Source organism: Pseudopodoces humilis, chromosome 3, assembly GCF_049639895.1.
Source record: "Pseudopodoces humilis isolate 2021_Gansu_Grassland_sample_001 chromosome 3, ASM4963989v1, whole genome shotgun sequence".
NCBI lineage: Eukaryota > Metazoa > Chordata > Aves > Passeriformes > Paridae > Pseudopodoces > Pseudopodoces humilis.
The window spans coordinates 14140491-14198377 of record NC_142202.1 but is presented as its reverse complement, the minus strand read 5'-3'; the positions used below and the strand labels follow the sequence as shown (position 1 = coordinate 14198377).

The 57887-nt window shown below is 42.5% G+C and overlaps 1 protein-coding gene and 1 long non-coding RNA gene across 2 annotated transcripts; one reads left to right on the top strand and one right to left on the bottom strand.

Moving 5' to 3' along the window:
• Positions 1–2533: 2533 nt before the first annotated feature.
• On the bottom strand, positions 2534–26411 carry LOC102103132 (lutropin-choriogonadotropic hormone receptor). Its single transcript, XM_088052926.1, has 11 exons — positions 26257–26411; positions 18552–18623; positions 15938–16012; positions 14169–14243; positions 13556–13630; positions 13386–13463; positions 10712–10780; positions 9997–10071; positions 8622–8807; positions 6095–6175; positions 2534–3874 (listed from the first exon to the last, which is right to left on the bottom strand). Exons 1-11 carry the CDS (start codon positions 26409–26411, stop codon positions 2632–2634), a joined length of 2184 nt encoding a protein of 727 aa, XP_087909052.1. The 3' UTR covers positions 2534–2631.
• Positions 26412–34251: 7840 nt separating this feature from the next.
• Positions 34252–47383, top strand: LOC148184581 (uncharacterized). The gene is made up of 3 exons (XR_015772233.1): positions 34252–34390; positions 40087–40295; positions 45955–47383. It is a non-coding gene; the product is annotated as an uncharacterized LOC148184581 (long non-coding RNA).
• Positions 47384–57887: the final 10504 nt, after the last annotated feature.

Below are 57887 nucleotides of genomic sequence, written 5' to 3'. Positions count from 1 at the left end.
CTGTGGGACCATTTCCAGTGTCAGGAAAGACTGGAAGCAGAGGTAGTGGCACAGGATTCTGTGGATCTGAATATGCACCATCCACTAAGTACCACACAGGCTTTGAATGGTGCTTCTAAATGTGACCTGTTTTTCCTGGTCACTATAAAATAAAGTGGCTAAAGAGCACTCAGTTTTTAGCTAGTTTTAAAGATAACGTTAGTAAAGAATTACAGCTTTGAACAAGATATTTTCAACTAAATACATCTGAAGTCAGGAATTTTTATACTGAAAAAAAAAGTTTCTTATTAAAATGTAAACTCTAGCCTGTGAGCAGTAATCAGTGCTTTTGATCTGAATAGTTTATGAATTAATGTTTTTGATTGCTGCTACTTACAGTTTAGCAAACATTGCTGCAGATGTTGACAGGATGAGGTGTGCAATGCCAGTTGTGGCCTTCAGAGATACTTCAGTAAAGAGATACTTCAGGCTGTCTAAAACTTTACACCAGAAAGAAGGTGAAAATAATGAGATAGAATAACAAATGTAACTTGTATGAAAAGCTCTGGCATGAGTCTAAATCTCTTACTGAAATTTTACTTATTTGCTTACTTTTGTGTGTAGACAAATTTTAAGTATATAAATTACATTTGATGTTTTTGTAATTTTATTTTTTTTTCTCTTTTAATGCAATTTTTAAATGGTGGATTTCACTCCACTTACAGCAGGTACAAAAAGAAAAATGCCCACAGAGACTCTTGCTGCTTGGCTGTTACCTCTGCAGCTGTAGGGCAGATGCTATAAATTGTTAATCCTAACTCATCTCCCTTGCCTGTAGCTTCCTGACCATGTTATGTGGTGGGGAGGGTGTGTTGACAAGCTCTTGTCCTGTTGAAACATGATGCAAGCAAATCAGTTATTGCTCACTTAAGATATTGTGCTGTCATGTCCCAGATCATGTGCAGGACTCTTCTATGGGATGTCAGAAGAAATGAGTCTCAAAAATAAGTTTTGAGATAGGTGACAGAGAAGTTTTAGGCCCAGTAGCTATTTTTTCACACCAGTACCTTTGGTTTGTATTATAGTTAAATATCCTATCATAGTCCTATTTGATCATTGGCTGAGCTCAGGAGCTGGTGTGTGTCAAGAGGTGCATCATAGGGAATTTGTTGTGATTGCTAAACCACAGAGTTTGAAGTCTCCTGTTCTCAATTCTGCTTCATTCCACTCCTGTGGGAACTGCTCATGAGCACAGCTGTGCTTACATCCAGAGCTTTTGTACTGATGGAAATCATGGCATTATGCTGAAGGTAAGAGTGGGTCAGAGATGTTATTTCTAATTATCACAATTATGAACTAATGATAGAGCAGTCACTAGTACAAAGAATTGCTTTCATTAACATGAAGCAAATTTAGCTTGCGGTGCAGTGTTTTGGCAACAAGAGGAGGGCTTTGGAACTCAGTTGCTGTCACAGACTTGAAAGCAAAGGACTCAGCTGAAAATGAGAATGTGAAAGGTTTAAAGTGATTGCAATAGTACTGTTCTCTTATGTATGAGACTCTGCACTTACTTAAATTAGCAGTGCAGTCACAAATCTGGACCAGGCATTTAGTGTGATCACTTAGTATCAGGCAATGCATAGTGAAAGAGAGATTTTAATGGGAGAACATTGTCACAAAAAGGTAACTACTCTGCTACCCTGCTTCATCACCTGGGGATAGAGTTGGATTGTGTGGGCTGAAGAGGCCCTGGTGCATTCCTGAGTGCCACTGGCACTGGTGATGTCAGAGAGTGGACAGGTGGAAATCATTCCTGAGACTGTTCCAGGAGGGAAAACAAGGCGGCACTTCCTTGCCTATGCAGGAAGCACAGAGAGGGACCTGTGTGCTGAGAGGGAGCCTTTACAATTTACCTGATTTGTGTGTGTGCACAAACGATGCTAAATGATGTTTAGATGCCCTAAATTGAGTCCTGTTTGCAGCAGTGGGGGTTTTGCATCTCTTGTGATTTCCAGATCACACATGGCCGTGTATGGGTTAATAATTCAAGTAAACTGCCCACCAGCTCAGCCTGAGATTGAATGTAAACTGCAAAATTGCCAGTGACAAAAGTTCAATAGATCAACTTTCCTCCCTGGTGACATCTTTACAGCCTATCGCTTGAACGCTCTACTTTAACTGTGTGTAGGTGGCTGTGTTAATTGGAAGTTTCTGTTGATGAAATGGAGGCATCTAGTTTAGTGCCTCTTTCTTTAAACCAACAATGCCAGCACAGCTGATAGGAATGAAAAAAGAAGCCATGAAAGGTAGCAAACAGGCTTTAAATACTCCAGGGAAGCTGATCTGGAGAAAAAGAAGCCTGGCTACAATCACTGCAGTAGCTGTTAGCCTCAAGAGCAACTTGACTACTCCTGGACTCTTCTGGTTCCTCACACAGAAAAGTTTTGCCTAATAGCCACCTTCCACACCTATCACCACAAAGGAAGAGAACGAAAAACACCACTTTGAACTTCAGAACAGTTATGTTGCATAAGAATTACTGACTGGCATTTTTATTTATTATGAAATGTTCAAGATACTTTAAAACAATCCCTAGTCACTAAGATAATCACAACTGGCTTTGCAAAGTGCTGCATCTCTTGGCACTCCGGGTTAATTTTCCTTGTGAGATGTCTTGTCCCGTGGTGCAGGATAGGGCTTCTCTAAGGCTGACAAGAGCAGGATTGCTTGAGAGGCTTTGCTGGGGGCTGTGGCTGCGCCGCCATTCTTGCAGTTGGAGTTATAAGCAGAGAAATAGTTCATCCTGTAGAGCTCTGCTCGGTTCTTGCAGCAACCAAGCTTGCTCAGCAGCAGAAAGAAATCCCTCCGAAACGCTTTGGTGAAAATCGCATAGAGAAAGGGGTTTGCGCAGGAGTTGACGGGGTAAAATAAAACCAGCAGGATCTTGGAGTTGGTCACTGTGATGAGAGGAACTTTGAAGGCAGCAGATATGGCAAAAAAAGAGATGGGGGCCATGCAGGTGAAATCCGTGAAGATCAGAATTGCCATTCTCTTGGCGACCTTGGTGTCTTTATTGGCAGCTACCAGCTCCGGGTTCTGCACGGCGATGTAAATCTTGATGTAGCAAGCACAAATGACAATGAAGGCGACAACATTCAGCACCAAGATCAGCAGGATGTAGGCTTGGGACAGGCCCGTTTCGATATCCATGGGCAAACAGATGCTGACCTTCATGTAGCTGCTGACCCCAAAGAGAGGCAGCACGGCTATCCCGATGGAGAACAGCCAGCCCCCGAGCATGATGGGCACGGCGTGCCGCAGCCGCAGCTTGCGGTCCAGCTGCATGGCGTAGGTGATGGTGTGCCAGCGCTCCACGGTGATCACCGTCAGCGTGTACACCGACAGCTCGCTGGCAAACACTGTGAAGAACCCGGCGGTGCTGCAGCCGCTGCCCGTCTGCCAGTCGATGGCGTGGTTGTAGTACTGACCGCTGGTCTGGGCGTCCACGGAGGCGATGAGCAGGAGGTACAGCCCCATGCAGAAGTCGGCGAAGGAGAGGTTGCACATGAGGAAGCGAGGGACGGTGAGCTTGTAGTGGCTGGTCAGGAGAACGAGGAGCACGGTGAAATTGCCGGCGATGGCGAGGATGTTTATAAACCAGATCAGCACTCTGAGGAAGCTGTATCCCAGGATGTCTTCGCAGGGATTAAAGGCATCTGGTTCTGGAGTGCACGTGAGGACTTTAGGCTGACAAAAGTCGTACTCAAAGTCAAAGCCGGCCATTTCGCTGTCATCAAAAATGGTTGAGTAGCTGTAGGGAGAACTTTCATCATCTGTCACAAAGGGGTGCGTGTTCCTCTCCACTGACCACAGCAATGTGTTGTTGGAGTCCTCTCTGTAACCATGAAAAAAACACCCCCCCAAACAGAAGTGAATTATTTGTTACATGTTACATTCTTTTGCAAAAGGCAACAGATAACAGTTGTTTTAAAACAGTGACTTCCTCCATGTGTTTCTACAGAGTGTTTACAAATAACGAAGCCTTGTAAGAATGCTTTGTGTTTGGGAAGCAGCCTTGGAGAGCAGCAGGGGTCACAGTCCTATCCACAGAAATGCTCTCTTATACAACTTGCTTATTTGTAAGTACTTCACTTTTACTGCTTTGTGAAGGAGCCATCGTTCTCATGCTGCTGGCTGGCTGCAGTCCAAGCTACAGTAACACTTGGGCTGATGGATTACGGGTTTGATGCACAGAGGTTTCACAGGCAGTTGTAGAAGCCATACCAAAATAACCTATGGATTTTAACTGTGCACCTTTGCTCCCCTTACGAAAGGCACTTAGAAAATGAATTCCTGAGACTATGTATGGCCTGGGAGGTGCTGAGGAATTTGCTCTTCGCAGTATTATAGGGCAAGGAGTGCATGGTTAACTAAATCACATTGACAGCTAGGAATTTATTAAATTTAGGCTGCACCCAGTGCCTAATAAAAAACATTGTAGGTTTTTAAGATAGACTTCTAAAATCTCTAGGTCATCAAGACTGTGATAAGCCTACCAAAGAAGAAATGTTTTAAAAGCAAACACTGTCTTTCCCTGACATAACAGGTGCCTATTTCCCCAAATTCCCAATCATCCTGACTGGGAGTGTTTGGTGGGAAAACAATCTGCAGTGTGAGTCCTGGAAAATATCTCTATTGAGGACAACTATTGAGAAAACTGGTAGCTTTAGGATAATTTAAATACATGCTTAAGCTCTCACATCTACTGAAGCATGTCCATTAAATGATATTTCTGGAGTAGGGTCTTAACTGGCAAATGAAACTGAGCTGCTTTTCAGCTATTCCTGTGGGGCAAATAAAGTCCCAAACTTATTATCCTAACTCTTCTCTCTGTATATGGAAAACTGCCCAATGTCTTGCATTTACTAGCCTGGCTCAAACTGGAAGAGCAGGGAATGCATTTGACTCTATTACTTATAAAAATAATTGTGATTTTCTGAGAGGATGTGTGAATGTGCTGCTATGTGAAAGCTGGATTTTTGTGGGTTTTTTTTTAAACGAATAAGAACTTGGGACTTTCAGATGATTTCTGCTGTGGTTCTGTAGCCATTAGGCCCATGAACCATAACCTTACTTTCACTTGCTTATTTTAATGCCTGCTCAGAGAATTGCTGGGATTGGGATTTGCCAAAGGAAAATGCTTCAGGAGCCAATAGGCTGGGCAGACTATTTAATTCACAGCTGGAGTGCAACAGATGCTAATCCAAAACAGACAGATAAAACCAAATGGTTAAGTGTAGGAGGCCTCACCGACCAGCAAACAAAATAATGTCCAAGGAGGTAATTATTCCAATGAATCAATCACATCTCAGCTCTATTTAGCCATTGGAATTTTGTGACCATAACCTTGTTTCTTCTAGACTTTAGAATGCTTTGACGCCACGTCAGGGCTGCTAAGAAGTCCCAAGGTCTCCCATTTAGCTGCAGAGGGATGAAGAATAGCAAATCTTTAAACTTCTCTCTTGAAAGCTGAGTTAGAGCCTGTGTCATCCAGGACAGCAAACACAACAGTTTTGATATTAGCCTTTCTCATTGTCACACTGAACACTGTCAAGTAAAACTGTGATGACATGAAAAGACATGTTTAGATGGAGTAAACCACTGACACGGGTCATCACACTTCTAGTTCAGGGACTCCATGCTACCATGGAAAACTATTGGTATGCAGAGTTCTAATTACCCTTTCTATAGGAGAAAAAAAAAAGTTAATAATAGCAGCTCTTCTTTGAATCACACCAACAACTGCATTTATTTCAGGGAATGGAAAGTCTCCATGTAGGCCACCAACTACTGTAAATACTTAATCTTTGTTTTGAAATCCTTTCAGAATTCAGAAGACAAACTGGAATGCATAATGCTTATGAAATCACAAGGGGTTTTTTATTCCCCTTTCCTTTTGAACATCCAAATCTTGGTTTAATGATAGTAAAATTACCACTGTGCAACTTGTAGGGGTGACTGAATTGGCAGGTAAAGACCTGCCTATTAGAACAGCAGAAAGAGGACGAGGTCTGTATTTGCTACTTCCATAATCTCTGTGCAGAGAGGTACTTACAGCATTTCATTAGTAGGTTTCCTCATGGTGCTCTCACACTCCTTGGAGAAGTTGTCAAAAATGGAAAGCAACAAGTTCTGTCTGCAAGAAGGATGATAAGAAAGTTAAGTTTCAGGCTGCATTTTGGCCAAAGCCTTGTCTTCTCTGCAAGTGATCTCCACAGATGTGTAAGGTAAGCCAGTGCTGGCCTCAAGGCAGCACAAATGTTCCTGCAGACACCTGGAAGTGGGAAGGAGAAGACTTCAAATGCTGTGAAAATAGGCAGTGTAAGGTGTGTAAGGATGGTCTTTCAGCTTGTTTGTTGTGTAGGTTGTATTTTTTTTTTTATAGTGAAATAACTTGAATTAAATGGTGCGTTTTGAAATATTGAAGTGGGCCAGATTCTCCACCAGGATGAATGGAAGCAGTTAGGCTGGCTTTTGGAGAAGTGCCTATTAACAGCTGCTGGAAACTGGCCTGATACAGAACCACAGAAGGGGTCAGGTTGAAAGGGACCATGGTGGGGCATCTGCTCCAACCTCCCTGCATCATCCTGGAGCACATTCCAGACAGTTCTGGAATATCCCCAGTGAGGGAGACTCCACACCCTCTCTGTGCAACCTCTTCCAGGTTACCCTGCTTGGTTACCTGCACAAAAGGAAATTCTTCCTCATATTCAGTTGGAACTTCCTGAGCATCAGCTCCTGCCTGTTGCCTCTTGTCCTATTGCCCAGCACCACTGAACAGAGCCTGGTCCAACCTCTGACACCCTCCCTTCAGATGCTGACATTGATGAGGTTCCCTCTCAGGGCTGAACAGCCCCAGCTCCCTCAGCCTTTCCTCAGAAGGGAGATGCTCCAGTCCCTTGATCATCTTCATAGCCCTCCACTGGACCTGCTCCAGGAGCTCTGTGTCTCTCTTGTACTGAGGAGCCCAGAACTGGACACAGCACTCCAGATGTGCCTCACCAGGGCTGAGCAGAGGGCCAGGATCACCTCCCTTGACTGCAATGCAGTTCCTAACGCATCCCAGGACACCACTGGCCTGCTTGGCCACAAGGAGACACAGCTGGCTCAGGGACAGGTCCCTGGGTCCTCTGCAGAGCCATTTTCCACCATGCCCATACTGGTGCATGGCGTGAATCTTCCCCAGGTGGCCCTATTTTAAAAACTGTCTGGGATCTGGAGGTAGACTTTGCATGCTTGAAGTAAAGCAGATTGAATGGTACAGGTTTGAAAGATGATTCATTTGGCAAAATCTCTGGTTCTGAGGCTTTGAAAGGAGCAGCCAGGTACTCTACCAGTATGAATGGAAATGACTTTATCTCACCTCATTGCTGATGGCCTTGGTAGAGGAGCAGTCATTTCCTAATTTGCATGGGATTTTCTCCCCAGCAATTCATTAAGAAAACAGTCACTTAATATAAGAAAGTGATTTACTAAGGCACGTCTGTTTTTATAAACCATGCTTATGATGCAAAGTCAAGCACCCAAAAAATAATACAGTATTAGAAATATAGTTATCTTTATCAGAATATATACCTTTTTTTCTCTGCTAGAGTTGCTTCTGCATTTAATACACTCAGAGATGTGATCTGTGACTGAATCAGTTCATTAGCAATGGAAATGATTGATGGTAGAATCTTTGTTCTGTTCTTGCAGAATCAAGAACCCCTTAGTAAAATGAGGTAGGCAGAAAAAGCATAGATTAACCCTGAATTTTACTGTAAAGAATTGGAATCTACTCCTGCCTTTCCAGGACATCCCTGAAGCAAAGGCATGGGAGTGACAGCAATCAAGCCTCTCACAACTGCCTGCTCAGTACTTCATTTCTGTGGCCTTCATTTGAGATGGATGAGAAATGAGGCACCTTCATGGCTCAAACTAGACTCATTTGGGATTGCTTTGGCTCCCTTAAGCCAACTGGGGTTTTGTTTCTTTGAAACATAAATGCTGAAAAATGAGCTCCAGTTGTCTTGGATTAGCTGTCCCAAGTTTGTGGATGCAAAGCTCTCCCTGTTTCCAGTTGTGGGGAGAACAATACTGTCTATTGCTTGGAATGGTTGGAACTAAACCGTGTAACCTCTCTCCGTAGGCTTGTGGCAGGCCCTAATTTTGGTGGGTAATTGAAAGCTTGCCCTTTCTACTATGTCATCATATCACCTGTATTAATTAAGCTAAATGCTACAAGGGTTTGATTTTTTTTTTTTAATTAGGGCAACATGCTATTGATAAAGGTCTGTCTTCTGTGTACCAGTAGGCTTTTAATTGAGGTTACAAGAAAAATAGAAGCTTTAAGCAAACTTAGAATAATGTTTCTGCTGGCAGATCCAGGGCACAGGATGGGATCCATTTCTGCTCTAAAATAAATGGACATAATTTTCCTGGCCTTAGCAGAGATTTGCTGTTTCCTGCAAGACCTTGCAATACACCACAACTTCCCTGTAACTGGAATAAAGATAATCAAACCTTGTGAGCTGAATAAAGCAGAATTGCCATTTTGGAGCTTCTGAAGCACTGCAGTACAATAATGAGCAATTTGGACTTACTTTTCTGTCCTTAGATTTCGAAAAGCACAGCAGTGGCTGGGATATGTTAGGACAGCTTCCAGAAGACTGCTGAATTTATCCAGTGGTGGCAGCCTCTTTAATGAGTAAGATGACGTTGCATTTAAGACCTGAATGGCCTCAAGCCCGTAACTAGGCAGGGACTCCAGTGCTGTTGAAGAAATATCCCTGCAAAACAAAGAGAGCATTCATTTTTCTATTCATCCCTATAAAAATGCCACCGAAGCATGACAGTAGGTAGCAGCAACTGGTTTTTCACAAAGGTTGAGATCTACAAAGCCCCTTCGGCACCTGATGCCCAGCTCAGAGACATGGTCTGTGAAATTACAGAGCAGCGGGGTAGGAGCATCCCTGTGGCTCAGCAGTTCCAGCCAGGCAAGGAGCTCCCTCGGTCCTGGGGAAACTGAAACCCACCACACCAGGGGCTGTGTCCTGACCTTTCCATTTGAAATCCATGCTTGGGGTGAGGGATGCCTCTTTAAGCCAGAGACAGGGAGAGAAGAAGGTGGGCAACAGTGACTCTCCAGCCAGCTAACAGATAGGACACCCTCCTTGGTCTGTGCTTGGCTTTGAAGGGCTGTTCTAGGTGCTTTAATTAAATCCTCAAAAGAATCTGTCATGCTTGCCAACACAAACTTAAGAAGTTTGGCCTACAGCAACTTCAGAAGGGCTGTTTGTGTGAAGACAGTCCATCAGTGATTAAGGATTTTCAGAGTCAGGACATTAAACAAAGGAAAATAGGCCCACAATTCTGAAAGTGATATCAGTAATGCCATGTTCCATAAAGCACCAATAAAAGGCACAAAAATGGCACATGCAGCACAGAGTGCTATTTACAGAACCACACTGTGTTTTATTGCATGGAGTTAGAGCCAGGGTACCCCTCCAGTAAGTCCTTGATTAATAAATCATGAGGATGATAATAATGAGCTTTATTCAGCATGAGCTTACAGCAGGCAATCAACTAGATCACTTTTATAAACAAATTCTAAACCAATATATATTGCCAAAACATATCCATCCTACCAAAGGACAATGTTTACAACGTCAGAATATAACATACAGGAACAAGATCAGGAGAATCTGACACAAATAAAGCAAAAGCCAAAATGTCTAAGAGGTGGAGATCAATGCCAACACTGGAACTGATATGTGTTTGCCAGGGTGCAAACTCCTTCCACTTTGGCATCTTTCTAATTTCATGGCATCTCATTGACACGTTTCCACTTTGTACACAGAGGGTAAGAGATCAAATCTCCTTCCAGCCTCAAAGCCTGTGTTTGCTGTGGTGACACAGCTCTGGTGGCACAGTGTTGTTCCCACAGGACACTCAGGTAATGGAGCTGTGGATACTTACAGGACATCTGGCCCTGTGGCCCCTCTCAGGGCATCGTTGTGTATCCGCCTGAGGTTCTTGTTGTCTTTCAGGATTCTGTGGAACCAAAAATGAACTCTCTTTACATCTGTATTTTAAAAATAGCTTTTTTAGTTTCTTCTTCACACCTATTTAAATTCTTTCTCCCACCACAGCAGTGATTGTTGCACTGCCTGGCTGGGGAGTACATGTATTTCCCATGTGAATTTTACTTCCTCTGATGCCATGAGATCATTATCATCTACACTTAAATCTGATAAATTCCAAACTCTTCTGACTTAAGCCAGGAGAAACCAGGCTGATTCTTTCACTAGAGTAGCAAATATACATTTTGCCAAAACCAAGAGACTAGTCCACCAGTGTGTGAGAGGGATCAAAAACTATTGATGTTTCCAGACATAAACTGTAGATTCCTTAGTCTGGGCTACTGATTCAAGTTTTACACTAAATTATGAAATCTTCTTAAGAATGATGAAATTTTGTCACAAAAGCTATACTATTTTTAGGGATGTTGTTTCAGGAAAAGCAGTGAGAGCTGTAGGATTAACGACTGAGTCACAATGACACTGAAAGATGCAGTTTTCTCATGGGTATTGGGAAACAGAAGACACAGCCAGTTAAAATGAAAGAAGAACCTCTGACTGTATTTAAATTGTTATTTATTGTTTAAATTACTGAGGAGGGATAGCATACTCACAATTGATTCAGCTTTGTCCCATTGAAGGCATGGCTGTGGATATCTTCAAATCCATTTTTATACAACTTGCTGGAGATTAAACATAGGGGAAGAAGATATGGAAAAGATGAGGTTATGTTATGTACTACAAGTTTCAAACGTCAGTGCTGCATTCATTTTAATGATTAGAGGCTCTACTTATAAAGAATGAAGGTAACTATAGCTCTTAAATTAAGAAAGATGCAGTTTAAATTCTCTAAACTCCTTCCTGTTTAGCTCTCAAAGAGAACTTCTCTGAGGTACAGATCCCCCCATGCTGGGGGGCTCACCTGTGCCTACCTGGGGCTGAGATCCAGAAAGAAGACATTAGTCCAGGTAAGCTCCTGGCACACACACAACAACCAAGAGGCAGAAGATCTGGATTTTGGGGTGTCAGTGGGTGCAGATGGAAGACTGCAAGCACTAGAGATATGTCAGGTGGAAAACAACTGTAAAGCCTGGAGGGAGCTGCTGGATTGCAGATCCTGTGTGGATGGACAAATCTTCCAGAAAACAGCTTTGCAGAGAGGCAGGGGTGAGTTGTGCATCATCCAGCAGTCAGTGAGTTATCAGCTTCTCCAAAGTGCTGCTGCCAGGCTTGATTTGTGCTGTGAAATCCTTGCTGTCCCCTGCCCTGCACAGGGACACTGGATGCTACCCTATCTCCTGATTCCCTACCCTGGAGCCAGACACCTAAAGCCTGGGCTCTGCGGCACCTCAGGTCTAGCTCTTTTCCTTCATTAGGAGATGTAACCTATGGGCCTATTAATATCCGTTTGTGATATTAAGTTCATGTATCCAATAGAAATTCAATATAATCACTTGTATATATTATTTTTTCTTTAATATTAAGCCCTATTAGCAAACTTGGAACTGTTTATAAATTAAACAACATTTCTGTTGCTTTTCCACTTGCTTTTGGGATAGCACAAAACAGCCCTATGAAACCTGGTCCCAAGTGCTCAAGTGTGGGGAGCACCTGGCTCCATTTGATAGCTGGTATCTACCTCAGCACAATGCTGAAACCAGTGATAGCCTTAAAGACCATGACAATATGTAGGATCAATTTCCCAATCCATAAGAAACATTAACTGCTGGAAAGGCTAAATTAGCTATTTGCAGTGCAAAGTATGGCTGCAGGGTGACTTTACACCTCCATAGATTACTTGTGTTTCACCAGACCATGCTGTAGCAAGAGGAATTACTCCACCTAATTACAGCTAACCACATGGGGTTGAGTTAACATGTAGCTCTACAATTAGGAAGCTGCTGATAAGATAATTCTTTTCTTTTTGTGGTGAGCTCCCAATCACAAAAGGATGGGAGAAAAATGACTGTTGACTGTTTCCTGGCTTAGAGTCCCTCCCACTTAATACACTTTAGGGTTACAGTAAAGGCTTTAAGCACCTTTCTCCATCTCTTTTATGTTCATTTTCTTGCACCATTAGCAGAATCATAATTTTGCTGAAGTTATTTTGAGAACTTGTTGGGAGGAAAGAGGCTCATAAGATGAAATGATGCACTAATCCAAGCAATTTCTCCTCTTTAGCATCACGTAGGAGTAGCATTCAGTCACATTTATGCCCAGTTCCTCTCTTGTTTCCAGAAGGTATTGGTCAATACATAAAATCTGGGTTAAAGTTGCTGCCATGCTGGCACATCAGCCTGATGAAGAGTCCATCAGCTGCAGTTCTTGCTCATGTGCAGGGCTCCTTTGCAGGTGCAAATACCCATGGAGTTTTGGGCAGGATGTCCTGTTGGACACATCCTGTTGGATGCGTACTGGAGCCTGGCCCCCAAAGGCTGCCTTCACTGGGCTTCCCTGGGGCTTGTGGTCACCACACCAAGTGGGTGCCTGCTGCTGCTCTCTGTGGCTCAGAGGGTCCCACCTTGGGAAACCCAAATTTTGGCCACATCTTTGTGATTTCTCCTCTTCCAGCTCTACTTTGTGGAAGCTGTTCTGCAGACAAGTGAGCTGTGAAATCCATACAGAGTTCTTGCTGTGCTGGCAGAGGGCATCTCACCTTGGCTCTCTGCTGCTTCCTGCATTCCTCAGGTGGGGCATCTCCTAGCATCAAACCACCCACCTCACAGGGGGCTGAAGCAATGAACCCACTGTTGGCTAAAAGGAAAGTCTTGGGTGTGGAGACTTATGGGGATCTCATAGGAAAGTAAGCTGAGGCAAAAGAAATCAGGGTAAGAAGTGGCATCCGTAGTTTGTACCAATTTCTTCTGTGTCTCCAGCCCTCCTCTTCAGAGGGACCCCGTGCAGCTGAAGCTCAGCTCCCTCAGAATGCTTGGTCCCTGAAAGCACTGCTTCACGAAACTGCATCCCTGAGGTAAGAACAGAGACTTTGGCCTCCAGTGCAGTTTTTTGTAGTTTATGTCCTGCTGATGGCATTTTTAAAAACATCGGATGGAATATTTAGATCCCTGGTCCTGTTTTCCTTCCTAAGTGAAGTTATCTTTTGGATAAAACTCTGCTCTTCATCTTGAAGAACATCCCTATGTTTCTTAGGCATTTAAAATTCAACACACAATATGTATGTATATTTTATAGGGCTTAATGTCAAGATTTTCATGAAGTCAACACACTTTCCCCAAGCAGAAGTGTTATCCTTGCAGAAGGAACTGGAGCTAGGATTATTTTACTCACAGTGTCAGTGATTCATTGTTCATCCCTTGGAAAGCATTTTGTGGTATAATTGTCATACGCAAGTTATCACACAGCTCCCTATGGAAGGAAAGAAAAAAGGCATTTTTGTCAGTGACTGAGGAACAAGATAGAAAACACTCACAGCTGGGTTAGGATGGGTCTCTACTTACAAAATAAAATGAGCTTCCAGTGAGAAGATTTGTGTCAAGTCTGGAAATTGTCTTATTCCAGTGTTACAAATGCTCCTAGAGAAAAGCATAATTTCTATTTATAGAAGAAAATATTACCAGAGTGGATGCATTAAGAAGCCAGCTTGGTAGGTGTAGGTTTAACAGTGCTTTAAAAAGTGACTGACAAATATATATTTTTAAGTAGGCTCCAAAGGTGTTTCTAAGTCCTGTAAAAAGCAAGTTTTTTAGAATTCTCAAGCAGTGTCCTGAAGGAGCAGCATATGTTCTCACTACATTAAGCATGAGGGAGAGATTTTAGTTACATCTTTTGTTTAGTACCCTGTTAGTCTGAAAGCTTTATTCTAGAAATAAGCACTTACTAGAACTACTTTGCAGACTTCTCTTTTGTCCATCACTGCCCTGCCCTTGTACACTGAAAGACCTCACTATTGGCTAATTACAGATTAAAGCTATTGTAAACAATGTATGTACTTCTAGGATACTGTAATGCATGAAAAACCTTTTTCCTTACACTCCTTAATTTGAATTGTCTACTCCTTTGGAGAAAAGAATAAATAAAGCAGACAAATAAAGGAATAGAACTCTTTCTTACAAGTATTTTAGCCTTGGAAGATTCCTGAATGCTCCATCCTCAATGTGCAACAGATTTTTTGTGTTCAGGATTAATCTGCAATGAGGGGAAAAATATTTTAGTATTACAATCGTTATAGATTTGGGAGGGCCCTGAGTTTTGCTTGTGATTTACTTTCTCAGAAAACAGCCTTCAAATATGCTGCTGGATGCATTTTGAGGCACTGCTGGTAATAAAAATGGCCTGCGAGTTTTAGGCAGCCAACAAAAGATAACACTGCCTGAAATCTCATGGTTCTCTGAGCTGGTCCTGTTTGGATATCCTGGTCACAGGTGGGAGTTATCACTTTGGGCTTGGACATGGGGGCAAGCCTGGACCTGAGTGTGTGTGTGTGTGTGTGTGTGTGTGCCTGGTCCTTGCTCCACAATCATCAGATCCTTTCAAATCATCTGTCATTTCAATTACATTACAAATGTTCTTCCTAGCTGGGAAAGGCAGTTCCTCAGATAGTTTAACCTCTTAGGAACACCGTGGACTTCCTTAGAGCAGTGGTTGGTAGGAGGGGATCAGCAGCAACTGGGAGAGAAGTGTGAGAGAAGTCCTGTTTGCTAGTGGTCACTCAAAAAGTGGGCAGATCTCTTAATCAAGGAACACTCTCTGCAGCTGAACTGTCTGGTAAAGCTCTGTTTGCCCTAAAGGCCAGTAACTGCAGCCCAGATCCCTCCCTGTGCATGACTTACAAAATACAAAGGTTTTAGCATGTGAAATGGCAGGAAAGTTGAAATTCAAGGATGCCATTGAACTTACTACCCTGATCATCCATTTAATATGGACTTGAGTGCAGCCTGGGACATCAAGCCCTTGCAATGTGAGTCCTGTACAGCACTCAAGATTCAAGGAGGTTTTCTTTCCACCTTTCTGGAATTCCATTAATTAGCTCATTAATGGTCTTTCCTAGCTTTTGGGTTTTGGAAGACAGGCATAAGACAAGCTATCCATAAACTGCAAGTGAATGCATGAGGTCTTTAATTCCTTCCCTAAACACACCACTGATTCTAGTGGAAGTTGGACTCAATCAGAGGTTGACTAATCTGTATCCCTTATGTGAGTAACTGGCTTCAGTGATGTTCACATACTAAAAAAAAAAAATAATAAAAAAAAAAATTAATTTGTCCTCACTCAGTTGCACAATTTTCAGCCACTCACTGGTCAAGCTGTGCAAAAAGAGCAGTAATGAGGTATTGAATCAGATTTAGAGTTTCCAGTTTCACTAAATATTTCAGAGCATTCTGCTAGTCATTGCTTTTAACTCTCTCTCTCAGATGCCTGTGCTATGCAGGTCAAGTTTAAAATCAGTGCGTGTTCTGTTTGAGTAATATTTTAGTGCTCCACAGAAGAGCTATGCATACTAAACAGCTTTATTTAAATAATGTAGGGCTTTGAAAACGGCATGTTCAAAAAGAAAGATTTTTCTCATCTGTTGTCATCTCAGATTATTTCCCTGCTCAGAAAACGTGACAGTGCCAGAGCTCCACTCCTGTCACTGAGCTCACTGAAAGCAGTGGGACTCGGTGCAGGGATGTCTCGGCATGAGCTAGATCTTCAAGGCCAGGCCTTACAGAGTGCTCACTATTTTATACACTACTTTGGAGAGGAATGTTTCTCATCAAAGATCTCAGTCAAAGCCAGTCAAAGTAACAGATTTGGTCCAGGAATACTTCTCTGCAGACTGTTTGCTCCTCAATGATCCGAAACCACAACAGGAATGCCTTTTTTTAACAGGTGCTCACATTTCAGACAAGGTGGGAAGGCTGTCAAAGGCACTCGCTTCTATTCTCTCCAGGGAGTCGCTCTGAGAGATTTCACTACAATGAAAACAGCAGACACAAAGCAACACATTACCAGAAAAGTCCCCAGCAATTGGCTTTCCACTTTGTATTTCCTCCTTTTATGCACACTTGTTCAACCCCTCCTATCAGTCTTGTCTGTGCCTCGCCTCAGACATCCTGGCCAGTGGGGTTTCAGAGAGGATCAGCCTTTTTCTGTCTCGGCAAAAGGGAAAGCCAACCTTTAGGCATAAGAAACAGCCAATCTCCATTTCCTCAGTAAATTGCAGGTAAGCAAGTTCTGAGGGCCAGAACTAATGTAAACAGTGAGCCCAAGCCTCGTGAGCCTTTTCCTCCCTTCCATCGTTGGTTCTGCTTAGTGAATTTATTTGTGGGGTGAGGACATGGAAAATGTTCATGGTGCTTCATATCATATCATCAAGTCAGAACTATGGTCATCTAAACCACAGATATAGAAATACACAGATATGGATTCAGCATATTTTATGAACAGTTTTTGGACTTAAATGCCATTTTCATTACATGTATGCAAACTGCAAGGAAGTGGCTCTTTTCATCATGACACAGACCAACACGACTGTATTTGGTGCCACTCTTGGATTGTGATATACAGATGCTCCTATTCCACATGTGTACTCAAGATTAATTAATACTGACATAGAAAAACAAAATCCACTTTTTAGATGCTTGTTAAATGCTTGTTAGATTAAGATCTAGGAGGCTATGCAAAACTGAGTCCTGAAAGTAAATAGTATACATATATGCATATATAAGGGAAAGATCTTCAAAATTTCTCATCAGAATTGACTAGAAGGGTACACAAAATAAACCTAAGATTATGCACTCTCAAGAAAAAATATTTTCCAAACAACTGGAATGTATCTACACCATCAGGGTCAGTATTGTCACAGTCCTGAGTGTTAGCTTAATTCAATTACAATTATAAGAATACAACTCTATTGCTGAAAAAAACTCTCTTAGACCAGTATGAATTCTGTACTTCATTTGTAGTGGCAAAGGGGGATGCACACTGGAAATAACAGAGTTAATGTGTATGTGTGTCTTAAAGAATTATAAATTATTTTTTTCTTCATCTTAATTCAATGAGAATGTTATTTTTGGTATTGCACTAGTTGCTTTTAAATGAAAGATGGATGTAAAGTAAGTAGCATGCAGGGCACCTGATCCTCAGAGATTCACAGGCTGAGAGGGATCAGTGACTGCTCACAGAACTTTTTTTGGGGTTTGAAACATGATTCTTCCATGGGATCCTCCCATGTGAGCCAGTTTTTCCATTTACATATGGATGATTTATGAATGACTTATGGCATGAGAATAATTTATCGTCTTTCAGAGAGTGATGAGTTGCCAAATAGCTGACTCAGAGATTTATAATTATAAAATTATAATTATAATTTTTTTTCAAAGTAGCACTAAATCTCAATAAAATTATAAAGTGTTCTACAAAATGACTTCAGAAAAATACATTGATTATCACAGTTAATTTGGAGAGAGTCATTAGAAGCACACAAAAAGATCAATTACATTCTCGTTATGGAAGGGAAAATATCCAAGAAAAATCCATTCTTTGTGGAGAATATGACATGTGTACAGTTTGAGAAAGTGTAGCCTCAAGTCATGCAGGTAGGAGAGATTTTGTAGATTTAAGTTGGTCTCCAGTGTGGAAATGAGTAAATTCTCATTAAACATTCAGATGCAAGTGAATGCCAGAATACAGCACCACTGGATTCTGCTTTAGTACTGTAGTGCAGTTGGATATGTGCAGCAGAGAGGTATAAAAAGTGCACCTTGAAAAGAAAGTAACATCTTCTGTTCTGCTGCTTAAGTTCTGAGGGAGGTCATTCCCCTGTACTTCACTGCACTGCTGTGTCATCAACTTTGTCCTTTAGAGGCCACTCAATGCAGACAAAATAAAAAATAATAAATAATGGAGACTCAAACATGCCGTTTCAGCTGGAATAACAGCAGAAATGAGGGCAAGAAGGATGAGAAGAGCCTTGTGGTCTGAATCCTTGATGGAAAATAGGTACAATGCTGAGGGTCAAGAAGCAGCGCAGACCTGGAGTGCAAAATTACAGCATTTGCAAATGGAAAGATCAAAGGAAGGGCTCAGTCCTACTGATCCCCTGCCAAGCTTATCTCTCACTGCAGAATGATGAAGAAATGTCTTATTTGGGTCTTCTATAAATGTATAACAGAGAGTGCCATGGCTGTTACTGCACAAGTAATGTTTGATGATAGAAATCCATCTCCTCTGTTAATCAAGTGCTCCTCTCATCAGTTAGTAAGCTGTATCCAGTTCTCTCTGACATGATTAATATTTCATTATTTGATCTTTAAACAGCTGTTAAAAATCACACATTTTCAAAAGATCTTTTGTATAATATTTACATGAAAAGGAATGCTATGTTTATCCTTCCCTTGTGTTTTTTTTTTCATCAGTAGAGTGTATTAGCCACACATTTTGACATTATTATAGAAGGATGATTTTTGTAAGAAATTAAGGAAAAGCCTATAGAAAATATTGACAACTTACATGATGAAGGCATCTTGAAGTCCTTCAAATGCATGGGATGGGATTACTTTTACAGGGAGATGAGTAAATGATCTGAAAAAAAAGAAAAGAGGGAGGAAAGGGCTGTAAGGCATGGGGTTTCCTTGTTTATAATTGTACCATTATGGTAGGGAGAAAACCAATAAAGTATAATGCCACCCTATTTTTCCTGCAGTTCTCTGTACTCTGGGGCCTGATCCATTTGTCATTGATCTCAGTTAAATGGAGTTCAAAAGATATTGGGTCAGTTCCTCAACAGCATAAATTTGAGAGTAATCACCATCAAATCAATAATAATCATAACCTGTTAAGTAAATTTATAGCCTGATGAAAGTAGGCTGCTACGTTCACAGTAACAGGAAGCTACAGGCTATTTAAAGTTAGATCCTCAGAAGTGGCTTTCATATACAGCTTTCTGTATTAAAACAGTATCTTTGTATTCACTGCACTATGTTCTCCTCCCAGCAATATCCCTGTCATGTTGCAGTGTGGCATCATGAATGTGGCTGTGCACAAAGTGTAGAAGAACTTCAAATCAGGCTGGTGTAACGAAGCACTTTTTAAAATAAATTGCATAAGTGTGGTTAGTTGATTCAAGGCAAGTGTGGATTTTAATTTTTAATTTTTTAATTTCTCTGATTGAGAAATTAACAATCAGTGGGAGACAGAGCCATATTTTACCATAGTATTTTTACCAGCCAATTTATCTACCCATGACCACACTCTCCCTGATAATGGCCATAGGAAAATATTTAACATATTTCAAAATGTTATCTCTGTGAAAACAGATAATTGTTCCATTTTGCTTTAGAATGAAAAATATCTAGTCAGAGACATTTGTTTCCCATCCTTAAACTCACCCTCTCAAGGCTTTTTTGACTGAAATGTTTCTGCACTATTCACAAAACCTGTTTTTTTTTAAATTGTTATCATAATCCTTTACATGAAGAAATACGTTTATTATCAATTTTTATGTTAAATGTTCATCAAGTTTTATATATATATATATATGTGTGTGTGTGTGTGTGTGTGTGTGTGTGTGTGTGTGTGTATATTTTTATATATTTAAAAAGATGTCACACCTGCACATTACAAAGGCAGGCTGTCATATATACTGTGCCCAGGGGTTACAAATCTGGATGTACCAAGGAACCTGGGAGTCATTTTCTAGCTATATTCCAAAAAGTCTGGATGATTTGTGGCAAATAATTTAGTTCCTTTGGACCTTGTCTCCCTGTCAGTAAACTGGGAATAACAATGCTTCCCTACCTAACAAGGGTGATATAAGGGTGTATGTGTGTCATGCCATTGTGATTGGGTCATACCTGTCTCTAGATTGATGCTGGCATGTTTTGCTGTGTGTGAGGTTTTGGTTAAATCAGAAATGAAACTAAGTCATGCAGCTTGAAGAATGTATTTTTTCCCTGAAGGGTAGAGACAGGTAGAAGTAATCTGACGTAGGTTTTAACACTCTGAACCAAAAGGAAAAGAACTTCAGGAAGAAACAAAAAGTACAAGCTGAGAAATTCCTTCTCTATAACCCTATAACTGCACCATCAGCTCAGTCTGCTTGGAAAACAAAGCATACATTTTGTGAAACTGCTTGCAAAACAAAGGAAATTGAAATGTGACTGAAGGTGCAAAAAATAAAACCAAATCTGGGTTTTCAATTACATCAGGCCATGAGCCTACTACCTCCCTGTGACATGCTGGTGGGTGAGCATGCTGGTTGTAATGGCCATGGCTTGACAGGTGATGATCTTCAAGGTCCTTTTCAACCCAAACCATTCTATGAGTCTATGAATATTTACTGAGCAATCCCAGCTCTCTCAGCCTGTCTCTTTAGGAGAGGTGCTTCAGCCCACTGAGCATTTTTGTGGCCTCCTCTGGACTCACTCCAGAGGGGCCACATCCTTCTTATGCTGGAAGCCCTGGAGCTGGATGCAGCTCTCCAGGTGGGTTCTCACAAGAGCCGAGTAGAAGGGCAGAATCTCCTCCCTCTCCCTGCTGCCCATGCTGCTTTGGATGCAGCCCAGAATACCACTGGCTTTCTGGGCTGCCATCAAACACTGATGGCTCATGTCCAACCTCTCACTCACCAGCACCCCCAAGTCCCTCTCAGGGCTGCCCTCAATCCATTCTTGGCCCAGCCTGTATTTGTGCTTGGGATTGCCCTGGCCCACATGCAGGACCTTGCACTTGGCCTTGCTGAACTCCATGAGGTTTGCACAGTCTCAAGGCCTCGAGCCTCTCCCACCTCTCAAGGTCCCTCCCCTCCAGCATGCTGATCCCACCACACAGCTTGGTGCCATTGCCAAACCTGCTGAGAATGAGCTCTGTCCCACCAACCACGCTGCTGACAAGGATGGAAATCAGAGTTGGTCACACCCAGTATGACCCCTGAGGAATGTCACTTGTCACTGCTCTCCACTCAGGCATCGAGCCATTGATTAACTCTGAGTGCCACCACCCAGCCAACTCCTTATCCAGCAAGCTGGCCCACCCATCAAACCCACCTCTCTCCAATTTTAACACAAGGATGTCGTGCAGGCAGTGTCAAATGCTTTGCACAAGTTCAGGTAGATGATGTCAGTGGCTTTTTATCATCCACCGCTGCTGTAACCCTGTCCTAGAAGGACACCCATTTTTTCAGGCATAAGATTTGCCCTTCACGAAGCCACATTGGCTGCCACCAATCACCTCCTTAGTTTCCAGGTGCCTTTGCATGGTTTCCAGGAGGATCTGCTCCAGGATCTTGCCAGGCATGAAGGTGAGACTGAGTGGCATGTATTTCTTTGGGTATTCCTTATTTCCCTCCATAAAAATGGGGGTTATGTTTCCCCTTTTCTTAATTCTATCAGGGTGTTACCTTTCCTAACCTGATCCCATCTACTTAATTTTTCTGTGTTCCTCCCAGGCTACCTGTACCTGCTTCCACCCTCTAGTCCTTCTTTTTGTGTTTGAGTTTGTCCAGGAGTCCCTTGTTCATACATGCAGGCCTCCTGGTGATTTTCCTGACTTCCTCTTGGTTGGGATGTATCACTCCAGAACCTGGAGCTGATCTCAGCCAGCTTTCTTGGGCCGCTTTTCCCTCCAGGGCTTTACCCCCTGTGACTCTGCCAAGCAGGTGCCTGAAAAAACTAAAGGCTGCTGAAGTCAAGGATAATGAGCTTGCTATGTGCCCTTCTCGCTGTCCTGAGGTCCTCCAACTCCATCATTTATGGTCCTGGCAGCAAAGGATGCTCTTGGGCTTCACATTCCTCACCAGCCCCTCCTTGTTGGTGAGAAAAAGGCCCCCACTGCACCTCTCCTCCTTGGCTCCTTTATCACTTGGAGACAGAATTTATCATCAAAGGATTCCAGGAACCTCTTGGATTGCTTATGAACTGCTGCAGCTGAAGAGCCCCTGAGGACCAGGAATTGTGAATGTGAGGCTGTTCCTCTCTGTCTGTAGATGTCTCATCTGCTCAGTCTTCCTGGTGGGGTGGTCTGTTCAGATTTCTTTCTGACAGCACTCAGCACTCAGATATGGCCATTCAGCTGAGGAAGCTTTTGGCAAAAAATGTTTTTACAAAGCTACAAAGCTTTTATGCATCTAACTTGCCCACATTGACTTCTGTAGATCATGAAAGGATGGATGCACCCATCTTTAATACAAGTTGCCTGCACTGTTTTGAAGATTATTAAAGGATGAATGTTTGCACTTTTAAGAAAACCTGTGAAGTTTCTGTCATATCTAATGCATCCTAACTTGTATGGTTGTACTCGTTGCTGTCATTCAGCACTGACAATGCTGCAGCTCCACAGAATTGCAGGACTTCTCATCCTTGGAAAAAGACAGAAAGAAGTGGAGAGCCAGACAGACTTCCTGGCATTCAGCAGCCCTTGGCATTTCTATGTTATCAAGATTGGTTTTCAGGTTACATAATTCTAGGCAGTAAGGTTTGAAATGGCCAAGCTAAATGCATTTAAGGCTATCCAGGAAGATTGGGAAAGACAGGAACTGCCACCACATAGACTTGAGCCCCAAGAAAAGCTTTTGAGAGCTCTGGGTGCCCCAAGATCTCAGGACCACTTACAGTCCTGCTGAGGAGGAGTCAAAGCCCAAGCCCACTCACACCACTGGAGGAAATTGCTGTATTACAGAACTGACCTTTTGCAAAAAGTGTTTAGTTGAACTGATCAAAAATAATAATAACATAAAAGGCAGAGGTCCAATAGCAATAGGTATGAATGAGTTATGGTAGCTGGATTGGCTGCTATATTTTAATATGTCTGTTTTATAGGATTACTTGTATTTTTAATGCCCATAAAGTAAATGCCTAAGGTGGACTCTTGCTGGCAAGCATTTTAATCTGTAGCATCCTTAAACTTGGGAGGATTTGGAATATTGATTGAAACTATGGCTGAAAACACACTATTTTCCTAGGATTTTTATCAGCTTCTGGGGGGCAGTGTAAAGGGTTGGCATTGATTTTTAAAGCCCTGAATATTGGGCATTACCTACCTGAAATGTTAACTGAGATATCACACAGACAGCCAAACAGCATTTGTCACTAGCTGATGATGGGTGATATAATCTCCTTTTATGGGTGACACTTTCTCCCTGAAACTGAATTCTTTTGACAAATATGCCCCAAGAAGACATGGTAGAACTGTCTGCTTCTTCAGGCTTTTGCCACAAAGTTTTGTATTTGATATTTTGTAATTTGTTGCCTCATCATATGTCACTCACCCAACTGCAGAAGCTCTGCACACAGGGGCACACATTCAGGTACAGCAAAGGGAACTTACCGTGAAATGAAGTTTTTGAAGGAGCAAAAAGTCTTAAGGTATCTAATGCCCATTGCTGCACAGCTGGAGTTGGGTGCCTATCCAACCAGACTTTGCTTAAAAACCCAAAAGTACATGTGAGATTTCAAAAGAAGGAAAATCGTGTTTTGTTTCAAAATATAATGGTGTATTAAAGATTATTTTCCTGCTGAGACTAAGAGGACATACAGCTGATGTAGCCAAAGGGCATTCAAAGGTGTCTGAATAGGGGAGGTTCTATATTGTTTGTGTAATGTCCAAATTAAGAATGGGAATTTGAGAAAAATATAGTCAATTCAGGACTATATAAATCCCATCATTCTGCAACCAGACAGAAGCCTAATAATTTTGAAAAAAGTTTTAAAGCAATAATGTGACATGGCAAGGATAACTCTGGTAAAAAAAAAGGGCTGAAATTTCCCTATGGGATATATACTATGGCTATAACAAAGTCTCAAAAGCACATTTGGAAGCACAGATCATTACAGCATCAGATTTTTCTCAGATATAGCTGGAGTTACATACTGGAGCTTATTTTCTTGACTGACCATACAATTAAGAAGGACTTTTCTGAGGTCTGGTTTCTGTGTTACAGTGACACTGATGGAAGGATATGGGCATCCCAGGAATGGTGCTGGAACAACCTAAACCAGCATTTCCCCTCCCCAAATTATTAATGCACTCACAAGCATCACACTGCGATTCCCCTGGTGCACATGGGTACAGATCTGGCTATGAGGGGACAAAATCAACATTCTCTTGCTTTCTCTCACACACAGAGCTGTGCAGGGGAAGAAGAGAGCTAGGAGGACAGGGAGAGTATGGAAAGAGAGGCAGCCGGCACTAACAAAGCTCCAAAAACTGTATGAATAAGAAAGAGGGGAAAGAGTAAGAGAGAGGGGAAGACAACAGCTAAATGGATAAGAAGAAACTGGTATGAAAACCAAAGGCAGAGATGAAAGAAAAATAAAAGAGGTTGAATAACAATTGAACAAAAGAGTGTACACCTGTAAGGTCAGCGACTACATTCATATGTACAGCTTTGTAATTGTATGATGAATGCAAACTTTCTATTAAAAAAAATACAAAGAAGTGGAAATTTTAATCAAATAGATTCAGGTTCGATATAAATCAGGTTGGAATCAGAAGGAGCTGAGTGTGTCTGTGAAAGACAGGGATTTATTTTTTTTTTATCTCTAATTGTAAATATTTTCTCTGTAGGAGCATTGAGCTAAATCTTGGTTGAACCCTTTTCTGACTGTAAAGTTGGTTTCTACAGCCAGCCTAATAGTGGGACTTTGTGTACAATCATCAGGATTAAATGTTCTAGTGAAGGTAGAAAGGAAATGTTTTTCTCTTCCTTTTGTCCATTACCTAGCCCTGTTGCTCTCAGTGAGGCAGAACTGGCAGCAGCCATAAACCCATTATCTGTCCTAACGTGATCACTGAGGTTGAGATGTGGTTTCTTCCTGGGGTGACAGATGGAAAAAGGAGAAATAAAAGATGAAGCCAAAACAGAGAAAGAATAAAATCACATACATTTATGGCTCTTGATAACCTCTCTGGCTGTGACGTGTGTTGTTCTAATAACCGTGCTTAGTCCACTGCCTGCTCTGCATGTGCTGTGAATACTGGGGAAGAAATGTGATGGGAGAGTCTCCTGCTCCCATAGGCTCTGCTTTCTCTGACAGTAAGGTAACACAGGGAAATAGAGAGGGAACAAATCCAAGGCACAGATTTTTCTAAAATATCTTCCTTTGGAAGAATGGTTTACATGGCTCTAGATTATTACAAATTAGGTTTTCTTGCTCCTTTTCATTCTTGAGCAAGGGAGAAAGGGGAGATCAGGGTTAGTATCATCCCTAGGGAATTTCAAGAGCAAGTTAAATTTACAAACAAGACAGATGAAAATGGAAAACACAGGCTTGTTACCAAAAGGGTCATAATGTGAAAACCCCAGCTCAATTCATGCAGAGATAACCAAGGGATCCTGGAAATGGCAACCATCCTATCTGCTGCTCCTCTAATCCCATATTTTGATGCCATGGTTGTTTAGATCAGGGCTGCAACTGAGCCCATAAACAACACAACACTTGAATACCTACATGTATCAAATATTTGGTCTGGTCTCCTAGATCATGAGCTTGGACTATGGTGTATGAGTGGGGAAAGGGAATGCCCAAGATGCCTTGTTATTTTAATTTAATCCTAATTCTCAGAAAAGCATTAAGCAGAAGGTTATGATGGACCTCTTACCCCACAGAGATCTAAACAGCTGTCAAACTCACAGAAGCTTTTTTACTAAAAGAGGGGAAAAAGAAACTAGTCAATAACTTGTCAATGAGCTGAACCTCAAGAAGATGCAATGAACACAGTGGAAACTATTTTGATGCTTTAGGATAGAGCAAAAAATAATCTTACAGACTTTGGGAGAAGAGGTTACAGGAAGTCCAACAGAGAAACAAAAAACCAAACCCTAGAACTGACAGGAGGCTCAAGATGACTTCTCAAGATTTTAATCAGGTTTCTTTAAACCCAACCATGCCACCACAAGGGGTTAGGAAAGGCGGTTTATACATCCTGCCACAGCGAGAGAGCACAGAAAGCCCTGACACCTGCACCCCGCTCCTCTGTCACTGAGGCTACTGGAGCGTGAGAAGGTTCGCCCCTTGAGAAAAAGCCCCGAAAGGAAGCGCGTCTCCTTCCCGAGGGGAAAGCTCTGCCTCCGGGTTTGTCTGAACTTCGAAAGTTTGAAAACTTCATCCCCACGTTCCGCACCTCCGCGCGGCCAGGGATGCTCCAAGCCGGCGCGGCGGCTGTCAGGGCAGCCCCGTCCCCCCTCGGCGCTCCCACCCGAGCCCCCCGCGGTACTTACGCGCGGGCGGGCGCGGGCAGCGCTCCGTGCGGCGGCGGCGGGCAGCGCAGCGCTCCGGGCGTGCAGGCACAGCGCAGCGGGCGGCGCCCCCCCGCGCCCGCCCAGCCCGGCAGCAGCAGCAGCGGCAGCGGCAGCGGCAGCCGCCAGGGCCCCATGGCCGGCCCCGCTCGCCTCCCGCCGCCTCTCGCTCGCCTCTGGCCGCCCGCAGCCCGCGGGACGCGGCCCCGCGCCCCCGCCTCCTCCGCCCGCCCCGGGGCGGGATCGCCGCCCGCCGCCGCGGGGATGCCGCGCTCCGGCCCCCGGGGAGAGCCCTTCCTCGGCTGCTCTGACTGGGAAAGTTGGCTGCAAAGCCTACAGGTGGCTGGCAGAAGGTTTCCATGGATTTTCAGAAGTTCTGGTCCCCTCGGTCCTGCCTAGGAGGGACCACGAGCGATGCTGCCCGTTCCTAGCGGAAAGGTGCCCAGTACCCCCCCTTCCTAGTGGGAAAGCTGTGAGGAGGTGTGGGCCTTGCGAACACCCATTTATCAGGCTGTGAACGTCTTTGAGAGTTCGTGCCTGGAGGAAAATATGCCGCATTTCCCTTAACGGGGCAAATACTTACTGTGCGGATAGAGCAGCCTCGTTAGAAGATGGAGGTGTTTGGGATACAAATGTCCGTGTCAAACGCTCTCGTACGGCTCCACACACGGTCGCTGTATCGCTGATGAAGGATTATAATTTGCCTGCTGGGTGATCGGAGAGGCATTTCTGAGTGCGTGACTTGTTACTTTGTGATCGATTATACCTTTTGTGTGGAAGCAGCAATCATGTTCTCAGCACTACTTCTCTTCACAAAGGTCCATCCATTTTGTAAAGGACTGTTTTCCACGTAACTATCATTATTGCTGTTGTTGTTATTATTGTTTATTGCTACAACTGTAGCTTCGAGAATCTAGAAAGAAGCTAGTTAGAAGCTAGTTAGAAATCAGGACGTTATTCTTATTTATGGCGAGTGGTGGAGCAAGCCACCAAAAAGATAATTGTTCCCCAGAGCAGGCTTTGTAAAATAAGGGTATGGGTACATCATTCTATCCCTCTCTTCAAGTTTATCCAGGAAAAGACAGAGTCAAGGAGGGAATGACCCAGCACCACAGGGGATTTGCCTGACAACAATTTTTCCAACTTTAAAATAATGTAATCAAATAATAAGGCCTTATACATTTCAGGAATAAAATGTGAGAGAGGAAGGAGGTGTGAGACGTGTGTGGTTCAGGGCATCCCTGTGCTCTCAGCAGGGACTGAGTTGTGGGGAATAGCTAGCAACTGCTAAGAACTCGCCTGGACCGGCCTCAACAGCGTGACCTGTGTCCATCTGGACCAGGAGCCGGAACCAAATCTTGCACAGGAGGGTAGGGTGGCAAAGCCTTGCTTTGCTCTCCCTTCCAAGAGCCCCACCACCCACTCAACCCTCTTCCTTCAGCATCATCTGCTCCACTTTAGCTGATAGGGATGTTAGCTTTTATCCTGACCTTGCAATGGTTATGAAGTGCACTCTGACACTTTATTCCTCTATGCTTGGCACTCCCTTTCATCCAACACTGCAGAAGGCTTATTCTGATGGACGGTCTACCTAATTCCAGCTAGCACTTGCCTTTGTAATGATCTCTCCTCCACCTCCCCCCCACCTCCCCATCATCTTTGAAATCAGAGAAAGTGATGGGGTTGTGAAATCAAGGGATCAACTGAGCTGTGCCAGCTGGCAAACATAGGATAGCGTTGTGCCCTTGTGAGGACCTGCAATTTCCTTGAGATCTGTCTGTGTGGCACTGCTGACCCCCACACTCAGCTGCCAGGGCTGAAAGTAGCAAGTTTCTGGGTTCCTGAAGCTTGGTTTCCTACAGGAGGAATAATCCATGAGATTTGGTAATAAATCTGGTTATACTCTTGCATTATTTACATGTGCCCACATACATTGATTTGGGGAGGAGACAGTCGGGGGCAGGAAAGAAAGTCCCATCTCCAGACTTCTACCAAGTCACTAGGTCCCAAGGAGGAGCTTGGTTACTGACTGACTGCACATGCACTTGATGTGAAGAAGCAAACTCTCTTCTGCTGGACAGTTTGACTGTCCACAAAACTGTCTATACTCTCAAAGTCAGGCAAAATAGTTCATCATCATAAAAAATACCCCAAACCCAACAAAATGAAAAAGAAAATTTGTTTGACAAGCCATCCTGGAAGAGCATGGGGCAGCAGCACGGCTGAGTGACACCTGCTGCCACTCTTTACCTGGCAGGTGTCATGGGTCGTCCCCATTATGCACAACATTTGATGGTTTGCAGGGTTTCACTGGTGCTCAGATGCCTTTGAGGATATTTTGACTGAGGGTGTTAGAGCAGTGTGTGGTGTTTGAGGACATGACTACTTTCCTCAGCCGAGTCCCTGCCAGGAGAGGTGGCACTGCTGGGAGACAAGGCACTGTGAGTAGCCTCTGTGACCTTCAGGGCTTGCTGTTGGGTTGTGATGTGAATTGTAGGGACAGCCTGGCCTCGCTGAGGTGTAACCATTTTGGGCAAAGGTGGTTTTGTGTGCTGCAGCCGTATGAGAGCTGGTTAGCCCAAGCTGGTTCAGGTATGAGCTGCACCCTTGTCTTTGGGAACAATGCCAACGCAGCACAGGCTGCAGGGGAATTTCTCTGTCCTTACTTTCTTCTCTTTTGCCTTCAGCATTTTGATCTCCAAGTAAAGTACCAGTGGCTGTGAGGTGTTTTGTAACATAAGGCTCACTGAGGGCTGGGTTTGTGCTGATATCAAGACATTTCAGATCTTTGAGCCTCCTCCTGCCCATTCAGCAGGTTTGGCAGAGCACCACAATCAGCAGTGTAATTATAAGTCTTGCATTTGTAATATATGTGTTGTTATGCCCATGTGTGTAAGAGTATATATCTTGTGATTAAATGCAAAAGCCATTTAATAATATAAAAAACATACTTAATTGCATTCAGCCCACTGACTTGCATTCATCCCACTTTTACCCCCTGAAAGTGCACCTATCCCTGGACACCGTGCCCCCTGAAACTGAGAAATGTTACCCATATATATATCAAAATGTTCTGATGCCAAATTTTTTAAACATATGTAAATTAGAATTGTAAGCAAAAACTTTATTTCTGATGGAAAGACACAATCATTAATCATGCTGTTTGCACATCTGTTCCTGAGCTAATATCTATTCAAGATGAAGCACGAGATTATCTGTAGTACAGGCATATATTCATGTGTAGGTGTTCAGGTGTTTAACCTAAACTGACAGATTCAGGAGTAACAGCAGTTTATACGTGGATGAAGCCTTCTACGGCTCTGTAAACACTACAAAACTGCTACAAAGATTTTCACACCTACATTCTTACATGGCTATATAATAATAATGAATGGCAATATATGTATTTTATAGTTCAAGGAACCATCTTTATTCTGGCAGTACTTAAGTGGGAGCTTGAGTTCGATGGGTTGAAGATTCACTGAAGTTACAGGGAATTAAAGATATGCCTGATGTTATTCTTCTGCTCAAGTGCTGGCAGAGGCAGGGATTGCTTTACACATGTTGGAGTGCTCTCCCGGATCCTTGCCTCAAGGCCGCTGTGCAGAAGTGTACATGAGCCTTTCTGCACAGAGGAATTGTTGGAGTGATAACAGCTGCCAGAGCTGCAGCTGTAGGTTGTAGGTTTTCTCTGCACAGGCAAAAAATGCAAACAGGAAAACCCCCTCAGTCCTTTGGATCTGCCTCTGACCTGAAATGTGGGGTTGATGGAGTAAGGACTGGCAGATCCTGCTTGGAGGAGCTGCTAAAAGGTTTCTCACTCAGGGCTGCAATCTGTCAGCTCACTTGGTTCAAGAGTAACCCAGACCTTGCAGTCATTGTAGACCCAGTTTAGGCCAGTTATTCTAATTTACTATCTTTCCTTCTCTTTCCCCATTTATTAACCATAACATGCCTTTTTACAGTTCCTCAGAGAAGTGGTGCCAGTGGAATACTCCTGTGTAGAAAAAATTGCTTCTGAGGTACAGAACACAGCTAATTACAGTGCTACAATTAGCTGAATGCCCTTAACAGAGTCCAAGGGGGGAAATCATAGTGCAGCATCTGCTGTAACATATGCTTTTCTAGTTTCCAGAAGATAACAGTGAGCCTGTAGGCTGCCATGGACTGTGCTTTCTGCCTGAAAAGCTGAGCAGCCTGCAGATGCTCCAGTATTTCTTCTACCCAGACTCTGTTAGAGACATCTGATGCTGAGTACATCTGTCAGGAGGAATTATGGTGGGTTTTTTTGGCTTCAGTCTCCTACATGCAGACAGACCTATAAAGATGCAGTGGTGATTCAGATCCCATCGTTCCTGAGTGCACACTTCATCCTAAGGGCCGGTGTCACACCAAGAGCAGCACAGAGGTAACAGGCAGCGTGGCACATCACAGGAGTTTGTGCTCACTGCTTTCTGTGTGAAGCTCTGTTTTTTCGCTGTGGTGCTGGAAAGATGAAGTGCTTTCCTGTGTACTGTTTAGTGAAATAAACCTAAAGTGCCTCATTATTTTCTATCCTATAGATTAACTTGGCCAGAATAGTTGATAAAGCGTGGCTAATCACACTCAATGTGCTGAGCTGTGTTAATTACAGGTGAATTAGAGCTGACAATGATTGAACCAGCTTAGTAAAGTACTGCTTCCCATTTAACACAAACCTTCAGCTCCTTTCCATTACTTGAATTTTTTTATCACATTTTTAACAATTCACTGTCTTTTGCTTTAACCAGGCCCAGAACTACAAAAAGAAACGCCTTTGTAAAGGTGCTGTTAAAAATATGTCACCAATCAGCAAGCAGTAAGTAACTTTGGACCACATCCATCCTCCTGAGTACTGATTAATAGGAGGGTTTGTTTACAGAAAGTGGGTCTCTGTTATTTAGCCAATTACTTAATGATCGACTCCTTCTTCCCGGTTTGTCTGGCAGCATTGAGCTGTGATTTGTGGCATTTCCCTACCAAAATAATATTGAATTTTTGGGAAGGGCTTTGGCCTGGGTATGTAAATCAGTGATTTACCTCCAGTAAAGGCTGGAGGAAGGATGCTGAGAGAGAAAGAAGCCTGTGGCTCGTCTATAAGCAGTTGGAAAATAATCTGAATCTGGTCAGGTCTCTGTGTACAATTGTTACTGTGCCTCAGAGCTTCACTGTGTGTGCTTTCAGTGTAATGCCAGAGCTGTCGGTTCTTCATGAATATCATGACAGGATTAGTGCTCATGTCTTTATGAATTAGGGGACTGTGACTATTTTGTGGGTGTTCTGCATCCTTCTGTGGAGGCTGTGTTACTGGGGAGAAAACCTTGGGCTCTCAGCAGTGGGACCAGCTCTGCAGGGGAGGGTAAATAACAGAGTCAGGGGAGTGGGGTTCTTCCCACTTGGGCCCTAGTATTGGTCCTCTGACTGACCCATCAGTTAAGTCTGGCTTTTCTGGAACTGTGCGTGAGCTACACTTGCAGGTGTTAAGTGAGGCCAGCGGGGCTCCTCGTCTGCACCAATGTGTGAGCGCCTGAAAGGGGCACTGAACAGAAAGGGCAGGCTGTGAATTCATACAGGTACAGTTACACAGCAAAGCCTAAAGGCTGGGTAAGCTTTGAAGCAGGATGAGTTGTAAGCTTTATTCACTAGATGACAAACCCCTGGGTCTTTGATCCGGTAATCCATGTGTCAGTCGGATGATAAATCCAATAATTACGGCCAGCATAGTCTTACGGACTCTTCCTAAGACTTTCTTTCACCTTTTTATTTATTTTTTTGTCTGCTATCTCAAAATGTCAAAAGGGGGTTGTACAGCCTTTTGCAGAGGTTCAAGCCATTCACAGTGAGGTCTGAGCCTGATTCTTCTGTCACTTTTAGCACATAATATGCACTGATCTAAAGACTATTTTAAAATAAATTAAAGCCACCATGAGAAATTAAGAGAGCCACGCTCTTTCTGGGTTGTGTTTGATGCTTACCTTGTTGCATTCAGGAAGAAGGAATTATGAAAGACATGAAAGCTGTCTCTGTATCAAGAGCTTAAAAACACTGCAAGGGAAACAAAATCTGTTGTGCTTAGCTGCTGTAATTTAAGAGCCAAATTCTGCTCATGTTTGTAATGGCATAAATTTGAATTTGATTGAACTCTGGATTACCATTGCTGCAAATGAAATAAAAAAAGTTCATGAGGTAAGAAGGGAGTTTTGCACCCAACCTTGTTAATCTTACATATGTAAGCTCTGTGCTGTGGGATGCCACCTTGGACAAAAATACCTGTGGCACATTTGATCTCTTTTTAATGTTCCTAGTCAGAAAGGGTGTTTTTTATTCTATCAGTAGATGTGACCAGATTGGTAAAATTCCACTGAGTTACTTTGCCATTCTTGTGATATTTGGATACTGAATGAAAAAAAAAAATGGCATGCTGCCTAGATCCTGAGATTTTGGTTCAAGTATTTCATGGACTTTCAGGTTCAAAAGGGCTGCAATTACATTATGTTTCAATTTCTACATAAGGCAGGCCAGCTTGTGAGATCCTGACAGTGCAGAGATGGACAGGGGACAGTCCAAAAATACTGCGGTGATTTCAATAATTAAATATTGGTTTAATAGTCAATACAAGTTCATTACATAAAAATAATAGCTCACAAACTGTTGATAAAAATCAGAAATGCCTGTACTATATTGATTAAAAAAAATTTTTCTTTTTGGTAATATTATTAAATGGTTTGGAAAGCAGTTAACACTTCTGTTTTTCCTGGGACTTCATTAAAGTAGAAGTTCTTGAGTTAGACAAAGATATGTAGACTTACAAGGGAGAATAATTTCAAGTCTTGGTGCTCATTTCAAAAAGTAGTTGTGTTACCCATCTTCAGCTTGTTAACTTTCTTACCTCTTCCCCTGACATCTAAGAGGGTTACATTATTTCAAGGTCAATATTTTCAAGGGTGATCCTCTCCAAGGGTACAGGACCTTGTGTAATTGGCCATCAGTCAGAAAATGCATTAATAATGATACAGCATGTAGGAATGATTTCTGCTTGCCCTTATATAACTTACAAAGCATACAGCTCTTTTTTCCCCAACTCAATGTCAAATTAATGGAGTCTGTCAGCTGTTTAGGTAATGAGCTAGAGCAGATATTATGTTTTTGGAGGAGATGTGTGTGTTGTATTGTCGGGCCAGAATCCAGAAAGATTAATGCTTTCAACCATCTTGTCAACCAGATTATCTCCCTGAATATAAGCCCAGTAACCCTAAAGAAAGACTATTCTGTAAAACCTTTTAATGATTACTGGCAGAGATTCAAGAAGAAGACATTTTGATTTACACCAACATGAAGCGAGATTGAAATCAAGATCTAAATGATAGGCACTTTTGGTTTGCTTGTGATTAGCCTCATATGCCTCTTTTTTTCTATTCATTTATTGCTTTTTTTCTTTTCAGTAATGTTTCACTGGTTTGAATAAGGAGTTAGTGTAATGCTTGGGAACAGCTCCAGGAGATGACTGACCCCAATTATTTCATTTCGTACCTGGGCTTAGCTGTGATGTGTTTTTGCAGAAGACAACAGCAACCTGAGGCTGAAGAGCTGGGGCTGATACCAAAGTTCTCTGCCTGGCTATTACCTCTCCAACCACTGCAGCATCAGCTCCCATCTCCAAGGTTTGGTCTGTAACCATCTTGGTAAAGCTCATGGAGGGAATGAAACCCCACCAAAAAAGCAATCCCAAGTCATGCAAACTGTATAAGGAGCCATCCAGGTCAGCCAGTGAGCTCTGGGCAGAGGCAGGAATATGAAGCCCAGCTCACCCTGGAGCTGGGCTCCTGGAGGCAAACAGCTGCATCCATTCAGGATGCAGAGCTGCAAAGCACTACACCTATCATTTGGGAGGAGAAAATCCTTGCAAACTCATCCTTGTCTTTTAAAGAGCTTCCACAAAGGACAGAAATGCTGCTGCCTGGAAGGGGAAGGGAGCCTGGGTTTGATTCCTTTCCTGATCAGAGGGGGCTTGGATTTGTGCCTTCCACCTTCCAGATGAGTGGTGCAGCTCTTGGTTGGGGCTTGAGCACCTGCATGCTGCTGCCTGGAGTAAAGGAAGGTAAGAGGTAGTTTTTCTCATGTTTTATAGTTTGCTATAACTTTTGCTTGCTTTTCTTTTTTTTTCTCTACAATTTCTGATTCAGATTAACTGGGAGATCTTTGCTGCTGTGGCTTTATTGTGTTTCTCTGTTATGTACTGTAATTGCTAATGTCCTTCTGAGATGTGTGCTCTACCTCCTGTCTCTGGAACACTTCTTGACTTGTTTTCTCATCAGAACACACTCTTGCTCTCCCACTGAGCTTAGCCTACTGTGGATGAAAGGAAGTGTTTTGTCAGGCTCACCAGGGCCAGTCTTGTTTGAATACCAGCCAAAGCAGACTGAAATCGAGTCCTCAGATGGTGGCTCACATCACCAAAGCCCAATGAGGTGGGGAAGGGCCATAGATGATATCTTAGTGCAGTGCTTCTGATTATTTACTTGTTTGGATTTGGAGTAATTGGCTACTTTTATAAGTTAATTTGGGATGTCCCACTGCCATTCTGGAGCTGTGTTCTCCCATGTACAGCCTCTCAGCAGCGTATTCCCTAATGTGCTTCAGATCCCATCCCTTGGCCTCCTCTGGGTTGTAAGAGCTTCCTGCTCCCCCAAAAGGCATTTGTACCAGCAGAGCAAACCTTGGCACACTTCAGCTCTCTCTTGGGCCCTGCCAGCCCAAGGTGCCCAGAGGAGCAGATCCTTAAGGCTCAGGGAGCTCTCCCCATATGTTCACTGCCTGGATAACAGGCACTGCCACCCTGAGACATGTAGGGGACTCGATTTTTCCTCCCTATTTCCAGCTCCCACACAGCATCCTTTCCTACTCCTTTCAGTGTTGCTCTGTTCACACTCTCCTACCTCCCCACACCAGCCCAAGAAGCCAGAGGTGTTGCCAGCTGTAGGTTTGGTGCTGCCCTTGTTGGCTCCCCTGAGCACAGATGGAGGCTGTGTGTGAAGGGGAGCTGGAAAGAGCTCTGGCTTAGGCAGCCAGCAGTTGCTGCATGCCCAGATCGCACAGTAAGCACCCTTTGGCTCAACTCTTCTGTCTCCAGCTCATTCCTTTTGGCTCAGAGTAAGTGTGGGATTGTGTGCATGGCTGCCAGAGGAGAGTGTTTTCCAGATAAAATGAGGCAGAAGAATATGGGTGGGATAAATATCAGAAAGATGTTTCATGGATCTGCCCCTACTTTCCTTTTTCTCTTCTTTCTCAGTATTCTATGTGCCTTTGCCAAGGGCAGGCTGGCCACAGGATCCTAATCTTTCTTTGCTGTCATGGGGGCAGTCCTTGGTGTAGCTGCTGAGAATGGGGCCAGGTTGTATCAGTGTGGGATGTTGCTTTAAGCCTCCACTTCAGCTGCTTTGGGGTCAAATAAATGGGAACAGAGCACACTTCTTGTGAGTTCATATGTAATTGCTGCAGCTCCACGGATGAAATTTGTTCAGCACATCTCTTGGTTGTGAAAAATGTAGAGGTCAAGATAGTCCCTTTTCACACCTTTCCTCATTACTTTTTGACATGTGTCTTGTTTAGATGAGCAACTGAGAAACTTGAAAAAAATAAGCAAATATTCTCTTTTTTTAAAAAAAGAAACTTCTGTTGCTTTGATCTTTATTAATAGGTATTTAATTGATTATCTAATCCTAAAAGGCTGAGGGAGCTTCAATGCTCCTTATGTGTCCATGAAACCTTTGTACAGATTTGTGTTCTGCTAAGGGGAGTAAAGGGCTCAGAATGAAAATAAAAGCAAACATATTAATTTGTGACAAATAAAAACTAAAGGAGATGAGTAATTTTTTAATTCTATACCTTTTAAATTTGTAAGCATGTGTGAAGAGTGAAGTATTTGTAATAACAATAAGTTATTTTCTTTTTTTTTTTTTATTTGTCTCTGATGTCTGGGATGTCTTTCAGTTATTGAAATTGCATGGGTGCGAGCAATCTCATGAAAAGCAAGTTGAGCACATTCATAAGACTGAAGTTAGTTGTATACGTTAATCCCACTGAGTTTAAGGGGATGAAGGTACAGCTACCTGTGGATCCTCTTGTCCTGAAAAGGTCTGCTAAAAAGGTAAATACTTGCTGAAGCTGCCACGGGAGGCAGGTGTGTATCCCATCCTCCATTTCTCCAGAGGAAGCAGTGAAACCAAACTTTTATAACCCAGTCCATTTTTCTATGTTCAGTTACTCCAAGTTCATGTAGTTGTGACAGGGTGGAGTTTGTCCCAGGGTGTAGTCGTACATCTGTCTTTAGATGTGACTTCTACATAGTAACTAATGCAATTTAGGTGTGCAAAAGAAACCTGAATTATGGATGGTCCAGGAAAGTGCCTTTTGGGCAGACCAATTTTTGAGAGAGCACTGGTTTAATGAACCGGCTTGGTGCCAACCCAGACCTAACCAGATTATCCTCATGCCAAAGTTGAGGCAGATGGCTTGTGAGAAATGGCTTGCAGAATGGAAAAAGAACAGCAGGAAGTTTTCACTAGTTTGGAAAGGCTCACTCTTGATTCAGAAATTGTGTTCCAGAAGAAAAGCACAAGCTGGTTGGGTGACAAAGATAGGTCTGAGGCTCTCCCATCCCCTCTGCCTCAGGCTTGGGCTGTCATGGGAGAGATGCACCTCAGCACAGAGGGTTCAAAAGTGACATTATTTCACTTGTTCCACATACCAAAAGTGCAAAGTGAAGATCCCTCTGTCACCACTCAAATTTGGCTGACCCAACCTCAGGACTTTTTCATGGGAATGCAATGTTAGTGTGGATGACAAGCCATTGCAGAGGGCAGTGTGGCCAGATCTGTGGCATGACTGGAGTGTGGAACTCCTTGTGCATCCAGTCATGGTCTGACTGAGCAAAGAGTGTTGAGAGGCACAGCTCATCACTGTCACTGAAATCAAAAGTGCTTGGTATCAGGCCAAGATGTATCTGAAATGGAAAAATCTTTTGAAATCCCATAACAGTTACAGCCCATCCAAATGAAAATTAGCTCTAAGTTCAATCTTTAATTACCCCTGCTCTTTCTTTGCTCATTAACGCTAAAGCTGTACACAAATGTATATAGTCTGTGTGGCTTGAGGCCAGCCTTTAGATATGTTAAACCTTGCAAAGGGTGAGAAATGCACAGGGCAGAAATGTGAAGATGTGATGTAAAATGCAAATAACTACCAGTAACTTGCACCATTCCTGTCACCCCACTGCCATTCAAATTAGCACTCACAAGACTGAGTAGGGATTCCATTTCCATAGTTTAACATCAAGGTGTTCCTGAAAACAGAACTTCCCAGGGTGGATCTACTATTTCCACAATTCCAACATAATCAATACCTAAATAGATTGGAAAACAATAACAAACTTTTACACAGTGCTTTTATAATTAACACTTTCCAGTCCTCCAAGCATCTCTCTTCACAGGCCAGTGTTACTGAAAGTTAAGAGCTGAAGATCTGGAAGCCAACTGACTCATCAGTGGCATATGGGGACTTCAAGTTATATTTTAATCCCTGGTCCTTCCTTATTTTGCAGGGGTAAATAGTGATTTCTGTGTGAGCTGGTACTTTGGATGCTCAGCTCTTCTGCAGGCTCAGATGTGATGCAACAAGGAGTATATCCACAGCTGGATCTGCTGCAGCCCATTCAAGTCTCCAGAGTAGCCCATTGATTCATCTGGCTCTCACTTCCTAAATTTCCCAGATTTCTTTTTTGTATTAAGAACCTGGTGCTTAGATATCTCTAGTAATTTCCTGCCCAGTAGGCCAGGTATTTAAATCCCTACTCAAAGACATTGATATTGGTATTTTTACACAGGAGAAACGTCCACTGATGCAAAGGAAATTTTCCCAAATAAATTAAAGGATCGACTTTGTTTGTTTGTCTAGAGTGCTAGTTGCTCACAAACTCTCCTGTGTCTGTACATCTGCACATTCTGTAAGGACTAATTCTGCACCTTAGCCTCCTCAGTGAGTTTCCTTCATGCCTGCCACTGAAATACATTAAAGCACAAGTGAGATCACTCCTATATGCTGTGATGGCATGTTACTACTCTTGCTCCAAGAAAAACCCAATGCAGTGATCTTGAGAAAACATTTATGATGTATATAAGTTTAAATGCATCTAAATCCATTTTATTTTCTGCTACAAGGAAGTTGTGATTTTCTTTCTTTTTGTTTTTTGTTTTTGGTCTCATTGACTTGATTTTTTCCCTTTTGTTTTCAGATCTTGTCACAATACAAAAGTTGCAAATGAAGGCACAAGTCTTACAGTTTTGTCTTTTCAGATTTATTTTTTTTTTTTTTTGCATAGAGACCCCACAGTGTAATGTGCCTTAATTAACAGAAAGCAAGAATGGATTGCATAAACTCCCAGTGAATATTGTCTTAGCAAATTAAATCTGATTTAATGCTTTAAGCTGAAGACATATTTGCATAGCTAATGAAACTGATTAACTTGGAATTAATTTGCAATGTTTAGTCATAAGGCTTAAAACTAAAGTGATGTTAGTAATGTGTTGATTATTATTAGTACTCAAGATAATCAGGCTTGCTGCATGATTAAATGTAAATACATAGTAAAAAAATTGGTTCAGGTTAATAAACAATTTCAAATAGGAAAATGCCCCATGATGATAAAGTGAAATGAAAGAGTGTTAATTGCACAAGCAGAAGTTAGGAAAGCTCAAGTTCCCTCTTGTCTGCTGGAAGTGGGTGAAAAGCTGCTTCTTTTTAGCTTCCCTGTGATTTGATAATGATTTCTTTGTGGTCTGTGTTACACTTGTGCCTGGGAACACTCAGTATGGGCCATGGACCTGACGTACCCAAGTGCTGTACAAACAGATCTTGGTGAGCTCAGGGAAGTGTGGGCAGCAACTAATGGGTGGAGGAGATGGTTTTTATGCATGGACAGCAGGGACTTTGGTTTGCCAGAAGCTTCACTGCAGCTGTGATTTTTCTTTTTTTTTTTTCTTAGTTCTGCTAGCTTTGTAGGAAAATTTTGGGATGGCTTTGCAAGGAGGACAATGCAGAGGCTTTCAGAGATGTATAGGGAAATTCGCCTTTGAGATAAGGTGACTATGGGACAAAGCATGGAAGTGCATGCTTAAAAATGAAGTGCTGGTTGTGCTAAGAGGTGGTACTGCTGACTTGTAAGGATGCAGAGGTTGCCAGTCCCTTTGCATAAAATTGGCTATTTAAACAGGAGTTTTTGCTGTGCTTTAAATTTTCATAGTGTGAGAGTCAGATCAGAGTCAACTAGACAATTTCTTCACTTGGTTGCACTAATTTAAATACCAATTAAATGGATGTACAAATTTGTTTTTATACAGCTGTGAGCAGAATTTGACACAGAGGATCATCCTTTGACCCCACATTAGCACAGTCTTATGCTTTTTCTATAAATCAGGTGGAAGAAGTATAAATCAAATCAACTTTTGCTCATCAAGAAGAAGAGCTGTTATTCTGTTTGAGTTCTCTCAGATTCTTTCTCAGACTGGAGTGTTCACAGAGCTTTTAATGAACAAAGATATTGTTGGGGGATGGCAAATACCCTCTTCTGGGTCTGATAAACATGCCAGTTTGGGCCAGCTAACTGTTGTGGCAAATGTGCTAGAGTCAGGATAAAAGATTATGTGTGCTTTCCTCATCCACTTCATTGTGAACTCTGCAGTAAGCTTTACCTATGTGTCCAAAGCAAAACTAATGGTTGTATGATCATTTTTGTTTCAGAAAGTGCTGTGGAAACTTGCAGCAGAAGGGTGGCAACAAGCATGTGGTGATGCACACGTGGTGGTTGTTGGAAGCAGAGAAAGAGATGGAAAGTACAAAACTACCTGTTCCACATCCCACTGCATCCTCATCACGTCTCCTTTACACTTCAGTGGCTGGGTCTCATCCCTCTATGACTTTCTCCTTCGCAAGGACCAAAGATGTTTGTGGTATGGATTTTTTGTTTTCCTTTCTATTTTGCTCTCCTTCCTTCCTACCAGTAGATTTTGGTTCAGATCATTTTGACCTAATTCTCTCCTTTGACTCCTTAAGATGAAGTTTTGCAATGCCTTTGGCTTATAATCCTATCTCTGTTATGGCTGGTGAAGTCTGGATAGCCACAAGAAAAAAGCTAAATTTAACTAAGCTGAGAAACCCTTCCTGCACAGTATCACAGTGTGCTGTCACTCATTCTGATATCTCAGGAGGCCTTCCCTAGAGGATATCATCCCTAAGCCCACAAAATGCTCTAGGATCCCCAGCTGTCAGTAGTTAAACAGCATAAACATGAGTTTTCCAGGCTGAGCAGTAACAGTGTGCAGCTCTGTCATCTCTGTAATTTAGCAGGGCTCTGGTCACATCCACACCATACAGATCCACTTCTTGCTCCCTACATCACTCTTTAGAGGTGACAGCTCTACCCTCCTGGATAATGTGAGTGAATTCATGGCATGTTTCAGGAGCTGATGTTTGTGTTTGCTGTGGCATTTTAAGTAAGTGAAGAGTGACTCAGAGCTGAATAAGGATAGGGAGACGTGTCCTGGTGTGAAGGCAGATGACCCAGATTGTGTGGGCACATCATGTGGCTCTGCCAGGTGCTTCTGTGTGGTCATCTTTGAGTCTGTCACCTGAATTCTTCCTCTCCATCAAATGCTGGTAATACCTCTTCCTTCGTGCCATTGTCTCCAGGGGTTTTGTGTTATGATTTTAAAGTAGCTGCCATGATAATGCCCTGGCCTCTGGCTGGATGTTCTAGGTCCTGCTGTAATAAAATGTAATAAAATAATATGGCTTTCATGCATCATTCACAAGTCCCACCAGCTTCTCTATATCCAGGGAGCCTTTGTTCCATGGAAGGGTATCAGGTTTGTAATAGTGTCCAAATTCTGCTACAATATAACCCACACATACACACATGGATGGAGCTCCCAAGGGGGGCTCACATTTTCTTGTTACAGCAAAAATTGAAAGGAACTGCAGTGAAAACCACTTAATTCAGGGCAGAATCAGAACCATTGTGAGGTTCAAGATGTTGTCATATTTAGGATAGTTCTGTACACTAATAATGTTACTAGAAAAAACTGCCTCTATTGCCTCCATTACTGCATAAAATATCTAATTTTGCACTGTGTATAATGCATGAGAACAATGTTTATAGTATGAGTTTTCTGCTTATAATGTGATAGTGTTCTTGGTCAGCATCCCTTGATGTTTTACAACCAAATTGTAAGTCCATTTAAATGATTTAGTATGGCACAGCCTGGTTAGTAAGCACAGGTAAACAAGTTCTCTGGGAAGATTTAAACTGTAAGGACAGTCACTATAAAGTCTATCAGAAATTCATTGCACTTCACAGATGGAACAGATAAAAAAAGGCCTTAACTGCAGACAGCAGGGAAAGAAAGTCCTAAATTATCAAGATGCAATGAAATCTTCTTGCAGGGTGCAAATTGTTGGCGAACAATTTTTATCTACTATTTAAAAGAGAAGAGGAAAACTGGTCTTGGTGGTGAGCTATTTTATAAATTTCCAGATGACCTGTCCCTGGTGGGGGGTTATGTTTGGGTGGACAGTGAAGGGGAACTTATTGTAATGACTTTTTGTGCTGCCAAAACCTGACACCCATCTACAGACTGAGAAGTATCTGTTCTGATAGTCCCAAACAGTTAAAAATCACATGTAGTTTCATGCAAGCCAGTCCACCATGAAAAAGAGTAAATGTCAGGATTTTTAATTTTGTTTCCCATTGTTTGGCTTTTAGGGGTTGCTCTTTTCCTCCTCTCTCAAGTTCTGTCTGTGACCTTGAGCGTCAGATGCTTATTTTGTACATGGTGAAAAACACATCAGCTACTGAAAGATTTGCTATTTAGTCAATCAAGAGGACAACACTAAATTGAAAAGGAGCAACAACCACTGTTGCTGGCTATGAGCATGGACTAGAAAATTTAGAGTAAGTGATAGTTTTCAGAGCTGTGAGGTGCCAACAAAGTATAGAAAAGCAGGACAGAGCCAGCAGAGAGGCTCAGAGCTGGAGGGAAGGAGCATCTGTGAAATGGCTGTCAAAGCAACAAGTTTGAAATTTTTGGAAGTCTGTAAAGCTACAGTTAGGAAAGCTTTTCTGTTAATGCTGGATCAAGATCTTAGTTGTCCTCCTTAAATAGGAATCCCTCTCCTTACAGACTGGCTAAACTGAAGGAGTGAACTTGCTCTTGGTGCAAATTTATCGTGGTGGCCCAGAGTGATTCACTGGAGTCAATGAAGTTGGTGTCTGAAATCTGTGCTGAGCAGTATCTCATTCAGAGCTGTTGGCTTCATCCTCCAGTTTTGTTGCAAGCCACATTTTGAGGGACAGGGAAATGGAATAACATGCTTAACATAATAAAGTTTAGAAAAAAGAGAAAACTATTTTTGTCCTTTAATCATGAAGAATTTCTGGTTTTACTATTTTGCACTAAAGAATTTTACTAAGAAAGAATTAAATTACTCCAATACCATCGTGCTTGCAGGGAATTTTGATAGCCTCCCAAGCTGTACTGTGTTTAAAGGAGAAACTTTGCTTTGCTGAATTTGTGATCCTTCAACATCGATCTTGCTCTGGGAATGTGGGAACTAAAGTGCCACCTGCTATCAGTTTTCCCTCATCCTTTATACAAATACATATCAAGTCCTTCTTTTGTAAAGAGACTTTCTCTAACTTAGTAACTGCTTATACAGGGATGAAATGAGAGGCTGAAATAATTTTTTGATCCCTGACCCCATCACTTGCCTGAAAAGAGAGCAAACCATTTCCCAATGTCACTTTCATCTTTCTTCTGCAACACCCAGACAATAGATGGACATGTTTTGTTGAGTTCTGGGCAGGTCTCACCCACTGTGAAAACGTATATAGTGATCAAATAGATCAGGTTACTGACAATAGGTGTTAAATGGTGTCTGAATTCTGACTGTTGGCTGGCTGGGTATTGGCTCTGTGCAAATAAACAAAAGGCTCTTCCCCAGATCTTCCTGTCAGTCATTTATAGTGCACCATTGCCTCTGCTGCAGGAGTCCTTATGTGGACATCTATTGCACATGCCATGCAGGAATATTTAGACTGAATTCCTCCTGAAGCTGCAATTTGCAGTAAAGTTGTTTTAGGATGACAAATGTAAAGAGATCTTTGACTCTGTAAAGAGATTTGAGAGCTTAGGTCAGTGTTTGTATGATAGTTGCAAAAAAAAGGCCTTTTACTTCCTAAAAGAGAGCACAGGAAAGGTAACAGTGACTAATAATTAAATATTAATTATTAATATTTAATTATTAATTATTAAATATATAGGATTTTGTCATATTTATATATGTCTTATTGTCATTTTCAGTTAAAACAAATTGCATTTTCATTTCAAATGTCTATTACTGATGATGAAATCGATTTATGCCCTCACTAAAGATCCATACACCAATCCTGACCCTCCTGCCAACACCTGCTGCCTGAAGCCCATGACACATCAAAGCAGCGCATCTTTTTGAAGTCTGCAGTCATGCATTTGCTTGGCTGCTCTTACTTCCAAGGGAATGTGCTGCAGGGACAGTGGGAAAGTTCTGGCTTTGCTGCTGCAGACTAACACAATTTGTGCAGGGCACGAAAATTAACTGGCTAAGCAAGCTGAGACAATATTTCTTTCCCTACTGAAAGGAGGGATACAAAATTTCATGCTTGTATTTGTAGGCTTTGTAGATGTGGAGGTTCTGTCAGCTAAAATTAAAAAAAAAAAAAGACATTACTAGACAGCTGATGTGGCTGGATCTTGTTCTTACAAAGCTATTGATTCTCCTAATGCAGTAGAAGTTATGTAGCCATCCCATAACCATTTGTTTTTGGTGGTCCAGATCTTTGCCTCTGTGAAGTTTAGATGGTGTTCAGCAAGAGAAGGTGATGATTTCTGCAGTGACTGGTCCTTTACATGGGAATGTAAATTGTTGATAAAAGTATTCCTCACCTGCTGAGCCTGTGCTGGGTTCCCAGTGGCCCAGGGTCCTGCCCAAGACCCACAGCCTGCAAACCCTCCTCTCCCTCTCTCCCTGCACGTGGCAGGCTGGAGGATGGCAGGGCTGTTTGCTGCCTGGATGGTGCTTTTGGTAAAGACACAGACAGCATCTGTTTCCAAGATATTTTCTTCCTTACTTTCACCATTCCCCTCCCATCCAGGCCCCTTTTCTTCCAGGGTAGCATACAAGGAGTTGTACTTTGCCAAAAAGCAAAGTGCATATGTGCACGCTTATTTATTTTGTCCTTTTGGGTCAGCTGAAGCATGCAGGGGCGAGCTTCACTCACCACTTCTACAAAAAATGTGTAGAACTGACTGCTGTAGGAATTGCCTAAAGTCAGATTTAAGGAAAAAGAATAACTCCTGAATGTCTGATGCCCATTATATGCTGGAATTGGATTGGGAGAGCAACAGTTCATATTTCAATCTGTGATGTGCTTTGGTATCAAATCTAGGAGAGTGGAATTCATGGTTCGTGTATTAAATCAGGTTTATGCTTATGTCATGCCAGTGTCCCTTTGAGGATAACCAGAGCACAGTTCTTGCTCAATAATAAAGGTGTAGCTAGGGAATCTGGTCCCTTACAAGTGGTATTCATTTTGCTTTTGAACATTTTACCATTTCCACTGCTAAGGATGGGATAGCAGATGAAAGAGTTCAGTAAACCTTATTTCTCAGTGATGTCTTTTCTAAGTAAGCACAGCATTTCAGTTTGATTTACTGCCATTTTTTTTTTCTCCCATGGAAAGATTATAAACTAGAGAGCATACTGACTGGAAGAAAATGGCTGCTAATCTTCTGAAACTAATGTTTAATCAGTGATGGAAAGAAAATAAGTAACTAAAAAGCTTCATCCAGCTAATTAAATAAAGCTGGTTATTCTGCTGGAAACAGTTAATGAACCTCAAGTAATATAATTATTTTCAGAATATTAAAGCAGGAAAAAAGTGATTACTTATTTAAGACTAAATAATTACAATGTATTCTTCACTATAAGAGGTTATAGATGCCAAAGACTAAATAACCACTGTGCTTCTGATTCTCCATAAAAGGGTGTTTCTCAGGAGTTATTACATCTTATGTTGAGCTTGTACTGAATTTTCTTCTCTTAAGATAATCTCCAATGATCTCTAAGGGAATTTGCTTCCCTTGGTGCCTGTTATTATTCTCATTTTTAGGGACTGGCTGTATTAGATTGCCTTTAAAAAGCGCTGAGATTGTATTAACTGTGCAGAAGGGATGGGGTGCAGTGGCTCTGACCGCAGCAGGAACAGCTCTGAGGCGAGCCCTGGGTTCTGCTCCGCGGCTCAAACACCGCTGGGACAGCCGAGTTCCTCCTCACGGGCTCAAATCCTCCCTCAGCTGGAGCTCAGCTTGTCTCTGAAATGCTGCACATCCCTTCTGTTCCGAGATTACAGATAAAGGGGAATTTCTCTTAGAAAGGCAGGCTGCAGCCTAATTACCCCTGCAAGTGCTGGGAGCTTCCATTTTGGGACAAGAGTCTGCTTAATGCTGGGGGCTTTGGAAAAAAATCCTGCCTGGCCTCTGTCCTAATAATCACTGTAATTTTTTTTCCTTTTAGCATCTGAGAGCTGGTACGTGAGGTGGTTAAAGAAACCAAACTCCAGAACCCCCGAGCTAGGAGGGGGAAGCTCATGCAAAGCTGCCATCCCAGCCAGCTCCAGACAAATGACTTGAATTTATGAGGCACATCTCTGAGGATGGGGCAGTTCAGAACAGCCTGTCCTGGGATGCATCCCTGTAGGAAAGCGTTCCGTGCCTGCTCTGCTCCCATGCTGGCATTGGCTGCACCCTTCTCTGTCCTCCTCGTGGATTTAAGAGCCACCTCTGCTCCCTGCTGCAGGCAGGTAAAGCCCAGCCCCTGCACCACACCAGTGATGGGTTTCTCTGTCTGTAAAGGCTGTTTGCTGAGGTGGAAGGCTTCCTGGTGGTCCAGCTCTCCCCTGTTCATCTCTGCAGGGCTCAGGCTCAGTTTGGGGGTGTGGAAGGCCAGAAAGCTGTGCACATTGTGGGGGAATGGGACCGGGTTTCCACCTGCGTCCCTAAGCCTGCCTCAGCACCCTCTCCCATCCAGGCACATCAGATAAAACCCACCAAGGACAAAACATGTCCTCTGGTTCCCACTCCTTCCCCTTTTCTGAGTTGTATCAGTGCCCCACACCACACATACCCTTACTGACTGCTCCATCCGCTTTGCCAGGAGCAGCCACCTAAAATGTGGATCCGGCTCATGTGATCACGGAAATAAACATCTCAGCCATTTAAAATTATATCTTATACTTGAGAGACACATGCTGAGGACATAGAGAAACAATAGATTTAATTAGGCTTTTAAAATGTGACACATCTATTATATGTTCCATTACAGCTTTAAAAAAGTCTCAGTTTCTGTATAATAAATCTTGCTGGAGTACTACCATTTAATTAAATGGGAGTCAGCTCTGGGAACAATTAAAATGAGTTTATGCACTTTCAGGGAAACCCTATAGCAAGATGTGCAAAATAGCATACAATAAAATGAAAAATTAAGCCCTTAGTGGGTTTGAGCTGCTGCATATAAGAAATTTGATAAAAGGCATTTTAAGAAAGTAGGCAATTTTACAGAGTGGCAAGTAGTCTGTTCTGCCTCAAAGGTACCAGCCTATGTCCCTTGGATTTTTTGTCATTGGCACAAGACTCCAGTGGACATATGCATCAATACTAATAAGTGAAATTCATCCCTGAGAAAAGAAAAATTCTTTGAAGCCCTGAATAGGAGTGGATGTAATCTAGCAGAAAATATGCATAAATAGGTGAAAAAGAGAACTCTGTTGTGAATAGTTTTTGAGTTGTTTCAATCAAGAGTTTCTCTGCTTATGGGATTTAGTGAAGGCAAATTTAATTTTTAGGATATCGTTTGTACAGGAACATATGTAAGCAAATAGTGATGCTCTCTTAACTAGAACATGATATATACATTTTATTGCATATTAAAATCCATTTCAACATTGCATTCAGCCCAGAGTTTTGTGTTTCCCCCTCTCTGCCTCAGTATAAACAAGCAGCCTTGAAATCAAAACTAAATGGCATTGAATATAATGAAGCCACATTGAGTCTAATGAAGCAGAATTGCTATGTAAACAGGGATGCTTTTATCTCATTGGAATTTTTATGTCCTTGCATGTCTCTCAGCTACATTTTTGTAACCTGATTCTTAGGAAATGTCTGATATCTCTTTAAGATTGTTAACAGAGACCCAGACAGCGCTGTAATGTGTGCTCAGCTGAGTGGTGTGAAAGTACCACATCCAGTTTGCTGCTTCAGAAGCAAAATGTTCATCGCCCTCTTCTTGTTACAGGGGGCTGGCTGTAAAACTTGGTAACCTCTAAGTGTGAATAGCCCTGCTTGGAAGGATGGGTTGCAGACACTCAATGGTTGGGTGAAAGTGCCACTTGGAATCTCCCTGCCTGTGAGCATTCCAGCCTTTTCCTTGTCTGTTAACTCCTTTGTGAAGGCACAGGCAGTAATAACACAAGCAATAACACCAAACCCTGTAAATCTCTCTCTGGGCTGAGAACAATGCCTTCCACTGTCTTGCTGTAACATGAGCCTTAGCAGGACATAAGCTGACCTTCCTCTGCCAGGGAAGAGTGAAACACCCAGGTACCTGCTCTTTGTCACCTTGGGCTGTTGCAGTAGCTCTGAGAAAGTCTGTGCTTCCTCCATTGCAAATTAAAATACTTGTAAAGACCTCCCTCAAATACACTTTTTATTCTCACCTTCTTTGATTCTGCACTTGGAAGTCATGCTCTTTAATACGTATTGGCTTGCACCTGAACATCTCCCACTTCCTCACAGATATGAACTTTTTGCCCTTTTGGACAGCAGCTCCAAATTCAGCATTTCAAATTAATCTGCTGCAGCTCCTCATATAAGAGCTGGGTTGAGCAGAAGCAGGTGAATAAATGCTGCTATTTGGCAGTGTTGGACATGGAAGTATTTGTCAGAGTACACTGATATACAATGCCCTTTCACATTTTCCACAGACCACTTCAACTTAAAAAAAAATATGATGGCAAAGTAAATGAATGGAATCTTGTCTGAAATGTAGTCACTAGAAGAAGGAAAAGGAAAGCTCTGTGATATCTATTGCTGTAAACTGTCCTGTTCTGCAATAGCTACTTCATCTAAAATACCATCAACACTGCCAAATCTTGCAGCTGTTCTTAAACCTCTGGTGCCTGGAAGTTTATGTAGGTTTTTTTGTGGCTTTTATTTGTTTGTTTTCTTTGCCTTTTTTCTAAAAACTTCAGTTTCACTAAAAATTCTTTCTAGATCTTTGACCTGTTGCATTTCTCTGTGTGCTGCCTTTTAGTGTGCACAGTGCTCAGAAGAGCTTTGGTATAAGATTTTCCATATCTGTGCATTTACATAGGCTGAGAACCTGAGTCTTGAAATGTATTCCTCTCCACGGGTTGTTAAGTCTGCAGTCAGAAATTTAGGAGAATGGCTAGCTGGCCCAGCTTCCAAATATTGAAAAACCTCAAAGTAATGTAGCCCATAACTGAAATCACATAAAGTTTGGGTACGGGGAATGAAGCTTCTGGCACCTCATTTTCATTATGAAGATGGCAACAAGAATGGAAAATGTCACAGGAATAATTCACATGTGTTTGGTCTTTAGTACTATAATTATCTAGACCTTCTTGCTTTGGGCTCCCCTTTTTCCACACAGCGTTTGGGAAAAGGTGGGTTTGGTTTTTAATGGCCTAATAAATACAAGGAAGAGCTTGTGATTTGTTTAATATTTTGAACTGAAAGGTCAAGGTAGGAAGATTAAAAAGTCATTGGGGGAAACGCTCTCAGTAAAAGCCATCTCTTGCTGGAAGTAACACAGCCTTTTAAGAAAGCATAAAATCATTTTAAGGCAGCTCCAAGTCCAAATTAAAGCAGAAAGGAGAATAATGTTAGTGTATAGATACTACCAGCTATAGAAGGGTAAGTGAAATGAAAAACCAGACAGGGAAATCATCCTTAGTATCCCCTATAGGGTCTCTGCTGCAGTAATTACAATATTTTTGTTGGATTTTTGAGCATGTGCATCTGTCTGAAAGTCTGGGAATCTGAAATAATGACTGAAGTGTTCTTGAGTCTCTCCTCTGCTTGCAAAGCCTCAGATGGGACTGAGTCATGGAGCATTTTACAAAAAGCTACCTGCTGCCAAACAACTGTCTTAAATTCCAGCATCTGCCCACAGCCCATCTCCTCCCCCAACTCTGAGCAACCCCTTCCCTTCACTTTTGGATGTGGGAGAGATGGAGGAGAAATTAAAGGACTCTTTTGCAGCAACTTTTTCCCCTGCTCAGCTATGGAGCCTTGCCCCACTTCTCTCCTCAGCAGTGCTGCAGCATGAGTGATGCAGTAAAGCAGCTCCGATGATTCAAGGCTGCTTCTGGAAGTGTTATTTGTGCACTGTGAGAAATGGAGACCTGAGACAGATGGGTCCTTTTCTTTTCTCAAGGATACTTTGGAGGGTTTGCACATTTTCCTGGAGCCCCAGGCAAGTGCACTGCTTGCTTTCCTCCAAAATAGGCTCTTTCCATCACAGAAAATGGGATTGTGCCTGCAAAGATCTTGAAATACGCTGTTAATTTTGCATATTTGTTCTGAGTGACAGTGTGGGAGCCTTTTCTCTGGAATATATTTTCATTAAAGAGAACAGGCTGAACAGATACATGATGAGGGTGTCTAGTTGCGTATTTGGTAGGTAGTAGGCAGGCTTTTCATCATTTTGGTGAAAAGAGGCAAGGATCTGGGACATTGTTAGGAGTTCATTGTGCATTTGAGGATACCTGCATTTTTTATAATACAGCGCTGGTGTAGCTTTGGTGAATGTGGAAGCGCAGCTCAGCTGTACGGGGCTGAGAGCTCAGGTAAGAGCTGCCTTCACCACTGCCACAGGTCTGCTGGTCCCAGTGAAAGACACTGGGGGCCACACACACAACTGCTTGGTGCTGAAGGTGTGATTAATACCAAGTGTGGTATTTTCTCTCAGCACTGGAGGTGGAAATGTACCTGTAATTATCATCCTCTAAGTTAAAAATGTTACCGCAGCAGCGCTAGGTCATCCTGACCTTCCGCGGTGGAAAGAGAAAACACTATTTAGTACTTCTTTTATAGTTTTTTAAGAGCACCTATTTTTCCCTGGGATGTTCTGAGCAGTTAAAGCCAGCCCTCCCACAGAGTAGGATCATGCTCTTCTTATTTAGTTGCAGAAAACGTTTACCATATACTACGGCAAATCACACAATCAATCTTCATGCTAATCATTCTCTGCTGGAAGCTATTTACTACAAAAACTTCTGAAATTTTCTTACTAGCTGGAGAACTGACTGTCACAGCCAAAAGAGTGATTCATTTATGTTTTTTTTTTATTTTTTTAAATAGAACCAAAATTGAATACTTTGAAATAGGCTTGAGTATTTCAGATTAGATGGGTAAAGGCTGAACAAAGAGACACTCGGAAATTGTCTTCTTCAGTAGGGCTTCTCCTTTAATCCTCCCAGATCTAATTCTAGCTAGTCACTTGCCTCAACCTTTATTTGCTCCCATGCTGCCATTTAAATGACAGGCCTCTGGTGATGTGCATTTGTTCTGTGGCAGTGGTTTCCTTAGTGCTAACTCTGATTTGCACCAGCAGCTGAGGCCATGCCGGGGTGTGCAGTTCCCTTTGTGCCCAGAGCAGATTCTCCAGAGAAGGTTTCTGTATCATACTGCCTCTCAGCACTGTGGCAAGTTTTGCCCCTCATGCACAGCTACAGAGCTGCCAGCTGGTTATGTGATTTAGAGATGAAAAAGTTCTGCTGAGCCCCCAAAACCTGCTGTTTCTGGTTTTTATTTTGTATGAAGCACACTATCCTAGTCTCTTGTATATTGCTGAATTCAGTTCTGAGATGCAAATGCTTCGATTCCTGTTTCTGGTTCATAGAGTCATAGAATGGTTTGGGCTGGAAAGGACCTTAAATAGCCTCTAGTTCCAACCCCTCTGCCATGGGCAGGGAAACCTTCTACTAAACCAAGTGGTCTAATGCTGAAAGCCGCATCCAGCCTGGCTTTATACACCCCCAAGGGCATCCACAACTTCTCTGGGAAGACTTTTCCAATGCCACCCTCACAGTAAAGAGTTGTGGCACATACCCTTCTTCTAGGATATTTCTCCTCCTGATGAAGGCGGAGAGCTTTGGTCTACTCACAAAATCTCTGGTGCCTGTCTCTGATGTTCCACTGCTTCCTCAGAACATTTCAGTTTGCAGATGGGGGAAAAAATTATATACCCCCAAATTGCTGCTGGGATCCAGCCTGGTTAATTGTGCAACAGATCTGCAAAGCCAATTGTTACCAAAAAGAAAAATCATCACTGTCTGCAACTTACCTGTTCACCTGCATGACAAAACATGGCAGCAAAGGGACTGATGGGGTGGGATACATCAGTGTCCAGCTTGTAGGAAACCTGCTACGTGTGCAAAAAGCCTCAGGGGCCAAGTGAGGTTTTGTGCTCTTTTTGCAGCACTAAGGAGGAACACCTCCTGTATATGAGAGCTGAGACCTCTTGCTGTGCTCTGTGGCCATTCTGGCTGTGCTTACACATAGAAAGGATAGGGACACTCGTGGCATTTTGGCTCTGAGGGAGTTGGAAGTGTCAGTGATTCACAGAAGTAAAAGAAAAGAAAGAAATGGCAGGCATGTGAAGCTATTGGATGTCTGTGGTAGGTCCCTTCAGAAAGGAAATGTATGGATACAACAGAACTGAATGGGGATTTGAGTTGTTCTGGAAGGGAAACAGAGAAATTTGCTTTTAAATGTCTCTGGTACAGAGCTGTAGCATTCCTCACCCTCTGCTGCACTGTATATTTGATTTGCTTTCCAAAATCAAACAGCTTAAGGTTTGAGTCACCCTCCATTAAGTTGAACAAAATGAAAATGCCAACACTTTTGGAACGTGTTAGTGTGGGCTTTAAATTGGAAAACAAACATAGCATTGAGCTACCCTTCCCAATGCGAATGGAGAGAAAGAAGCTATTTAGTCAAGTGTGGAATTTGGAGGACTGGGTTTTTTGCATTGCTCCCTGTGTTGGGGAAAAGCACTGGACAACAGAGTACTTCAGTCTTTGTTGAATGAGATCTGCTTCTCTACAGGTTTCTGACATTACTGTTCTTGCTTGCTTCTTTTTTATCTTGTCTGCTACTCAAAAGCTGATTCACAGGAGGAGGTCTGATAACTTAGAGCAGAATTATCTGGGACACCAGTGAGAACAGTTCAGCCCCCAGTGTGGGGGTGTGGGTTTCAGCCTCTCTCACCATCTGAGTGCAGCTTTTCTGGTAGGAGATGGAAGGGAGGTGGGAGAAGGTTTGTCCTAAAGTGTTAGAGAGTGCAGCATGGAGCAGAGGGTGTTATGGCAGGTGCTACACCTGCAGGCTCACCATTACCCATTATTGGATTCTCTCCTCCTCCCCACCCCTGCAGATGGCCACAGCAGAGCACGCAGGCAGTAGGAGTAGGAGGTCTGCCCATTAGAAAGCATCTGGGGGGCTAATGCTGCAGGAAAATGATATTAGATTGTGAATCTGGAGGTGTCTGGTCAAAAAAGCACCAGAGGCTACAGGTGAGCCCTGAGCTACGTGGGAGAAGAGTGAGGGGGATGTCAGCAGGTGCATGCAGTGCTGAGTTTTCCAAGGGGGATGAGGTACCTCACATAATCCTTAGTGCAAATCAGGCTCAATACTGTTTCAGCAAGGTTGTGATTCCCAGCATAATGAATTTAAGAGCCATGGAGATTGACTCTGAAAGTAGCTATCAGTTCTCTTCTGTGCAAACAGGAGTGCAGGCAGCACCTGAGCTGCAGTGTGGTCACACTCAGGGCACCTCTGAGTGATCCAGTGTCAGCACCTCGTGGCTGTGACATGACCACATTTTCTTTGAATGGTGGCACAAGGCAGGAGCTCCTGTAAGCCTCAGGGGCATGGTGATGGGACAAGTGAGCCCTCCATGGGTTCAGACAGACCCCTTCTCAGGTGAGGTGGGAGAGCAGCTTGTACTTTGCCTTTTTTCTTGTGTCCCACCCTTTCTTTCTGCAGGATAAAGAGGAACAGTGATGGAAAGTCACTGCAGCCTGATGGAGTCATGGATACAGGAGTAGATCTCTGCTCTGATTAATGATTTCTATCACTTAAAAAAGGGCATTTTAATGTTTAAACTACCCATTTCATAATGATCAGAGTTTTCAGGTTGTACCACAGGGCTGATTAATGCTCACCTCAGGTGTGCCAGAGGCTCACGTTTATTACACACGCTGCACACCCATTAATCGGCAGCGCAGTGTGGGCTGTCATCCCGGATTGCTTAATTACATTGTCTCCCCCTGCCCAGGGCTTATGTGTGTTGTGCAAGGCCATAAATACTCCAAGAGCCCCATTTCCACTGAAATCAATAGGAATTTTGCCATTGTTCTGCAATGAGAGCTGTGAAAGCAAAATAATGCAGATAACTGTGACTTTCAAGTGGGAAGAGGGGCAGCAAAGGGCACATGAATTATGAAAGATTGAACTTAGAGGTGATCTGAAAAAATTACAAGATAAACTGGAAAATGTTAAAGGAGCCATAAGAGTGGGAAAGATAGAAGACAAAATGAAAATTGGACAAGAAGTAAAAATAAATAAGAGGGATTTCAAGTGGATAAAGAATAAGAAGTGAATGAGGCAACAGGGATTCTGCAAAATGGAAAGGGTAATTTTGCAGCAGAAGCATCAGACATTGTTGAATAAATAAATTAATTATGTGTCTCTTTTCACAGAGGAGAGTGGGAAAATTCAATGTATCAAAAGCAGGAAGGTTCCAAGGCAGGGGACATCCGTGTGGAACAAGAGGTGAAGAACAGGAGTAAGCTCACTGCTGAGACAAGCACTGGACACCATGGCTCCATCACTGGTTCTCCTGGGAATTCCCTCTGTGGAGCATAATTGGTCTGCTTATCTCTCTCTACTTCATCCAAGGTGCTGCTCTTTTTGTCCAGTGTTTTGGTTGGAGACAGGATCTGTCTGAGTACCTGTTCTGCTTCTGCAGCACTGCTGACCACCAAGAAACTGCATTAGAATAACTGAGTAACACAGTTTAGACTGAAAATTTAGGCAAAAGAAAATAATTTAATTTTTGGCGGCCATGCCTTTTGCTTTTATCTTATAGGATGATTTGTCATGACAGATATTTGACAGTGTTTAAGTCAGTCCAGCCCTAGATGTTTGTCAGCTGTTCATCAGAGAGATCTGTTTCACTGTACAACAGCAAAAGAAAAGTCTGTTGAAAATTGCTTTGGTGGCTAAATTAGCACTTGGTTGGTTTACAAACACAGCAGCTGGCAGGATTTGGAAGTATATTGGTCATTTGACTTTCTTTTGTCATAAATATGTTTTAAGTGCAGCAGGATAAAGAAGGATGCATCAGATCTGAATGGGTATAAAAATTTAACTCGAGGAGTCTGTGGACCTAAACTTCAAGATATGTTACCTTGTATCAGTAAAGGGCTGCTCAATTTTGTCATTACTTTTGCCACCTAGTTAGAACAAGGAAGAAATGTGAAAACATGAGGAAGTATCCTTAAGGAATTTACCTGAGAACCAAATGATATGATAGCTGGAGAATTCTAATATTCATATCTAGATTAAAGAAATAAAAATATCCTTAAGGATTATAGGTTAATATAGCAAGTTTCAAAAATTAGTTCGACAAGGATACTAAGTATCTCTGATTCCATATAATCAAAGGTAAATAACTAGGCAGGCAATCCTGGAAGGGTTTCAAGAGAATAAATGAACATTTTTTGGGAGGGAATGAAAAGATACATAAAAAGAAAAGCAACAAAAAACAACAAAAATGAAAAATAAAAGGCAAAATCCAAGATTTACAGGCTGTTGCTTGCTTGTAGTTGGAGCAAAAACACAGTGCAAGGATAATAATGGAAGATGAGCCCGGGGAGCTGCAGCTCCTGCTGGACAGGCTGGGATTGAGCCCCGGGAGAAGCTGGGCTGGTCGCAGGGATGGGGACACTCCTGGGCAGAGACAGCAGCTCCAGAGGTGGCAGAGAGCTCCATGTGAGGGAGAAGTATGAAGTGAGCTGGTACAACCACGTCCCTGCAGCCTGGAGAGAAAAATTCAGGTGCTCTGGACACTTGGACATTGCATCCCTGGGACACTGATAAGGCTGTTAGCATTTTTCTCTGTTGAGTTTTTCTTTCACTGTGGACGAGGAAGTATTAAACCAAACCATGCTATTTATCTGTCTAAAAAAGCTGTTTTGACAAAGACCTGCTTACAGCACTAAGGATACGTTTTCTTTCTCCTTTCCAATAATAAATCTTTCACAAAATTAAGGCATTGACATTATATCTCTGTTAGGGCAATTTACTCCCCACAGTAATTTTGACTTAGTTTGTTCTACATGGAGTGATATTTTAATCATCCTTTCAGTGCTTATTGATGAGGGTTTTCTGCAAAAGATGAGAAGATTAGTTTAAAATTATCCCTTGTGAATTTAAAACAATAACAAGGAAGTGAACACAGTCTAAAACAAATTAAGAAATGTAATAGACTTAATAAAAGGCCGATATTTTATTCAATGTAAAACAATGACTGCAAGACTTGCTGTGGTGGGGCTGCACATACCCTTATCATACTGTGTTCTTTTGTTTCTTTTTAATTGAACAGGCACAGCTCTCCCCCTCTCTAAAGGTGAGTGATGAATGAAATAAGTGGTTTCTATTTTGTCCAATAATAAAAAAGTATTACCTTGACCAGGCATCATATATAACCTGTTCCTCATTCCTTTACCCATCACCTGGGAATAATTTGCATTTCCTCACCCAGCAGGAGGACTCTGGTTTCAAAGCTTTGTCCTCATCAACTCTTGGCTCTTCCTCAGTGTGTGAGGGGATAGATTTCTTCAAAGATTAATTAACTGCCAGGTCAGAGGGAGTGGAATATCTTCCTTGAACACTGGGATCCCTGCAATGCTGCAAGGATACCGAAGGGCATCCTTAAAGGCTGAAATTACAGCTTCAAACGTTTTATCTTTTTTCTTTAACTAAACATGACACAGCCTCCACAATCTCCACAGTCTCCAGCACTGATGTTAAGTGGTAATCAGCCAGATTAAAAAAGTCATGGTACCAGAGTCCTTGGATGGCTGAACTATCTCAGAGGTTCGAGACCTCAGCTAGTCTCTACCCAGTGAGAAGTCTAGTAATCAGAAGCTAAAAAAAAAAATCACAGGGTAGTTTTTGCCAGTCTTTCCCAGGCACTGTAGAAAATGTTTTTTTTTAAAGAAAGAATATTCCAGTTAAAAATCTTTTCCCAAGGTGGGAACTGATTAGTTGCATGGACTGAATCTTCAAGAATATTGGTGACAGGAGAAGCTGAGATTTTGAGTGTGTCTGCTCTGAGGAGCAGCAGAGAGCCAGGCATGGTTGCCAGATTCCTTCTCGCACTGTGTTGCTGAATGCCCAGATGGGGATGGAGGTTTCTAGTGGGTTTGTTCTACGCTTTTTGTCTTACATCGTGGCTGCATCTTGCAGTGTCTTGCTAAACCACAGCTGTCCATGTCTGTGCATGCACCTGTACCTATATAAATGTACACAAACTTGGCACAAACTGTTCTGGGTCTCCTGGGGTCACTCTTGCTTTGCCAACTTACAAACGCTGTCACTCTGGCTCACTGTGTGATTTGTGAGTTTTGCTGAATTCTTCAGAACTGCTTGGGATTTAAGGCCCTATTTGAGCGTAAAATGTGATTAGCTACAGTGAAGTGACTTTTTATCTGGCTGATACACCTTTCTTTCAATTTAGTTGATGAATGTGCAGTGTTAGCCTGGTCACAGGCATTTCACTTGTGATCCTAGGGAAGCAGCTGGTGGGACTTTTGATGGTGATATAAAATGACTCGCTCTTTCTGCTAGCTACTGACCATGTGGTTGCTGATTTGTACTAAGCAAAGGTGTGGAGAGGCATGGTCTTTGGACAGCAGGAGTGGTGAGAGGTCTCACTCCTCACACTCAAAACACCAGCTTGATATTTTGGCTGGGGAAGAATGCTCATCAGCGGATGAGTGGCAATATCTTCAGCGTGCCCCGTTTGATCTGCAGGAGAAAATATTTTGCTGTGTCCTTTGAATCTGAGTTTAGTAATGAAGCCTAGCATTGGTTTAATTATACCTATTTACTTCATGTGGGCACTGCAAGGCTTAATTAAACCTTTATGTATATGCTTTGAGAGGCTCGTATGGAAAGCAATGCAAAATTGCTACATGTTAATCCTTCCATTGCTTCACATTATCGAGCCCTGGTGTGCTGAGCTTAATCATTTGGGGGCTCATTGAAATGAAAGAAAATACTGGTGCTTGTCAGATGGCTAAACAGCACCCAAGTGTAATGTCCAGCAGGTGTAAGGTCCAGCAACCTGGGCCTCTG

Excerpts from the sequence above, each read along its gene's own strand:
- LOC102103132 (XM_088052926.1), bottom strand. The coding sequence starts at position 26,411 with ATGGGGCCCTGGCGGCTGCCGCTGCCGCTGCCGCTGCTGCTGCTGCCG. Across the intron at positions 14,244-15,937 it reads CTTCCCACCTTGTCTGAAAT|ATTAATCCTGAACACAAAAA; the intron begins GTGAGCACCTGT and ends CCCTCATTGCAG. Across the intron at positions 8,808-9,996 it reads GCCACAGGGCCAGATGTCCT|GGATATTTCTTCAACAGCAC; the intron begins GTAAGTATCCAC and ends TTTGTTTTGCAG.